The sequence below is a fragment of the Miscanthus floridulus genome, chromosome 10 (assembly GCF_019320115.1).
Source record: "Miscanthus floridulus cultivar M001 chromosome 10, ASM1932011v1, whole genome shotgun sequence".
Lineage (NCBI taxonomy): Eukaryota > Viridiplantae > Streptophyta > Magnoliopsida > Poales > Poaceae > Miscanthus > Miscanthus floridulus.
In genome coordinates, this window is record NC_089589.1 from 74090231 (window position 1) to 74162167 (window position 71937).

The window sequence follows — 71937 nt, forward strand, 5'->3', positions numbered from 1 at the left end:
TATTTTGTAGATTGCAGAATGAACTCAATGTGCTTGATTTTAGTAACTTCACTAAAATTTGAGCTTGTGTTGTCCCTTGCATTGCATTGTAATATACAACATGTTTAATGCTTTATAATGCATATAGGGCTTGTCTAACATGGTTAAGATAACCGCCGAAAAGCGTGTGAAGAAGCTTAACATTGGATCAAACTTGACAAGCAACTAGATTTACTTTCAAGTATTGCATTGCATATGCATGATTGTTGTTTGTCGTTTGTCTTTAAATTGCCCTCTTATTGCCTAATTTCTTAAAAAGAATTATAGCCTAAGGTAAAATATTTTGAAAAACTTGAGGGTTTGAGAGAGGTCACTCACATCAGTTCCAATTGGTGTTTATTTGGATCTTATTCATGTTGGGACTTGATTGGGAATAGGCAGCACGAAGGACTTTGAAGATTTGCTGAAGGAGTGACCGGACGCTGCACCAGACTCTGATGTCCAGCGTCCGGTCAGTTCATAGGAGGTGAACAGCTATCGAGCAGGAGTGACCGGACGTTGAAACAATGTTTTCCCAGCGTTCGGTCAGAAGGAGCTTCAGCGTTCGGTCGATCATGAAGACGTCAAGGCTAGGTGACCAGACTCTGGCTGTGTCCGGTCGGTGTCCACTGGACGCGTCCGGTCATGATTATAGAAGAATTGGACCTCTCTGGAATCGATCAGACGCTGGGTGGCAGCGTCCGGTCGCTGCCACCGGAGCGTCCGGTCAGTAGATTTCATGCGATTTCAAGACTCTTTTCTCCTTTCCTTTTTCATCCCATGGGGACCCCTTATAACGCGAGCCATCGTTCCTCTCTTCCTGTATCCACGCCGCAGCAAGCCCTAAGTTGCCGCCTTCTCCGCCGCCATCTGCCCTAGCCGCCAAGCTCACACCGCCGCACCACGCGCCGCCGCCACTCCTGCCCGCGCTCGCCTCAGCGCACGCCGCCTTGCTGCCCAGCTTCGTTCCCGTGCGCCACCTGTAGTTGCTCCCTGCATCGCCACAGCAGCACCACGCGCTGTCGCCGCCCGCAGCTTCTAGCGCCGTCGTCTGTAGCTATCCCCCACGCCGAGCCAGAGCTGCTGTGTGCCTCGCCACCGCCTGCAGCGCCTCCCCGCACCTCTCTGCTCGCCACTGCCGTGCAAACCCTAATGCTGCCGCCGAGCCCCTGTTCTAGTGCCCTAGCTACTACTACTCTCGGCCATCGATTCATCGCATTGCCAATCCTCGCCGACCAGCAACCGTAGCCGATTCGGTGTCCCCCGATCCGTTCCTCCTCTCACCGTTTTACTGTTTCGACAGGTACCAAGCCAGTCGGTTCAATTTTCGTATCTAAATTGCTTGCTTCCTAGGGTTTCGCATCTTTAGATATATTGTATTTATTTGTATATCCTTTCTATTCCATCATGCAGCGAGTCGGTTCTGTTGAGGTGTCAGTGGCAGTTGTCTGTTAACTCGGGGCCAAGCTCGCGAGTACGGAACGAGGCCAAGCCTCAAAAGTGTCAGCGATAGTTGATCTTTGTTAGAGGCAGTTGTTTCTTTGTCAGGGGCAATTGATTCATCTCAGATCCTTCAGATGGCTTGGACAAAGAATGTTAGAGGTGGTCTCGGTGACGAGGATCCGAGGCCCCCCGCCTCACTAGCCTACAGAACCTAAAGGCAAGGCGACCAAGAAACTAGCAGTTAGGAACACAAGTATCTAGATGCAGACACAGCAAGAGCTACCGCAGTTGCAGAGGCCGTAGAGCATGCCGAGAGAGGAGGCGCTCGTAGTGGAGTTTAGATTGCTGATCCACTTTCACAAGAGGCGATGGCTACACTTCAGTGTGTTGAGCATCTTCATGGTGGTCCAGCTGGGACCCTCATGATTGGAGGATGGCATGTTGCCATTGACGAGGTTTAGCCTCAGGGGAAGCCACAGCAACAGCCTCAGCCCGCATAGCAGACTCAGGAGCCTTAGCTAGCTTAGCAGACTCAGGAGCCATAGCCAGCACAGCAGTCTCAAAAGGGTGAGTAGGTCCAGCAGGCCGAGGAGACAGAGCCGGCACCATAGCCACAGTTACGCCACTCTGGTCATACTCATGTCCCAGTTTCACCGAGGCCAGTCACTTAGAGGAGGGGTTCTCGTCCACCGCCTTGACCATAGGGTCCACCTCCAGTGACCCATCTTGACCTGAGGGCCGCCACGGCTAAGCAGGTGCAGCAGCTGAGGTTTGTTGACTTTGAGGTGTGGTTTCCACCTAGGAGGGATGAGAGAGCATCAGAGGAATTCTATACACCCCTACAGGAGGACTTCTACAATGCTTATCTAAACAGTGGAGCAGTCTTCAGACCCCAGAGAGTGTGCAACATAGAGTCTATTGTTGCAGTAGCTGGAGAGCACATTCGCCCCTACCTTGCATATCTACCGAGGCTGACAGATTTGATTGGACGGACCGGATTATATGTTCCATCTTGGGTTCGTCAGTTCTATGCATCTCTCTAGATTGACCCCCACCATAGGTTTATTCACTTTGCATTCGGTGGCAGAGACTATCGGTTGACGAGCACCAGGGTCAGGGAGATTCTCAGGCTTTAGGAGCAGCCAGTCAGGCTCCATGAGGTGTGCTATGGACAAACTGCACCCCCCAGACGCCCTCATGGTGGCATGGTACCCCCTACAGACTTGGTACATCACTGCTTCATAGAGCCTTTTGGTGAGGGTTCGAGGAGGAACCCCAGTGATCTCACGCCCACTGCTCATGTGCTTGAGGCTGTTATGAGGAGGACTTTACTTCCGAGGATGGGATACAGAGAGGGATTGACTTGGATTCAGCTATGGCTTCTCAACTCTCTGATGCAGCAGACAGTCTTTGACATCTAGGATCTCCTTCTGTTAGAGATGGAGGAAACTATAGCTGAGGGCTTCAAAGGTCACAGGTAGCTACCCTATGCTCACTGGGTCGCATTTCTTATCCATAGAGCTATTTCTGTTAAGTCGCCTAAGATGATTGCTGAGTACAGTGGTGCCACGATAGAGTTCCCTGCTTATAACCTATCTCAGATGATCTGCCATAGTACACCATAGGCACCGAGTCAGTTGTGTCGTCGTCTAGAGGTGCCAAAGACTGCAGCCTAGTAGGATGATATTATCAGGGGTATTGCAGCTACAGAGGAGGAGGAGCTTGCTCAGTAGGAGGGGTTGGTCACTAGCGAGCCTAGTGATAGTTCTAATGATGACTACCAGCCCATTCCATAGATGCCTCCACGCCGACATGATGTTGAGGCCGGTAGCTCTAGTTTAGCACCACCTACCCCGCATACTGACCCCGCTCTTCTGGCTATACTTGAGCGAATGAGGCAGGACTAGGCCAGACAGGCTTAGGAGACAGCTGCTACACTTGCACAGTTCTAGACTCGGCAGGATGAGTTCCAACGCCAGCAGCTTGTTATTCAGCAGCAGACACAGGCACTATAGCAGCAGCAGGCTATGCATTAGCAGCAGATACTCATGCAGCAGCAACTTCTCGGGTTCATGCACCATGTAGTGCAGGCGATTGGGGCCCCACCGCCATAGGCTTCGCCCTAGCTTGGTCAGCCTACTACCACTTTGATGACTCTAGTGTTACAGCCTAGTGGGCTTCAGAGTCAGAGACAGCCACCATCACAATATGCTTCTCCTATAGAGCAGGTGTCCCAGTGGTTCGCTTCGCTAGTGGTAGCCCCGCAGTTCACACCACTCTAGACGGGCTTCACACTAGCACAGACGTCATCGCTTCTTGAGCCAGACACTTCAGTCTCCAGAAGTCTTGGAGCCTCCTTTAGTGAGTTGATAGGGCAGCCCACTCCTCCATACCTAGATGCTCTAGGTCCTTCTATGGCTACACCTATTATAGCGACAACAGAGATGCTCCCCTCCTCAGTGGCATCACTAGAGCCAGCTGCTTCAGTTATACCAGCTTAGCCTACAGCAGCACCAGTTCCTGATCCGACCCAGACTACTTCAGCATCACTACCAGCTACAGAGGGTTAGACAGCTCAGAGCTCAGGATCAGACAGTGATGGCACCTAGTTCCACCTTGCTCCTCGTACCTCAGCGCTCGGCTCGTCCATTGTAGCCCCACCGACTGACCCATAGGTTTTGGTGTTTGACACCAAAGGGGGAGAGGGTTCGAGTATGTTAGGCTTAGGAGGAGCTACTTATCTAGGGGGAGCTTAGTTATTATATTAGCTTATCTATTTACATTTGGAGTTTTTATGTGTGCGATACATTATGCATTCATGTTTACTATATTTATGTGACAGTGATATCTACGTGATCGTGATATATGACATGCGTGCTCTCTACTTTGAATTCTTTATATGTCATACACTTGTGTTTTGCTCATTTGCCTTTGCTTCCGTGTTTTACTCCGATGCAAATGAGCTTTATTACTAGTACTCATGCTTATTTCATATCTTTTGAGTACATCATGATGGCTTGAGTCATAAAGCTTGCCTAACACTTTTGTTCTTATTGTCAAAAGCTTATATGATCCAAGCATATTAAAAACCTCATCTCTTTCACATACTCAAGGTAGTATTGTCATCAATCACCAAAAAGGGGGAGATTGAAAGCATCTAGGCTCCTAGTTGGGTTTCGGTGATTAATGACAATACGTGATTACTGTGACTAACGTGTGTTTTGTAGAAACAATTGAGTTAGGTCATGGTAATGGAGATCGATTGGGCAATCAAGGTTGTCATGCCCCTACGACGGAAATCGTTTCGGTTTTCAAAGGATGGACAACAAGGTTAAGGATGGACTAGTTCTAAGTGTCGATTGGAGTTGGAGAGACACTTAGAGTAGTTTAGGACTTTGTTTTTCCTTTGGCCGTACTATTAAGGGGTGTATAAACGGGTAGCTTGACCTAGGTGAGACTAGTGAGTTAGGTGTGGTCCACACTAGTTAAAACTAGCACTAGGTAGCTCCAAAACAGCCCTATGATCCAATGGAGCAAACTTCATTCACATATGTTCAAGAGTTGGAAGTGAATGGAGGGTCAAATACTGACTGGACGCTGGCTCAGGGTCCGGTCAGTTCATTTGACCAAGGTGAAAGTGTCTGGAAGTGACCGGACGCTGCGAGATCATGGTACCAGACGCTAAGGGCCAGCGTCCGGTTGACTCCAGTAAGGTCCCAAAGAGGGAGAATCCTGATCGGATGCGTCCGGTCAATGCTGATCGGATGCTGATCAAGTTCCGGCTACTGACCGGACGCTGCTCAGCAAGTGACCAGACTCTGGGGGTCCAGCTTCCGGTCGACATCAGTAAGGTTCTAGTGAGGGGAAAATGTGACCGGACGCGTCCGGTCAGTGTTGATCGGACGCTGCCAGCGTCCGATCAACTCTTAACCACTAGAGCTTGGGGTATACTGACCGGTGCGTCCGGTCACCCCGTAGAGGCACATAACGGTTTGTTTTTCAGTCGGTGTTATAAATACAACCTCCGCTCGTGTGTGGGGGTACTTTTGCTCATTCCAACAGCTGAGAAACACCTTAGAGAGTTCCAAGAAGAGCAAGGTCCTAGTGAGGTGATTGAGATTTGAGAATCCCAAGGAGAGCCCTCCTTAGTGAAGATCAAGAGTAGCAAAGTGTGCATCCACCGTCTCATTAGTCTTGTCGTGGTCAAGTGAGAGTTCGTGCTGGTTACTCTTGGTGATCGCCATCTCCTAGATGGCTTGGTGGTGATTGGGAGCTTGGTGATCACCCGGCGGAGCTTGTGGGTGACCCAACTCAAGTTGTGAGCGGTTGTGGGTGATTCACCGTGACGGAGTGTCGAAGAATCAACCCATAGAGAGCACTTGATCCTTGCGCGGATCAAGGGGGAGCTACACCCTTGCGCGGGTGCTCCAACGAGGACTAGTGGGGAGTGGTGACTCTCCGATACCTCGGCAAAACATCGCCGCGTTCCTCCTTCTCTATTTACTTTGAGCATTTACTTTGAGCAATTCAATTCATGTCTTTACATTCTTAGAATTGCCATGCTAGAGTAGGATTGGAACTTAGGTTGCTAGTCTTTTGTGCGGTAGAACAATTAGATACACTTTTTAGGCACAAGGGGTTAATTGGGCTAACTATAGGACTTAATTATTGCAAAGAAATTTAGAATTAGCCCAATTCACCCCCCCCCCTCTTGGGCATCTTGATCCTTTCAAGCATCGCATCCCACGCCCTCCCGCATCGCTCGCTAGCATCTGAAACCACGCCCCTGCGCCCGCACGTGAACCACGGCGGCGCCTCGGCAGTAGCACCAGGCCAGACGTGCCCGCACGTGAACCACGTCGGCGCTCGGCAGCAGCACCAGGCGGCTGCGACAGGCCGCTGTCTGCTAGCCACCAGTGCGCATTTACAACATGTGCAACACTTGATCTACTTTTGAAACATAAAGATGAAACATTTGCAACAAACAACTGAAAACAGATGAAACATTTGAAATGTGCTCTTGAAACATGCGTGTATAGCCATAGCAACATATACAACATCCAGATCCTCTTTTGCAACATAAGTCTCTAAAACACATGAAAACAAACACTTGAAACATGCGCATGCAGCCATAGCAAACATATGCAACATCTAGACGAAAACATTTAAAACATTTGTCTCAAACAACTGAAACACTTTGAACATAGCCTTGAAACATGAATATATTGTCATTACAACATATGAAACATCATAGATCTACTTTGCAACATCCAGATGAAACACTTGAAACATAAGTCTGAAACGCCTTAAACACTTGAAACACGGCGTCGCCAGCAAGCTTGGGTTAGGCGGACATCGAGAGCAACGGTCTAGCGTACACCCTAGGCTGTAGGCCTCCCCTTACTACCGACGGCCACCTGGATGGGGGTGCAGGCGTAGGCCTCTCCTACCTCTCCTTCTTCACGGGCAAGGTGGATGGGGCATGGCGTGGGGCGCAGAGCAGCGCGGGATGTGGCCTATGTGTGGCGGTGATGAGGAAGGCAGGCAGGAGACATGGCAGAGCGCGGTCGCGGAACACAGTCATGGACTCGTGGCACTGTGATGATATTTTTTTAAGAAATTGCAGTGCCTGAAGGGAGTGGATATAGGAGCAGATAAGAAAGCCTCGTGAGCATTACGGCCCACCAACGGGGCAGGCCGGCCGGCCGGACGTCACATGGCAATATATTTATATCTCTACTATAATGGACCAATCAAAATTATACTAGGTCCCCCGGAAAACGTCTTCCGCTGAGAGCTTCCAACCATTATGCACCCAGGAAAATGCACACAGGAATTCATCTCCATTAAAATCAAGGGCTAATAAAACAACTAAATCAAATCCGATAGCCACGATTCGATGTGGGATGCCAGGCTTCTCACGCATCCACCCCCCGCACGCCGACGCCGCGCCCTTGCTCCTCCCCGCATCCCGCACGTCCGAGTTCGATTCCTACTTCCGCCCATGCATTTTCCCAGAAAAACAAAACCCGCCACAATTCATGGGCGGCGCGACGGTCGCGTACCTGATGGCGTGCCTAGGCACGGAGGCCGCCACGGCTACCGAGGAGGGGGCTGTCGTCCTCCCGACCCTGGTCCCCACGCTCCTGACCAAGGATGACGTGCGCTGCCGCCGTTGTGGTCGCCGTCTTGCCTCCGCTGCTATCGAAGCCGAGGAGGAGGCCAAGAAGGAGGAAGAGGAGGAGGAGGACGTCGGCCTCTTCAACCTCTTCAACTGATCGTACATCGGTACGTGGATCAATCGATGTTCATCCTCGCTTTTGCTTGTTGTCGTTAAATATCCTAATGTTTTTTTAAAAAAATCACCTCTCCCGGACGCTCTCTCCATGCTGTGTCGACGGAGTGGACGAGGCCGAAGACGCGGCGGCGGTGGACGTCGACCGTGCGGGAGTGCCATCAAGGGAGATGTGGCACCTGGTGATGTTGCCTCCCCTGCAGTTGTGTCTCCTCTTCTTCTGCCATTGGTGTGTGCCCCTTCTCTCTCTGATCTAATCCAACGCGTTGATGAGGGCGGCGGCGGGGGGGTTCGGGGAGCCGAGGGTGGCGGCGATCGTCCTGGCGGACGTGGCCAAGGAGGACTTCCCCGTCATCACGTCAACGCCGCCTTCGAGGCGTCCCCCCTCCCCTGGCGAGGCGGCGCATCGGCCCACAGGCCGGCGCCCACGGACACCACATGACCGAGGCGAACCTGCGCTCGACATGTTCCGTGAGGTCACCGTCGTCGACGAGGTCACCGTCATCAAGGACAGGACCACCAATGTCCCCCAAGGTGCGGATCTGCCTAGGCCCTGGATCTAGGCTCGCAACCCTCCCTCCCCTGTGACCACTCTCGCTCGATTCGCCACAATGCCTGCCACGCAGTTCCCTCGCTCGCGTCGTGAGCTCGACTTCTCGCTCCCGTGGACAGAGGCACATGCGCAGCAGTTGCGGCAATCTTGAGGCCGTTGAATGCAGAGGATGAGCAGGCGCAGCAAATGCAGCTACCTTGAGGCCGTTGAATGCAGAGGCGGAGGATGTCCATAGGAGCATATGTGGAGGACTCTGAGTTGAGTTAAGTGTCGACTGACCCAGGCGGCGGCGGCACGTAGAGACCATCACTAGAAGCTCCTGATTTTTAATTCATTTATTCTGTTTCAACTAATTGTCTTCCGTCCCAAATTGTACCATTGTTCTACTTGATTTTTGCATTGTTCTATAGGCTTTGTATTGCCCGTTCCACTATGGATATGAATTGTTCCCCTTTCTTGACTAAAATTGCCCCATCCAATCATGATGCTTCTCCAATTTGAAGTGTGGACAGGCTATGCCCTGCCTAGGAGGATACAACAGAGTGAGAACAAACACACACTTGATCCGTTCCGAGCGCCGGAGTACAAACTACACTGATGCTTATGTGTTCTATACATGGAGACATCCATGCTCCTAAGGTGTTTGATGGATTGCCGGCACCAGGAAGCCAGTAATGGAAGTATCACAACCACATAACTGTTGTTGTGAGTTGGAGAAGAGTGCTCTCATCACGATAGGCTAGCAGATATTCTCTGAACCTGGAACTCCTAATGCAGAATTGGAGTACTCTAGAGGTACCTTCAATTCCCAGTGCTATTTTTTTACTTATATATTATCCCTGTTAGTTAGGCCATGAAGTGAACTTGTGGGATATCACATCTTGTAGTAGGACATGGTCTGCTAAATCTGTAAACACCCATTGACTTATTTAATTTCTCTCGGATACTAATATAGAAGAAACTTTCATCATTTATTAAATGGTTTTCTTTCTTTGTTTCATCTGAAGCTCCGAGCAAATAGCCTGGTATATTCACTCGACCTTGGTTCACTGCTGGAACCTTCTTGTGCAAGGATGACCATCGTGAAATTGTGGGCTGCACAAATAATCTTCAGGTAACGTGAACTGATTCCTGTATCTCTTGCTATGGCAAGAAAAAACTCCCAACAGATTGAACATATTTTTTTATCAAAAAATAAATTATCATGTGCCTGAACTGCAAGGATGCTAATTTCTGCTTCTAAGATCATGTGTGTTGGTGAGAATGCACGGTATTTTTCAAATTGTGTATCTAATATGCCAGGCTATGAACTTGACCTTACTTGGTTACATTGCTGGTAGGTATGATAACATATCACATCAAATGGAGTATGATTGCATGAGCTGGCAATATTTGAAAATATCAAAGGATATGGAACTGTTAGAACGTGAGACAGATCTGTGCAGAGAATGTGGTCAAGGGGTAGATATCTTCCGTGCAAAGTCTATCCAAGGTCATTTCATCATCCAGGTAGTTTTGCAAGCCCTTGGGATTAATTACAAGCCTTGGAATGTTCGTTTTGCTTATTTGTTCGTGAAGTGGAATTTTGATTGTCACGTGCGGAGTAAAATCTAAAACACCGTCGAGGTTACCGGTCAGTCAGGCTACACATGTAAATTCTCGATGTTTGCCAAACTATTTTTGTTGTTTGTAAAAAAAAATGGAAGGTTGTGTATGGATCCACAATATTCTGATATCATTTTTGTCATGCAAGTAATCTTTATTTGGTATCAGGTTGTCATCGGAATCATGTTTTTTTTATTCTATCTAATATTATAATATGTGATCGATGATTTTTCAAAATCACCAAAGCATATACACCATTTTAGTTGTTTAATTGTGTTATCCTAAATATTACCATAACATTAGCATGGACAATATACTAGTCCTATAGAACACACAACACCTACGTTGGATATGCTCCCATGGCCGCAGGCCCATGAGCAGGCTAGTGGGCTGGAAGCGTGCTCTATCATTTGCCCGTCACAATTCACAAGGTAACAGATAAGATTGGTTTGTTATTTTATTTTCAGGAGGACAATAATGAGATGAATACGTTTTCTGCTGTTATTATTATAGCCACAAGGAGCAAGCAACAGCACTGTCTTCGCATTAGGTTGGGCTCACTTGGCAGACAGCACGTTGATCCAATCCAGCCCAAATACACGTGTGTTCTGCTTCCTGAACCTCTGCATCTTGGCTTGAATTGCTTCTTCATCATGTTCTGGCGCTACATCACCATCAGCTGGGCTAACAGAACTGGTGCCAAACACCGCCTGTCAGGTGTGGTGTTCAGTTAGGATAACTTCCCTCATCGGAGCGTAGGTGTTCCTTCCTAGGAATCCCAAATCTGAACCATGTTCATCCAGTGCTTTGTTCAGTTGCCATAGTGTCATGTGGGACCGACAGTACAGCCGCCGGCTTCGGACACGAGGTGCAGCCAGGGCAGCCCCCAAGGGTGCGCATGGCCTGGAAGAACCCAATGAGGCTTAGGCGGCTGGAGGGGCTGCAGTCTTTAAGGCAATTAAGTAGAAGTTGAGGAGATTAAGAAATTAATTAGCCAGCCAGCAGTTAATGGCTAGCGCAAGTAGCAGTGGAGCTGAGCTCCTATATGTACCCCCTATGCTCGTTGAATGAAGGAAAGAAAAGAAGTTATTCCCAAATCTCCCTCTCTCTCTGTTATTCTTAATCTCACCCCCTGCTGTGGTAGTCAGGCAAAAACCCTGGCACCTCCATTACCTGGTTCGAGTTATGAACTGAGAAGCCAAGGGCCTCCAATTCTAGGCGCCCAGGTCCTTGACAACTTGGTATCGGCTAGCCGGCGCTCCAGTGCACCACTATGCTGGAACAGGGGCTTATCCAGCGCAGCACATCGGCGTCCTCCTCCCCGGTCTTGCTGGTCAAGAAGGCCGATGGGACGTGGCGCTTCTACGTCGACTACCGGGCCCTCAACGCTATTACAGTCAAGGACGCCTACCCCATTCCGATGGTCGACGAGCTCTTGGATGAGCTATACGGCGCCCGGTTCTTCACCAAGTTAGACCTCCGCTCCGACTATCATCGGGTTCGCATGAACCCAGCCGACGTGAAGAAGACGGCGTTCAGAACCCACGATGGGCTCTATGAGTTCCTCGTCATGCCGTTCGGGCTATGCAACGCCCCAGCAACATTCCAATCACTGATGAATGACGTTCTCTGCCCCTTCCTGCGCCACTTCGTCCTCGTCTTCTTCGACGACATACTAATCTACAGAGCATCCTTGGCTGAACACCTTCGCCATGTGCGTGCTGTCCTCACCGTGCTGCATCAACACCGGCTGTTCGTCAAAAGGTCCAAGTGTGCCTTCGGTGTTGACTCCATCGCGTATCTAGGGCACATGATTTCAGCACAGGGGGTGGCCATGGACCCTGATAAAGTCCAGGCCGTCGCTGACTGGCCGTAGCCCCGCTCGGCGCGCGCGGTCCGAGGTTTCCTTGGGCTTGCGGGGTACTACCGCAAGTTCGTCAAGGATTTTGGCGCCACCGTAGCCCCCCTGACGGCCCTACTAAAGAAGGAGGGGTTCACCTAGAATGAGGCAGCGGGCGCAACCTTCGTCGCCCTCAAGACGGCCATCACCACGGCACCGGTACTGGCCCTGCCCGACTTCGTGTAGCCATTCATCGTTGAGTGCGACGCTTCGACGCATGGCTTTGGGGCCGTTCTCCTCCAAGACCAGCACCCCATCGCCTTCTTCAGACGCCCTACTGCCCCTCAACATCAATCCTTGGCGGCATATGAGCGGGAGCTGATTGGATTGGTGCTGGCCATCCGCCACTGGAGGCCGTATCTTTGGGGCCGCCGCTTTCTAGTACGTACTGACCATTTTAGCCTCAAGTTTCTTTTGGATCAGAGACTGGCCACCATTCCCCAGCACCATTGGGTGGGCAAGCTGCTGGGTTTCGACTTCTCCGTGGAATACAAGGCCGGCAGCACCAATACGGTAGCTGATGCCCTGTCCCGCCGTGACACGGAGGAGGCAGCTATCTTGGTGCTTTCGGGTAGGGATGAAAATGGTACGGATATTTTTCGACCGTATTCGAAACCGAATCCGTTTAGAGGGGTTGAGATCTGTCCGTATCCGAGTCTGGATATCCAACATCTGATACCGTATCCGTATCCGAATACTCAAATCGCATATTTATGATGTCGATATCCAATTGTATCATATCCGACATAGTTGACACTATCCGTATTCGAATCCTAATCCGGACAGAAATATGAAAACAAATGTAATATCGATGATATCCGTCCGTATCCGATCTGTTTTCATCCCTACTCTCGGGACAGCACTTTGACTTCATCGAGCGCCTGCGACAAGCTAATGTTCAGGACCCCGCGCTGGTCGCCATCAAGGAGGAGATCACTTCCTCCCGGCGTGCGGCTCCCTTGTCCCTCGTCGATGGGCTGGTCGCGTTCCAGGGGCGCCTCTACATCCCGCCTGGCGCCCCCCTCCTCCAGGAACTCCTCGCTGCCATTCACGATGACGGCCACGAAGGAGTCCAACGCACACTCCAGCGCCTCCGCTGTGACTTCCACTCGCCGAACATACGTGCCGTGGTCCAGGACTATGTGCACGCGTGCGCCACTTGTCAGCGCTACAAGTCCGAGCACCTACACCCAGCATGCCTTCTTCTTCCCCTGCCGGTGCCAACAGCAATATGGGCAGACACCGGGATGGATTTCATCGAAGCTTTGCCGCGTGTGGGAGGCAAATCCGTCATCCTCACCATTGTTGATCGGTTCAGCAAATACTGCCACTTCATTCCGCTGGCCCATCCTTACTCAGCGGAGTCCGTGGCGCAGGCTTTCTTCTCTGACATCGTGCGCCTGCACTGTATTCCGCAATCCATCGTCTCGGATAGGGACCCGGTGTTCACATCCATTTTCTGGAAAGAGCTGCTGCGCCTCGCCAGAGTCAAGCTCCACATGACGACGGCGTTCCACCCGTAGTCTGATGGCCAGACAGAGGCAGCCAACAAGGTGATCGTCATGTATTTGCGCTGCCTGACTGGCGATCGCCCCCATCAGTGGTTGCGATGGCTGCCATGGGCAGAATACATCTACAACACCGCCTTTCAGTCCGCGCTCAAGACCACGCCATTCCAGCTCGTCTACGGCCGTGAGCCACCCTCCATCCGCTCCTATGAGCCTGGCGAAACTAGGGTGGCTGCGGTGGCCAAGACCATGGCGGAACGCGATGAGATGCTGACTGATGCCCGGGCCCGGCTGGAGCAAGCTCAGGACGTCTACAAGCGGTTCTACAACAAGCATCACCGCGACGTTCATTACAGCGTGGGTGATTGGGTCTAGCTTCGTCTCCGCCATCGTGCCCCGGCCTCCCTCCACGGCATCACCAAAGGGAAGCTGCAGCCCCGGTACTATGGGCCGTACCGCATCTCTGCCATCATCAACGACGTCGCCTACCGCCTCGAGCTCCCTCCCCACGCCCGGCTGCACGATGTCTTACACATCAGGCTCCTGAAGAAGTTCGTGGGCACTCCCCCGGCCACCCCCCCCCCCCCCGGCTCTGCCTCCTATGCATCATGGCGCCACACAGCCGGTTCCAGAACGCGCCTCACGCACCAGGCTGGCCCGAGGCGTCCGCCAAGTCCTGATACATTGGCAAGGCGAGCCCTCAACCTCCGCTACCTGGGAGGACATTGACAGCTTCACCGAGCGTTACCCAAGCTTCCAGCTCGAGGACGAGCTGCTCGTCGAGGGGGGAGAGATGTCATGTGGGGCCGACAGTACAGCCGCCGGCCTCGGACACGAGGTGCAGCCAAGGCAGCCCCCAAGGGTGCGCATGGCCTGGAAGAACCCAAGGAGGCTTAGGCGGCTGGAGGGGCTACAGTCTTTAAGGCAATTAAGTAGAAGTTGAGGAGATTAAGGAATTAATTAGCCAGCTAGCAGTTAATGGCTGGCGCAAGTAGCAGTGGAGCTGAGCTCCTATATGTACCCCCTGTACTCGTTGAATGAAGGAAAGATAAGAAGTTATTCCCAAATCTCCCTCTCTCTCTCTCTGTGATTCTTAATCTCACCCCCTGCTGTGGTAGACAGGCAAAAACCCTGGCACCTCCATTACCTGGTTCGAGTTATGAACTGAGAAGCCAAGGGCCTCCAACTCTAGGCGCCCAGGTCCTTGACACATAGCATGTAATGCCTTCTGCTGATTTCCTAGAGCTCAACGGGTTACTGTCACTCTGTCTGGTGCTACTGCCTGTTGCTTCCGTCTGGTAATTCCAGCACTCCAGTGCATTGTTACGGTTTGCGATTTTTCTATTTTCCATCTGCACTGAGACCCCAAACTCACCCAATCTTTCAGGTGCTAAATTCAGCCATCCAATGAGTTCAGAAAATTTCTATTGTGTGTGCTTCTCTGTCTCATTCGTTGTACTTTGTTTCCACACTTCCCTTGAATTGTTCTTAGCATCGCATTCGCTCTGACTATGTGATCTTAGCGATAGCCAAAAGAGAAACTCGGCAAATACAGGATATAAAAGCCACATGGAAGTTGAAAAACCATAGTAATTTGTCAAGCATGGTCAATCAGACATGTTCATTAGAATGACTCCACATTGTTCATTTGATATGCTTTTATCTATGATCCTTGAATGGGTTCCACGATCAACAATTATGTTATCCATATATCCATACAAATGATACAAGATTATACATAATTCGGAGTAAAATCATAACACGAACAGTGAGCTCACAGGTATGTCACATTATAATGTCTTTTGTTCACATTTCACAGCTAAAGCGACACTTAAAACTGACTGGGGGGACTACTAATTGCTAACCAAAACAAATGCCATTACTCAAGCAACATATTGTTCATAATTACATAATTTAGTCATTGGTACAATTATTGTGCCCATGATTGCATCTAGAACGTATCATCAGGGTGAACTCACTCTGTGCCACAGTTTTACCTTGCATAGCATACACTAGTCCACCATTCAGTGAGCATGCTTTCCATCGAGCTTGTCAACAATTTCAACTATAGAAGGTCTCTTCTTCTGATCGATATCCACACATTTTAGCCCAGTTTCAATGCATGTTTTTACTTGCTGGAGGCTGTCTGCATCTAGTGATGAGTACTTGGATGCTATGTGCTCATCTGTCCATGTTTGACGAACCTGCAGGATTAAAATTATGAGCCTAAGTGATATTATACAAACAAAACTAAAATAAGCATCTAAAAATATATTTCGGTCTTCAAATGCACTAGTAATATATATGTGGCCCTTGCCTGATCTACAAAGTCCCTTCCAGACATGTCTTTGTCATGCGAAGAGTTCTTCTGTCCAGTTGTGATCTCCATGATTAGTACGCCTAAGCTGTATATGTCAGACCGGGTTGAGATTTCTCCTCTGTACAGATATTCTGGAGCCATATACCCTCTGGAAAGCATGAACATCAATGTTGTTACAAAGATCATGGGAGACACAAACGCAAAGCAATAAGGAAACAAAACAATGATCTGACAGAATTGTTACTGGACTGACTTTGCTCCCACAACATTTATTGTGTTTATTCGGGTTTGTTCTTCACCAAAGAGTCTTGACAGGCCGAAATCCGCAATTTTTGGCACCATGTTATCATCCAACAATATGTTGGCAGGCTGAAGGTCCAGATGAACAATAGGCCTATCCGTTCCCTTATGTAGAAAATATAAACCCTGGCAGATGCCCTTGATTATTTTGAAGCATGTGGCCCAAGGAGGCCTAGAAGACATATCTGAAGAATGAGAACATGGGTCAGGTAACATACAGAAGAGCGAATGTCTTTCCTATATTAATGACAAAACAGGTCTGTTGGATAGTGCATCCTCATACCAAAAATCAACTTGTCGAGGTTTCCATTGGGCGCGTATTCGTAGCAGAGCATGCTCTCAACCACATCCACAAGAATGTATCTTCCATTGTGCTCTATCACTTTCTTCTGCGCTTCATGGCAGTAGCCATACAACCTCACTATATTATCATGCTGGATGGCCATAAGGTTCCCAACCTCATTCTTGAACTGTTTTTCAGCTGCCACTGGGGAATTATCTGAGAGCTTCTTCACAGCAATGGCTTGCCCATCTTGCAGGAATCCCTGTCAGTTTGACCTCTCATACTCTAAAACGTTGTGCTTTTATTGAACTTTGTTTTTTTTTTTTAAAAAAAAGGAGAGCGTTTGAGCCTAGCCATACCTTGTAAACAGTTCCAAATGCACCTTGACCCAGTTTTCGGCCAGCAGAGAACCCATCCGTAATTTCTTTCAGAAAATCCGCTGGTAGTTGCTTCGGTAAAGTACTCAGAAGACTAGGCTTGCCATCTCCGCTGGCGCCAGTGGCCATTTCTGACGATTCAAGTAGCTGTACCTGTACAGGAGAGCTCTTCAGGAATTATTACCATGAGGAGATTGCTCAACAAATTATCACAATACAAGTCAGGTTTTGCGCGAACTTGAAAGTTCTGAAATCAATAGAAAATAAGCACCGACCTGGAGAACACTGGAGGGATCCAAGCTGGGGAGAGACTGAAGAAGTGAAGAACCACAGGGGCTGTCGAGCTGAGAATCTTGAGATTGCTGGTGCTGGCGGGACGCGGGATGAAGCTTGAGCTGCTGGGCTTTGAAGACTATATATAAACCAACCCGACGGGATCTGGATCGAGGCGAGGAAAGTGAGCTGACTTGACTCTAGACGAAGACGCGGAAAAGAAAGATGGGTGCTTTTTCACCTCAGGTGAGCACGGTGTTGCTGCGAAGCTCCAAGCAGGGGATTCAGATCAGAAATTTTCAGGAGATGTCCGAACCGAACACAGGAGATGCGAGCAAAGTCAGTCAACGGGCGCGTTGTGTTGTGCAAGGGTCACTGTCAGCCTGTCTACGCCGTGTTCAGAAGAAAGGAGATGGCTTTGGGCCTGTCTAGGTACCAACCAAAATGCCAAATTTTTCAAGATTCTCTATCACATCAAATTTTTGGACGCATGCATGAAATATTAAATATAAATAAAAAATAAAACTAATTACACAGTTTAGACGAAATCCATGAGACGAATCTTTTAAGCCTAATTAGACTATGATTGGACACTAATTATCAAATAACAACGAAAACGCTACGGTGCTCATTTTGCTAAATATTTCGGATCTAAACTGGGCCTTTGCTTATTTCTCATGAATATTGTACAGCATTTTTTTTCGTTAACTACAATCTACAGTATAGGGTAATTTGCGCCTTGTCATAGCATCCTCAGCAGTCTCCCTTTCCTAACCCCAATAAAAAAATTGTTATTTTCGAGATCATGTAACTCCAGTAGTTCCCCAAACCCAACCCTAATGGGAATAATTTTCTCAGTCCCTTGAATCATAGCCTCCCACCCCTCAAATAAAGGGGAGACCTCTCCTCCTCTAATCCACTATTTTTCTCATTGGGGATTGAATTTTCTTGTTCTGTTGGAGAGAAGACCTTCAAAACCTCAAAACACGTTTTGTATCTCCCCCAATAACTAGTTTTTAGGGTCGGAGTTTTCTCCTACTCCTGAAGATGCTCTCATACAGGTCCGCGTACTTTTTTCCGCAAATCATGGCCTTTTTATTTTTCGAATTGTTGTGGACATGCTACATAAGAAATGGCTTACAATAAATCGATCATTGTTTGGGGACTAAATGGAGAGGGTAAGCACCTTGCCCAAGAGGGATCTATCCAAATTAGTCCTATGTACCATATATGATCATTGTATTCCTCCTACATTGTATCATGAGTTCAACGAGTTTAAGTTTTGATCTAGGGCACAAGATATCGCTTTTGCACTGAGTGCTCCTAGGGAGATCGATCTTTGCCGAAGACGGCGTCCTTGTTTAGGTGGTAGATCCTATTGATTTGCTTCCCTTCTCGACATTCTAGCATGGGTCGTGGTAGCAGATCGCCTACTTCCTCGTGTCGCTGACCTCCTCCGTCCAGATCTACGTTGTCGGGTTGCACATCGTCCTTGTGTCGCCGTGGTGGCAAGCATGCCTCGCCACGAACTATCCCATGCGCTTTCGTGGTGGTGTTGGGCCACGTTGCATCCGGACCATGTGCACCGATGCCCTCCTCAACCACCATCAACCCACACCGACCTTCATCGTGTCTGCTAGGATAGGCGTCCTACGGCGGATGGATCTAGTCTTGACCCACCTATGCTCTGTGCTAGGAGCTCCTTGCATACCCGTGCCTTCTCCGCCATTTGAGATGAGTAGGGAGCCCAACGCTGGGCTTCGCTTTCATCATTGTAGGACATCTGGCCGGGGCGCCCTCTACCGCCACCGATTTTGATTATTGCTGCTTATATCTTTTGGTTTGTCCAATCACTGATTGGGGTTGAACACCTACCGTCTATCGACCTCATGCGCGCTACTCCAACATCTACATTGACTACACCAACCTCTACTTTGACGGTACGGTTAGGTCAGTCACACTTGCTAAGGGGACTCCACGTGTCGTTTCCTAGTTGCCTATTCGCGTGTCTTCATCGCTGGGTCATCATCACTAGTATAGATAGGGACACCTCCGCTGGCTTCTTCTATCGTTGTCCCACCTCACGTGTACTTGGTTTGATCAGCTGATTGTGCATTAGCTTGTCGGCTTATTTTTCCAGTTTCACCGTCTGTGGCGCTCCCATTGTGACTATAAGGGGATGTTAGACTAAGTAGGAATAATTTCACATTGCCTACCAATGCGGGGTTTTCTACTCCTATGTATCCTATATAATAAGCCTATTGATTTTATTCCTCCTACAGTCAGGGCTGGTTCAATTGGTTGTTTTAGAGTCGGCATGACCACATAGAACCTTTGGAACCCGTAGATAGGAAGACATAATAAAAATTATTGTGGGGAAAGAGCCACCTTTGGTCCCCGCAAATACAAAGAGAGAATGGAAATTAGGGTCCACGTATCTAGAAAATACGTACGGTTGGGAAAGAGCTGCCTTTGGTTCCCGTAGATACATAGAGAGAATGGAAATTACAGTAGGAAAAGAGCTACCTTTGGTCGTTGTAGATACCAAGAGTGAAGGACCGAGAAAGATGACCAGAGGGGATGAATGGGAGCCAATCAAATTTTCTTCTGAAATGGCTGTTGTCCTAAACAACCCTCTAAAACACACAAGAGTGGTGCCCTCGAGCCAACTGGCGGCTGGATGTTCTTTGTGATATGACCGAAGAACACAGTGGTACATTCACCACAGCAGAAAACCAAGCACAACACCGAAACACTCCAAACCCCAAAAACAGAGCTCTCAACTTCAATCACAATGAAGCAAGAGTCTAACTCAATCCTTTAAGCCAACTGGTGACTTAAGGATAGAGAAAAGTTCCTGTCGACACAGAATTTCGTCCCGTACCGAGGACACACGCAACAAGCCAGAAGGGTCCGCTCGATGGAGCAGATCCGCCTAGCTTCAACGCAGGGGTGGTCGATCCTGCGTAATCCTCCCGAGGCGTGCCAGTCAATTTGACCCTGCAATTGACAAGGAGAGAAAGTTCATTAGTAATTAAGGGTGGAACTTGCCGATGTTGCCAGACAGTCCCGAATGTACGGCTGTGAGAGCCGATATGAAAGGAAATCGGCTAAATAGCCGATTCTAGTATATTCATGAGAATAAGTCAGTTAGAGCTCATGGGGTCGTGTGATTAGAATCGGTTATCATTCAGGATAAACATCATTTAAACGAATATTAATCAATGGCAATAAGATATCAATGATGATCGGTCCATACCGATCCAATGATTACGAGTAACCGAACTCCTTTTTATATAAAGAAACAATTCAACATCACTTAATCATTTAATAAAGATAAATCTAATGAACATGTTAGATCTCATCTATCACCATGACCAGTGGGGCATGAGGCAGAATCATGCAGGTCGTAGAAACAACAATAGACTCGACGACCCTAACTCATTATTAATATCAGTGGGGCATGAGGCAGAATCATGCATGCCGTAATACAATAACAAGATCATGGGGCCAATACATCTTTCAACTTATCTCTACTTCAACGATCTCGTGATGTGAACTGTTCGTGAAAGCATTCGATATCGGCTAAATAGCCGATTCAGGCATAGCGCACAGTTAAGGTCATGTCTTATCAGGAACGGGTCTATCAACCAACGATCCCCACTCCACGGTGCCAACAGTGGGGTGAGAGGCAGAATCCCACAGGCCATGATGATGGGCCATGAAACGGTTCTCGCTAACCGATAGATCTACTCAAGATCGAACATGCCTTAACCGCACGCTATGCACGATTAAGATTAACGCAAAACAGCCGATAAAAACATAACTCATTGCTTAAGATGTAGATTAGATCAGTTTTAGATTAGCAAACGATGAGTTAAACAAGATATAAGGCCGATCCAGATCAATCTCAATCGGGTAGAGTGATATTGTTGTAATTAGATAAGCAATGAAAGCAATAAGCAATATCGGTAACTTAATGAATCTACCAAAGACTGCCACTCTAAGATAGAGCCGATAACTTGACCTTGATCCAATTCAAGCAGTGGGGTGTGAGGCAGAATCACACATGCCATACTTGAATTAGGCAAGAGTCGATAACTTGCTTATACAAGAGCCGCAGTGGGGGTCGACCGGATCGATGCAGCCATATGAACAGAGGTATAAACCATGACGGTACTTACAACAAGCAGTGGAGGTCGACCAGATCGATGCAGCCGTACTTGCCGAAGAACTCGCCGAGATCTACTCTACTCCTACTCCTAAGGGGGTGGCCGGAGCTGAAAAAAGTAATTGACTTGTATTTGATTGATTGATTGATTCGTTACAATAGCCGAGGGTTTATATTTATATCCTGGGCTAATAAGAGTCCTAAACGAACACGACTAGATAACAAAAACAAATATAGATACATGGACTCTAATTTTCCTTATGTGGAGTCCTTGCTAATGAAGCTTCCTTGTTTGATACGTGTCCTTGTTTCGTCATGTCTCTATCAAATTTATTAAATAATATTTCTTGGCCAGCTCATAAATATCTCTTAATTATGAAACTTTCTTGCTCTTGACATCATCGGCCGATCTCTTCCTTTCCAGGATAAGCTTACCAAATTTTGGTGTAAACAGTTCCTAGGCCTATCCCCTTTGCGACCCCATCGGCCACCTCATTGCCATCTCAGGCGTGCCCCCTCCGCAAGCCCCTGCCGAGCCTCCTCCGCATGTCCCTGTCGCGCCCCTCCGTAGGCCCTCACCACGCTGTGTAGCACCGCGCCCCATTCCCCACCACGCTGCCTTCTTCGCGTCCCTAGACGGCTGCTCCTCTGTCGAGGTCCACACCAAGTCCCATCGTGCCCTCATCCACCAGCCACTGGTGCCATTGTAACATGTGCAACATCCAGATGAAACACTTGCAACATACGTCCGAAATAGCTGAAATATTTGTAACATACACTTGCAACATACGTCTCAAACACCTGAAACACTTGAAACATATACTTGAAACATGCGTGTATAGCCATAGCAACATATTATAACATCCAGATAAAACACTTACAACATACGTCTCAAACACATGAAATACTCGAAACATACTCTTGCAACATGCGTATATAGCCATTTCAACATCTGCAACATTCAGATCTACTTTTGCAACATCCAGATGAAATACTTGAAACATATGCATGAAACATCTGAAACACTTAAAACATATGCTTGCAACATGCGCTTTCAGTGCAACATGTACTTGTTGCTTGGACGAATGGAGGCTTGTCGGCATGCAGAGCTCGACGCCAGCGCGGAGCTTGATGCCGCGGAGTGGCGCGGAGGTCGCCGGTGCAGAGCTCATCATTGGCACGGAGGTGCGAAGCTTGTCGGCAACACGGAAGCAGCTGGGCAGGCACGACGGAGAACGGAAGCTGCGCGACAGTCGGTGAGCACGGTGGAGAGGGACGAAGGCGAACAGCGGCACTCGGGTGCAGTGGAGGATGGTGGCCGGAGGGTGGCCGAGGACGGTGGACACCCTGGCGGCGCGGTCACGGTGGAGCACGCGCGGCGGTGCGGAGACCCTGGCGACTGGAGAGTTGGTTCTGTTTGTAAACAACGGCGGAAGGATTTCTCAGTAAGAAAGGCTAGCATAGTGGAGCACACCTGTTGGGCCGTTTGGATCGGCGTCGTGGCCCACCAACAGAAGCGTCTGAACGATCGGACGCTCGCATCTAAGCATTAGCGTTATCTTATCCATATATGGTCCTACAAAATGATGCAACATAATTCATAATTTAGAGTAAAATCATAGCACATACATTGATCACCACAGGTAAGTCGCATTATAATGGATTTATCGGGTTTTTTTTCGAGAACGTGTTTCATTAAGAGATGGATTTATCGTTCATAGCTAAAGCGACACATAAAACTGACTGGAGGGAGTACCAGTTGCCAACCAAAACAAAAAATAACATTACTCAAGCAACAAATTCTTCGTAAGTACATATAAATGAAAGTGATACAGTGGTTGTGTCCACGATTGCATCTAGAGCATATCACCATGGGTGAACTAGCTCTGGACACCACAGTTTTCCCTTGCACACCATGCATTAGTTTACCATTCAGTGAGCATGCCATCTACTGAGCTTGTCAACAATTTTGACTATAGTTGGTCTCTTCTTCTGATCGATATCCACACATTTTAGCCCAGTTTCAATGCATGTTTTTACTTGCTGGAGGCTATCTGCATCTAGTGATGAGTAATTGGATGCTATGTGCTCATCTGTCCATGCTTGGCGAACCTACAGGATTAAAATTGTGAGGATGAGCGATAGTACACAAACTAAATTAGAATAAGCATAAAGATATATATTTAAGTCTTCAAATGCACTTGTAATATATGTAGCCTTGCCTGATCTATAAAGCTCCTTGCAGACATGTCTTTGTTATCCGAAGAGTTCTTCTGTCCAGTTGTGATCTCAATAATTAGTACGCCTAAGCTGTATATGTCAGATTGGGTTGAGATTTCTCCTCTGTAAAGATATTCTAGAGCCATATACCCTCTGGACAACATGAACATCAATGTTGTTACAAAGATCATGGGAGACACAAACGCAATTTAATTTGCAACAAGGAAATGACACAATGGTATGCCGGAATTGTTACTGGACTTACTTTGTTCCCACAACATTTATTGTGTTTATTCGAGTTTGCTCTTCATCAATGATTCTTGAGAGGCCAAAATCCGCAATTTTTGGCACCATGTTATCATCCAATAATATGTTGGCAGGCTGAAGGTTCAGATGAACAATAGGCATGTCCCTTCCATTATGTAGGTATAGTAAACCCTGGCAGATGCCCTTAATTATTTTGAAGCATGTTGCCCAATTAGGCCTAGAAGATTCATCTGAAGCATGAAAGCATGGGTCATGTAATATCCAAAAGAATGCATTTCTTCATAACTGATGACAGAACAATTGTGTTCAATACTTCATTCTCATACCAAAAATGCACTTGTCAAGGTTTCCGTTCGCAGCATATTCGTGTTGGGCTGTGTATGAGTTGCGAGTTATTGGATTAGGCCCAAGAGGCCCATATGTGTATGTGTATATGTACTCAGACTCAGGATACGGAGTGTGACTCCAGAAAATTCCACAAACATCTTCATGGAGCCGACTGTGGCGATGGCGGTGGCGACCTCTGGCGGTTGCCGGTGGTGAGGCCGTGAGAGCTGCGTGGAGGAGGAGCGGTTCGCTTTCTGGAGGCCATCTCGAGAGCTGCAAGAGGAGAGGTTCGCTTGCTGGAGGCATCTAGCTGCAGCGGAAAGGACGACGGAGGCACCCAGTTCGTCGGAGAAGATTTGTGGCTGGGTGTGCAGAGGAAGCAACTTAGGAGCCTGTGGTGGCGTGTCTAGAGGGGAGAATAGAGCTCCTGAAGCTGCATCAGAGGAGCCTGTGGTGGCAGGTAGAAGCAGGTCGGCATCGTGTGGTTGCTGACCTGCAGCGCAGTGGCGGCACAGAGGCTGGCAGGACCTCTGACTGGAACTGCAGACGGCAAGGAAAAAGTGAGGGAGCTACAGGGGTGCTGGTTATTTGGGTTGTTTGGACTACTAGTTGGTACACAGCAATATTTGTGGAAGTATCTACGGCAGGCTGTAGATTTCTGCACAAATGGGAGATAATCAGGGGATTGAGCGGATATTGGGCAAGCTAGTCGATTTGCTTACTGAGAAGAAGAATGAGGCTCCATCTTCGAGCAAAGTGAGTGTGCCATTATATACAGATGCAGTTCAGAAATTGGAACTCACGCCGAATGATATCAAACTGGAAGGCGTAAGGAATTATTTAGCTTGGTCCAGGAGGGCATTATTGTTGTTAAAGGCAAAGAAACTTGAGAGTTTCGTCAATGGAAAGGCAACTGAACCCAAGGATAAATCAAGTGATGAATGGAAAGCCTGGGATGCTACTAACTCTTTGATAGTTGCCTGGTTGTTGAGCTCGATGGTGCCATCTATTGCTGGATCAGTAGATACAATTACTACTGCATATGGTATTTGGGAATCACTATCGAAGACATTCTGGTGCAGGGAATGTGATGTTGTTTGTTGATACAGATGATCTATCATCTGAAATAGGGGGAGCTATCTCTGATGGAGTATGTTGCAGAGCTAAAGCGGTTATGGGCTCATTTGGACCACTATGATCCAATTGAGTTGCCACACCCTGATTGTGTGGCGTGGGTGAAGAAATGGGTCGAGAAAAAACGAGTTCTCCAATTCTTGAGAGGCCTCAATTCAGAATTTGAGGGAAGGCGTGCCTCTCTGTTTCATCAATCTAGCCTTCCTAGTCTAGAAGAAGCTATTGCTGCTATGGCACAAGAGGAAACTAGGCTAAAGGTAATGAAAGGAAATGTTCCAGCCCCATCCCGTCCAGCATATGTTGTAACAAGATCTCAAGAGACTAGAATATGCTATAATTGTGGTGATAAGGGTCATCTGAGTCAGGACTGCAGTCAACCACAAAAGACTTATCGTGGAAGAGGAAGAGGCAATGATAGGGGTGCACCTAGGGGAGGTGGAGGTTGTGGTGGAAGAAGAAGCCTTAGAGCCAATTTTGCTATGTCTGAGGAAGGTGCTTCAGACTTAGTCACAATTTCAGCTACAGAGTTAGAAGAGTTGAGAAAGCTGAAGGAAAATAAGAACAACTCAAAATCAGATGATCAGGGGATAGTGTCAACTTCAACAGATAATGTTGCCAATTTTATCCATTCTGATGCAGGTATGAAAAAACAAGCTTTATTGTCCATAAAAAATCTAATTCAAGTTGGATATTAGATTCCGGTGCATCCAGACATGTCATAGGCATGTCAAGTGAATTTACATCATATACGCCATATTCATACTCTCATAAAGACACAATCCAGACTGCTGATGGAACATCTCGACCAATTAGAGGTGTTGGTACAGTGCAATGCACTCCATCTATAACATTGTCATCAGTATTATATGTTCCATCATTTCCAGTTAATTTGATTTCAATAAGCTCGTTGGTTGATCAGATGGATTGTCTTCCTTGATCGTGAAAATTGTTTAATTCAGGAAAGGAAGACTGGAAAGCGTCTTGGGATTGGAGTTCGTCATAATGGGCTATGGTATCTTGACAGAAGGAAGATGGATAAAGCGATATGTCATGCTTTATCAGCCATTGCAAATGAAGATGAGGCTAAGGTAATGCTTTTGCATTATCGACTGGGACATATATCTTTTGATATTATGAGTAGGATATTTCCTGAACAAATGTGTAAGGTAGACAAACATAAATTACTATGTGATGCATGTGAGTTTGGGAAACACACAAGAACTTCATATGTGAGTAGGGGATTGCGAAGTGTGTCATCCTTTATATTAATTCACTCCGATGTGTGGACATCTCCGGTTGTTTCTCTGAGTGGAATGAAATATTTTGTGACCTTCATTGATTGTTACTCTCGTATGACATGGTTATATCTCATGAAACATAAAAGTGAGGTGCTTAACTGCTTTAAGGACTTCTGTGCATGCATAAGAAACCAATTCAATGCTCATGTTCATATTATTAGAACTGATAATGGGTCGGAGTATGTGAACAATGAATTTAGAAGTTATCTATCTACTGAGGGAATATTACATCAAACCTCTTGTCCCGATACACCCACACAAAATGGAGTGGCAGAAAGGAAGAATAGACATCTCTTGGAGGTGTCTCGTTCACTCATGTATACTATGAACGTGCCTAAGTTCTTTTGGAGTGAGGCAGTTATGACTGCTACTTATCTTATTAATCGCATGCCATCGAGAGTGCCTGGTATGAAAACTCCATGTGAAATGATTTTAGGAAAAAATGAGTTTATTGTTCCACCGAAGGTGTTTGGATGCACATGCTTTGTTAGGGATCATAGACCGTCTGTTGGGAAATTAGATCCTCAAGCTATTAAGTGCATTTTTATTGGCTATTCATCTGGGCAAAAGGGATACAAATGCTGGAGCCCATCAGAACGTCATACATTTGTGAGTATGGATGTCACTTTTAGGGAATCTATTCCTTTCTATGGGGAGAAAACAGATTTGAGTGGTCTTTTTCTTGATCTTGATTCTTCTGATACATGTGAGGTTGGTGATGAGGAGAATGGACCATTAGTGACTGTGGATGCTGAGGAATCGAGGAGGAATAAAGTGATTACTGGTCTAATCCCATATCCAGTGGTTGTAAGTGAACCAACAAATGTGGAGAGGGAGAGAACATCACACACTGAAAGAAATCTGCAGGTGTACATGAGGAGGAGGAGAAATCTTTCTGTACAACCTTCACCCATTAGTGATGAAGATGGTACCCAGGTGGAGCAACCACAATTGGTGCAGCAAGAACAACTTCCAATTGATGATAATGAGGTTGATAATCCATCAGCACCTTCGGGTGAAGATATCAGCTCTTCTATTGATCTCCCTATTGCTACAAGAAAAGGAATGAGAAGTACAACAGGAAAACCTCCAGAGAGATATGGCTTTGAAGATGGCATTGAGGACAAGAATGATATAGCTAATTATGCCTCATATAAATCTCTGTCTTCTACCTACAAAGCTTTTGTAGCATCATTGCAATCAGTGGCAATTCCAAGAGACTGGAAAGAGGCAAAGCGAGATCCGAAGTGGAAGGAGGCCATGCTAGAGGAGCTAGCAGCACTTGAGAAGAACAATACTTGGGATCTTGTACCTTTTCCGGTGGGCAAGAAGGTGGTTAGTTGCGAATGGGTATATACAGTAAAGCAAAATCCTAATGGTAAGATAGAGAGATACAAAGCAAGATTGGTAGCAAAAGGGTATAGTCAAACATATGGCATTGATTATGATGAGACATTTACCCCCGTTGCAAAGATGAGCACTGTTAGAACATTGATCTCCTGTGCTGCTAACTTTGAATGGCCATTATATCAGTTGGATGTTAAGAATGCATTCTTGCATGGAGATCTTCAGGAAGAAGTTTATATGGAAATTCCACCTGGGTTTGATACCGCTCAAACTAAGGGAAATGCATTGAGACTAAAGAAATCTTTGTATGGTCTAAAGCAGTCGCCAAGGGCATGGTTTGATCGCTTTAGGCGGGTGATGTGTAATATGGGATACAGGCAATGCAATGGGGATCACACTATATTTTATCATCACTCTAATAATTGGGTAACTATTCTTGCGGTGTATGTGGATGATATAATTATTACTGGAGATGACACTTTAGAAATAGCTCGGCTGAAAAAGAATCTAAGCAAAGAGTTTGAAGTCAAGGATCTTGGACAACTTCGATATTTTTTGGGAATCGAAATAGCAAGATCCCCTAGAGGGATTGTTCTTTCACAACGAAAGTATGTACTGGATTTGCTAAATGAGACAGGTATGCTTGGATGTCGCACAGCTTCTACACCCATCGAGCAGAACCACAAATTATGTGCTCAGTCTGGAGATCCGGTGGATAAAGAGAAATATCAAAGACTTGTAGGACGTTTGATTTATTTGTCATACAAGGCCTCATATAACATATGCCGTAAGTGTGGTGAGTCGATACATGCATGATCCTAGGAGTGGGCATATGGATGCAGTGTAAAGAATCTTGCGATATTTGAAGAGTAATTCTGGAAAAGGACTATGGCTCAAGAGAAATGATCACCTAAATATTGAAGGCTACTGTGATGCGGATTGGGCAAGCTGTCTAGATGATAGAAGGTCGACATCTGGCTATTGCGCGCTTGTTGGAGGAAATTTAGTATCATGGAGGAGCAAAAAACAACCAGTAGTGTCTTGGTCAACTGCGGAGGCAGAATATAGAGCCATGTCCGTGTGTTTAAGTAAGATGTTATGGTTAAAGAATTTATTATCTGATTTAAAACTAGGGAAAGTTTATCTGAAGCTCTGGTGTGATAACAAGACAGCGATCAACATTGCTAACAACCTAGTTCAGCATGATAGAACTAAGCATGTGGAGATTGATCGCTTCTTCATCAAGGAGTGGCTAGATGATGGAACACTTAAACTGAGTCATGTAGCTTCAAGTGAGCAAGTAGCTGATTGTTTAACGAAAGGTTTAGGAGTTAATGAATGTATGTTAGCATGTAACAAGATGGGGATGATTGATATCTATCACCTATCTTGAGGGGCAGTGTTGGGCTGTGTATGAGTTGTAAGTTATTGGATTAGGCCCAAGAGGCCCATATGTGTATGTGTATATGTACTCAGACTCAGGATATAGAGTGTGACTCCATAAAATTTCCCAAACATCTTCAATTCGTAGCAGAGGAAGCGCTCAGACACCTCCACACGAATGTGTGTTCCATTGTGCTCGATCACTTTCCTCTGCACTTCATAGCAGTAGCCATATAACCTCACTATATTCTCATGCTGGATGGCCCTAAGATTCCCAACCTCATTCCGAAACTGTTTGTCAGGTGTCACTGGGGAATTATCTGAGAGCTTCTTCACAGCAATGGCTTGCCCATCTTGCAGAAACCCCTGTCAATTTGACTTCTCAGATACTGTAATCGGCATGCTTTTATTGAACATTATCTTAAAAAACGTGGGGAGCGTTTGAGCCCTAACCATACCTTGTAAACAGTTCCAAATGCGCCTTCCCCCAGCTTTCGCTCAGCGGAGAATCCATCTGTAATTTCTTTCAGAAACTCCGCTGTTAGATCCGGTAAAATACTCAGAAGACTGGGCTTACCACCTCCGCTGGTGTCAGTGGCCATTTCTGACAATTCAAGTAGGTGTAGCTGTACCTATACTATACATGAGAGCTCTTCAGGAATTATTACAACTTCTACAAAATGAGGAAGTTGTTCAACAAATAATTGCAATGCAACGATGCAAGACAGAATTTGCACGAACTTGAAAGTTCTGAAATCAGGTGGTGTTTAAATCCAGGGGCTAAAGTTTAGGGGTGTCACATTGAATGTCACGTGAGGGTTTCAAATGGGAGTGTTCGGATAGTAATAATAAACAAATTACAGACGTCCTCAGGAATCCGCGAGATGAATTTATTAAGCCTAATTAATCCGTTATTAGCATATATTTACTGTAGCACCACGTTGTCGAATCGAGAACTAATTAGGACTTAAAAAATTCGTCTCGCAAAGTAGTCGCAATCTGTGCAATTAGTTAATTTTTGAGTCTATATTTAATACTCCATGCATGAGTCTAAACAACCGTTGTGATAGGACTTTAGGGAACTAAACCAGGCCTGATCGCACAAAGCAGCTTGTTAGAAGCACATGAGGGATCCAAGCAGGAGAGAGACTGAGGAAACGAAGAACCACAGGAGCTGAGAATATGAGACTGCTGGCGGGACGCGGGATGAAGCTTGAGCTGCTGGGCTTTGAAGATTATATATATATATATATATATATATATATATATATATATATATATATATATATATATACTCAACCGGATGGGATCTGGATCGACAACGACACGAGGAAAATGAGTTGATTTGACTCTAGATGAAGACTCGGAATAGAAAGCTGGGTGCTTTTTCTTTGCAGGTGAGCACGGTGTTGCTACGAAGTTGTCACTGTAGGAATTTTCAGGACGACCAAAGTCAGTCAACGCTCGTGTTGTGTTATGCAAGGGCCACACCAAACATCTCCATGCTCTAGCTCTAGCTGTCACTGTCACCGTGTCTGCGCCGAGTTCAGAAAGGGAGATTGCTTTGGTTATTTCACTTGAATATTGTATCATCCTTTTCGGTAACTACAGTCCAGGGGAATTTGCGCCTTTTTCATTTTCTGAACTAAGGTGGACTCATTACCTATTGTTTCGGTAAACAGTTATGTACATTGGCATGTCGCATTTCTTCTCATTTCTCAACCTTCCGATCCAAATTTGCCTCCGATCAATTGCTGGTACATCACAAATGCAATACTAGAGAATTTATACACAACCATAACTAGCTAGTACTGGTAATACCACAGAGCAGAAATAATGTTTGCAGGCTGTCCCGCTAAAATCTATTTGGCCTAGCCTCTGCCAGAGATGCTATCACTATAACATCTCCATGGCTCAGATATCTCCAAAGAGGTGAATCAGCATGAAGTTTGGACCATGTTGATTGAATTCACCTGGTCATCCTATTATATTTCCTTTTGAGCATGCTTCAATTTGATTTCAAGTGCATTCCATGGGTTAACATCAAAATCATTTCTACAGTTGTATGCTACTCCCTCCATTCGAAATTGTAATTCGTTCCGTCTTTTCTGGATACATAGCTTTTACTTATGCATCTAGACATAATATATATCTACGTGCATAGGAAAAAGCTAGATACCTAGAAAAGCACTTACAATTTGGAATGAACTACTATAGTACCATGTGTAATAGAATTCCTGCCATCAATCAGCGGCCCATCAAAAAACTGTAGGAACCCAGATCAATATGAAGGAAAGCAGTAATACAACTACTAATAGGATGGTATATATCATACCGAAAACCAGTCAAAACAAATGTACACACAAACAAGAGAACATGGATGCCATAGCAAGAAACACCACGAAATTACAATACAGAAGAGCTATAGAAAAGTACAACAGCAATTCACTGGTCCAACCTTCTCTCTATACATATACACACATTTGCACACCATCAGTAACTTTTAGAAGAAATACGAACTGGGACTAAGTATTAGGAATAAATAAACCACATGTACAAGAAAAATAGACTGATCATTATGCGGCCAAGAAGGAAGCTTTCAGGTTTCATAGTTTATTATTGGCACGATGCATGGTTGCATAATCAATCTTTCTAATCAGTCAGACTGGATAGAGCAGCAGTGAAGAAATAAGAGGAAGCCAATAGCACCAGTCCAATGTTATCAGGACGTCCGATTAATCGCGATTAGTCACGACTAATCGTCCTGGACGGTCTTAGCTACTCGACCAGGGCCTCCGACTCGGCCAGACCGTCCAAAAACCTGGTTGTCCGTTTAGTCGTCGTCCAGTCGCGATTAATCGTCCGTCCAGGCTGTGTGGTCGTCCAGCCAGAGAGTAGGCTGCATCTCAGAGTTGGGCCTAGCTAGCTGTCTTATGTTTTGGCCTAAGCCCATTAGGGTTTCTCTTTTTTCTTACCCCTCACACCCTCGGTAAAATATTCAGTGCAAACCACATCTTCGGTGGAATCGTGAAAACCCTTTGCAAAACCATACTTAGGAGTTTTCAAAAAAATTGAAACTATGCACACCAACAGTGCATCTGTAGATGAGCACTGTCACAAAATTTTAGATTCAAACTCGTTTTGCAAAAATTCATACGAAAATAACAAATTTCATTTGCATATCACATGAAAATTTTGTCCTCTAGTGCATTTGCAAATGAAATTTGTTATTTTCATATGATTTTTTGCAAAACGAGTTTGAATCTAAAATTTTGTGACAGTGCACATCTACAGATGTACTATTGGTGAGCATAATTTCAATTTTTTTGAAAACTCCTAAGTATGATTTTGCAAAGGGTTTTCACGATTGCACCGAAGATGTGGTTTGCACTGAATATTTTGCCCACTCCCTCAGCCTCTCACTCACTCAGAAGTCAGCAGAACACACGCACTCTTCTCACCTCTCCCGTCCAGCTGCAGCAGCTGCCTCCATTGCTGCAGCTCCCTCTCCTCCTCTTCTCCCTTCCGGTTCCCAGCTGCTCCACCCTCCCTTCCAGCTGCCCTCCCTCTCTTGTGGCTGCTGCTGCTGTAGGCGCACAGGTCTGCAGATCCAGCGGGTGCGCAGGTGGAAGTGTACATGCCTGAGGCCGATGTTCAAGGAGAAGTTGGTTCTGCTCCAGCCTCTAAAGTTGCATCAGGCTCAACGGCTGCTGGTTCAACATCCTCAGCTGCTCCAGATGTTTCATCTCTGGTTGAGAAGGCCCTAGCAAAACTATATAATATATATATGGTATAAATCAGTCCCCATATGTAGGGGACGATCGGGACGACCAGGGGGACTCGTCCAGGGTCAATTAATCGTCCTGGACGACGAGTAATCGTCCTGGATGTCCTGGACGGTCCCCAGGCGACCAGGCTCAACCAGCCGTCCTGATAACATTGCACCCATCACTAATTCTTGATAACATTATGACAGGAAACTGACATTCTAGAGCTCACAATCCCCAGTGGACGAAAGTACTTATTCCATCTTCAAAACAGGTTTCTTTTGATGCCTGGCAAGTTGTTCCTCCACATCTTTTTTGAGTTTGTCATCATGGGAACCCTTAATCTGGACTTCCTTGAGTTCATATTCAGACAGTTTTTCTAGCCCAGAGAACTTCATTACCGACCCTGAACCACTACAGCAGGAAACTTTCAACAGCTCAAGATTGTGCAGTGCTTGTGATCCAAAAGTCACATCTAAGCTGGAGCTGCAAGAAATCTCGAGTACCTTCACTGTTTCATAGCAGCGTAATTGCTGTCCATGCAACATGACACAAAAATTGAGCTTACCATCAGGAAGCTGCTTGGCAATGAGACGTAGAATAGATACTTTAAGATCCCTGAGTCCACTGATAGTATCTTCGGTTAATATAGTCATCTCCAAAACTAACTTCCTGAGATTGTCAAGCTGATTGATCCACTCTGGAAACTTGTCTGCAAGGCCATACAATTTAAAGCTCTGTAGGTTCTGGGGGGGAAGATAGCCATCTGGGGTGACATACAAGCAGTCCTGATTGTCCTTCTCGAGCCTAACTGATAAGGATTCTAAATGCGCATGACTTGAGATGGCCACACAGAAATCTTTGCTTTTGTTCTTACTGATTCCAGACACTCCAAGCTTGCGCAATTGGGTGAGCTTCCTGAACTCTTTCAAGATGGCCCTCCCCCAAGCAGAATCGACATTAGCAACACCAATGGTGAGCAATGCAGTCATTCTCTCTATCCCAGTAGGAACCTCAACACCCTCTAGTTGTCGACGTCTGCTGAACAAAGATGATGTCCATGATACAGAGGTATATACCCCGGGAACAGTAGGTTTGCCGTGTGCCACAGGCACTCGGCAAAGGCCACAAAACACTCGGCAAATGATTTGCCGAGTGTAACACTCGACAAAGAGCACATGGCATCTACAATACAGGCAAACAGTAGCTTTGCCGAGTGTTTTCCGTCGGGCACTCGGCAAAGACTTTGCCGAGAGCTGAAAACGGCACTCGGCGAAAAAAAGTACGTGACGGAGGGGAAACGGTCATGGCACGTTTGCCGAGTGTCAACTGGTGAGACACTCGGCAAAGATTTACTTTTTGCCGAGTGTCAACGGTGAGACACTCGGCAAAGATTTACTCGGCAAATGTTGTTTTTTACCAAGTGTAATATGTATGCCGAGTGTCTGACGTCATACACTCTGGTAAATTAGCTGTTTGCCGAGTGCCCGATTAATTGCACTCGGCAAATAGGTAAACACTCGGCATATTTACTGTTTCCGGTAGTGTATGTGGGGTTGGTTGTTTCTTTGTTGGTTTGGTTGTACCAGCAGCATCGGGTATTGGTTGTTCCTCAGTTGGTTTGGTGGTACTAGCACGAAGGTACTGCAGTTTCTTTAGCTTGGTGATGGTTGTTGGCATGGTTGCTATGGATGTATGTCTGACATCCAGAGTCTCAAGCTGCCTCAAACAACCCAATGAATTCGGCAGCCTACAGATCTCAGTGCATCTTCGTAGGGAAAGATACTTGAGGCGACAAAGCAGCTTCATCATTTGTCTGAGATCTTCATCTTTTAAACCGGATGCATCCTCAAGATCCAGAACCCGAAGTAACCTCATCCTATCAGAGATGAAGAATGACCTCCATTCTCCAAACACTGTCAAAGACCGTAGCCGTGAGAAGTCAATGCTCTCAAACACAATTATGTCTCTGTCCCAGCTTTCCAGTATGATGAGGTGACGCCCTGTGCGTTGAGAGGTTAGGGTGCAACTGCCTCCCAGTTCGAAGACAAGGTTCTCTTCCATTTGACGTGATATGATATACTCTCGGACAAAACTGTTGACTTGTCACAAGGTCATTCTTCTGTCGCTGAATGCGGTGGTGACTGAATGTGGTTTCTGCATTATTATGCTCAGATCGAGGAGCCCACAGAAGAACTGCTCCCCTCTCTCCTCCGCAAACCATTTTGTCAGTGTCCCTGGCATAGCCCTCTGCAATCCACCGTCTCACCAACGCCTTCTCGGTGCTGTGATCTCGAGGAAAAAATTGACAGATAGAAGATACATGGCTTGAGGAAATCCGGGCAGTTCGAAGTAGTAGGAGTGCAGCCAACCAAAGAGTGGCGCGCGGGCAAGCAAACGCTGGGCTGCTCTCCAGTTCTTGCATAAGATTGAGATTCATAGAACTCGCATCTATTCATCCATGTGACTGTTTTGGGGTGCCAAAAAAATGGCTAAGCAACTATCACACTTTGGGAAAGAACCACCGCACTTCAAAATAAGTTCTTGTAGCTCTTCCTCTTTGGAGTCCTTTATAGGAGAATATGGTTTTTGCTTACAACACAACAACAACAACAACAAAGAATTCTAAGTCCCAACAAGTTGGGGTAGGCTAGAGTTGAAACCCAACAGAAGGCAGCTCAAGGTTCAGGCACTTGATACTGGTACTTCCAAGCACTCCTCTCTAAGGCTAAGTCTTTGGATATTCCATCCATCCTTCAAGTAGCCTTTTTTGCCGTCTAACCCAATTCAACTTCGGTCTTCCATCTGTCTCTCTCACGGTCTATCTCTGACTTAGGATTCCACTACTCACCGGTGCAATGCAAATCTGGATGTCTCCGTGTGCACATTCCAAACAATCTCAACCGTGTGGACAAGCTTTTTCTTCAATTGGGTGCTACCCCTAATCTTCTTACTTATCCTCGTTCCGAACTCGATCAGCATGCTAAGCAAAATGCATTAGCTGTTTCATTCACAAAATGTATGCACATGGTGAACATACACTTCATACTGCAACTTGATATATGCATTAAGGGCCTGTTTGCTTAGCACCCTGAAAATCAGCCAGGCACACGATTTCGTCTGCCTGCAGTCTAGATTGCCTGGGTGCAAAGCTGCATGGGAGGCAGCATCCAAACAGGCCCTAAAATATAACAGAACAATGGAAATATACATAACTGAAATTGTTCATTAATTTTTTTTCTCGAACACGCAGGAGAGCTATGTATCTTTATAAATTAGAGAGAAAAAAAGGGAGAGACTCCCATACAAAGCAACCTCTCCACCACACTTAGGAGATACGAACAGGTTGCAAGATGAAACAAAAATGTTCATTCATAATTGTCTTAACTGCAAATGCAAAATGAAGTCGAAGGAAAGCACAAAGATATTATTACTTTACTATTAGCGCCTTGCTTTAACAAAAACTTTTTTTTTTGGTGTCTGGCAAAAATGTAATACAACGGTAGAATTTTCCATAAAAATATATCATTTGCTCCCTATTACCATAAAAATATATCATCTGCCCTTAAAATATTTTATGTTCCATGTAAATGTCATTTTAGATGAATTCCATGTATACATATTGATCCTGAATTGCTGATAAAAAGACATATTAGCCATATTTCTCTTATGGGAATAATGCCACCAACAAACATAGGAATACAATATCTAAAGCTAATATTAACATCTATAAATGTAATATTGGCCAAAATTTAACATTGACAGCTCTGACCATGCAGAGTCTGCCATGCAACTTTTTTATAAATTTGAGATTTTAGGGCAAATTGGAGAAATGGTGAGAGGCTGCTTCAATCACTAGGCAACAACCTATATATGGCCATCGGGCCGGCCCGGCACGCCCCGGCCCGGGCACGGGTCAGGCACGGCCCGCAACTTCTCGGGCCGGCACGGCACGTCGTGCCTGCGGGCCAGTGCCAGCACGGGCCTCGTGCCTGGCATTCGGCCCAAGCACGGGCCTGCGGGCTGATTTTCGGGCCGTGCCAGCCCGACCAGCCCGGCGAAAATATCGGGCCGTGCCTAGCCCACAGTCCCACAATTCTGTAAACACATCAGCAAATTCAGCTCTAACTTCAGTTTTCAAATTTGGAATCAAATTTCACAGAAAACATAAAGGATAAGAGATCACAGATTCACAATCACAAGTTCACAACTAGACCGGATTCAAAGATAACAATTAACAACTAGACCATTGACCAGTGACTAGTCAAAACTCACAAGTATGAAGTATCTTAACAAATTCACAACTCATAATCACAAAATAACAATGCACAAACAAGACTTAAAAAGATAATTGAGCTGTGTGCAATGCTGCCTCATTAAAAACCTTTCTAGGTAAAACTCACCCTTGTAAGAAACCCTAGAAAGGAAAAAAGAGTGCAGCACAGCTCTTATAATGATAAGTTCAAAGTTCAGATACAAATATCACTCTCAGTTTCATCTCAACTCTCATCTCTCCTCTCAATCTCAAGTTCTCAACTCACTCTCATCTCTCAACTCTCTCAGAACAGAGAACACTAAGTACCAGCAGAAGTAGATGCAGAAGCCACTGATGTACCAGCCGAAGGAGCCCCTAGATGCACTCTGAATTTCTTCATCAAGATATTGATGCTCGAAGTAGCTTGCCAACTCTTGGTTGTCTGTTGAATGCTGCAGTCTTCGTTCTCCCAACTCCCAATCCTTAATGGCAAGCAAGCATCTCCATATGTTCTGGCAACAAGCGTCGGCGCCGCTCTTCAAGTATCCTTCATGTCAAGCTGAAGCATGATTCTGAAGACACAGTAGACACTGAAACATACATTATATCTTTTGCTATTATAGATAAAACAGGAAATGTTAGTTTATGGTCACTGCCACCAGAGAAGCATTTCATATGCAGTGACATTGTCACTGTCCAGGTAAACTGTGAGCTCACAACCAACAGATGCAGCAGATGAAGTTGGGGTAGGAGATGGACCAATAACACCAGAGGCTCCAGGGCCTCCAAATATTCTTCCCCAGGCCTGTTTTCTCTTACTAGTTTGGCCTGCATGATGTGCATCCCTTCTATTCTTAGCTGCACCAAACTTGCTGTCATACTTGGCAAACAACTTATAAAGTTCAGTTTTAACAGAAGCATAATATGAACTGTAATCAACACCAAGGTTTTCTTTTAGAATTACCAGGACATTAATCATCTTAGCTCTTGGATCAAGAATGAAAGCAAATGAATACAACAGAGGTATATTTTCCCAGTATTTAAGAAATTTTAGTTTCATCGGATACACAACAGCTATCAGAGGGAAGATCAAGCCTAGCAATCAAGCGACACAGCTCCTGTCTAGCTACATTAGGTTTATAGTCCCTAGTTGCGCAAACCATCAGGATTAAGCGCAAGCCTAGACTGAACAGCAGCACGTCGATTAAGTTTTTTCCATACATGATTTCTGGTGCCTCTTCAAGTGCCCAGTTCCAGAAACAGATCTAGCAGACAAAGTAGCCTTACACATTTTACAAACAGCTTTAGTGCAAATTCTACTGCCGTTCACATCCTCATAGATCTCATCAAAGTCAGCCCAGACAGGAGATTTGCGCTTACCAACTCTAGTTGCATTACCAGAAACAGATGGAGCAGAGCTGTTGGTGTTGGAGCCAGTCCCAGCCGTCGTCGCCCCTTCACCACCGCCGTCGTCCAGATCGATTGGAGCCTGGCTAGGCTCCGAGATCGACACCGAACAAGGCAGCTGCGTCCTCTCGGAGGTCGTCGTCGTCCTCGCCCTCGAGGGCCATGCCCGGTAGGACGGCATCGTCATCCGCCATGGCAGTGACCAGCTCCGGCCCTGTTCCTCGACGGTGTGGGTGGCCGCTGAGCTCGCTCTACGCTGTAGATAGAAGAGGAAGCATCGGCTACCGACCTGCAGATCAAGAAACACATCAGATGACAGAATTAGATCAAGAAAGAAGATGCTAGGGTTAGGGTTAGGGTTTACCTGCGCAACCGGAGCCCGGTGCCGGAGAAGACGACGACCCCCGTAGAGAAGACGACAGACCGTTAGCAAGGACGACGAGCGGCGGAGGAGGGATGACACTGACAGGAACATGAACTCACATATCACCAAGAGGGGAAGGGAGAGGGGGAGAGGAAGGAGATCAAGGAGGAGAAGGGAAAGGCTGGCCGACGACGGAAGGCAGATCAAGGTCACCGGAGTCGATGAGGTCGGATGCCGAGGAGACGGCGGCGCGGCGAAGACGAGAGCGGTGTGGGCGCTGCGCGGCGGGTGGAGTCGAATAGATTAGCCGATTATGGTTAGGTGAGGAGAGGGGGCGGCCGACGGCCGCGGCGTGTCCCTTATATATGAAGGGAGGGGTCGAGTGTGGGCTAATGATGGGCCAAAATGGCCGTTGGGCTGGCGGTGGCAGGTAGCCGTTGGGGGGGGGGGCTGGCTGCCTCGGGCCGCTGTCGAGCCTCCCTCCATTTCTCGTGCCGGGCCGTGCTGGCCCACGGGCTTGGGGGTCAGCCCAAGCACGGCCTGAGCAGCGGGCCGGGCCAGCCCGGGCCCGAGTTTCATCGGTCCGTGCCGGGTTCGTGTCGGGCTTTTTTTCGTGCTTCGTGTCATGCCGTCGTGCCTCGTGCTGCATGGCCAAGTATAGCAACAGGCCCCTTCACTTTTTCTGAATAAGCATACCTGCTTTCCTGCTTTTTGAAGAGCTCGAGGGCTGCTTTGTCTTCTAGACCTTTGACATTAAATATGACCCCTTCATTATCTGCACAATGTGCGGCGATGCTTGCTTCAGTTGTAATGACAATGATAATACGACTAGAAGGTCTAGACACCAAGGCAGCCTGTAGTAAGTCCCATTCTTCCATGGACTCCAGATCATCAATAATAACAAGACACCGGTTATCTTTTAGAATCTTATGACACTCTTGAGTAGGGTCTTTAATTCCCATGGCTTGAACAGGCTGTGAATGAAAATCCAAAAGCAAACTCCGGGAGAAGTCCCTTAAATTGAATGGGTGGGTTACATCGACCCAACCATACCTGTCAAATAATGAGTCATTTCGATGAATTCTGTCATAGTACATGTTCCTAACCAGGGCTGATTTCCCAACACCAGCTATCCCCCACACAGACAGCACTTGCAAACCATTGAGACGTGCCTTAGCAATATAGTTACCAAGTTGGTTCATTTCTGACTTGCGTTCAACAAGGTGAAAATTCTCCACCCAATCACAGGCAGCCTTCCATTTAGATGTTGGAATTCTGTAGTAGGGCAGAAAGCCAGTACCATGGGTTGCTTCATCCTCCATTGATATTTCATTGCTGTTGTCTACCACTCTATCAGATTCCATGCTTTTATCACCATCACCTTGCAAACTCTGAAACAAAAAATAGGTACAGAACTATATAATAGAGTTAAAAACCAAGAGAAGGGGATTTGCAGAGAGATGCAACAGGAAAAGAGCAGCAACGATGTTTCTGTGCTGAAGTCCTACATATTAATGGGATACTTTAGGAGGGGAAATCTAAGGTTGAAAGCATATGTGCAAGTTCTAAAGTTTTTCTTTTTCCCAAAAGATTACAATATGTAGTTAAGATGAGATGCTTCTACCATACTATTTCGCTTGCAAGATATGGAACCGATGAGCAGCAAATGAATACTCCGTCCTCAAAAGAGTGCTTTTCGAGTTGTTATACAATCAGTTTGACCAAATCTATATACAAGAAACTAAGATTTATGATACCAAATAAGTATCATTAGATTAATCATGTAATATATTTTCATAGTAAACCCATCTGGAGACAAAAATGTTGATACTATTTTATATAAACTTAGTGAAACTCTTAATTCAAATCTAGATTTGCACTCTTTTTGGGATGGAGGAAGTCGTGATAAAAACAGATAAGCAATATTAATGATAAACTTCATCCCTTCCAACTGAAATAGTTTAACCTTAAACACTAACATTCTTGCAGTTAACTGATGATGTTAAAGGTTTACCTCCTTCAAAAAGACACATATAGAGTGCTGTGCAGAGTACTGCTTCAGCTCCGATACTTGGTATGAACGCCCAATGCACAAGCTTGCAATTTCACACTGCTGTGTGGATACAATGACCCAACTGCCATTCATCCTGTCTGGCAGGTACGTCCTGATGGTGTCCCAATCTCCAATTGTGGACACATTTTCCAGGACAACTAGGTATCTGTTCTCATTTACTTTGTCCATAAATGGCTCAATGAGTCCACCTTCCATTGTCGCCATTACCTCAATCCTCTTCAGTTCATTCACATTTATAACGATTCCTTTTTGCAGGCAACTGTTTGTGTAGAACTGAGTCACCATACTACGGAGGAACTCGTGGGGATTGAAAGGATGTGTAAGCTTCACCCAGCCGCGGCATTCAAATTTTCGACAGAGTTCTGGATCCTGGTAGGCCTTTCTGATGATTGATGTTGTACCAAGTTCACTACCTGTTCCCCAAACTGAGATTACCCCAAGGTCAGCTTGTTCCTTTGTGAGTAGCTGGGTGAGGTCCCCTAAGCCTTGCTGTTTTTTTGCGGTGTCCCTCGCCTCAACCAGCATGTCAAGTGCCATTGGGCCAAAAGCTGCGTTGGGTGCCGTCTGTTGCTGCATGATGGGCTTGGATCCAGAGTCGCTGATGAGGCTATAGTGTGAGTTCCTTCGACTCACATCCTCAACCCTAACCTTGAGCCGCTCTATCTCAGTTACCGCCTCATCTAAGGGCAATGCTGATGCTGCCAGGCAAAGTGGAAGCATGCGGCGCCACCACCTTGGCTTGTTGTCCAGGTGGATGACAAACTCTATGTAGTCCTCCACATCATATGCCAGATCGCGAACCTGCCTCGCCCAGGTCCTCACAACGTTGTTCTTGACACGCTCCTCATTGGCAACGTTGAGGAAGGAGTGCATCATCTCAAACTCACCAGCAATGAATACAAGGTTGTGCTGCACACTTTGCTGCAATTTTGCCTCCTCCTCAATCGCTGACTGAGCCTTGGTCAGGGCCCCCTCCACCACTGTCTTGGCCAAGCCAACCACAAGGTCTGCCATTGCTCTTACAGTCTCTGATTCACTCCTTAGTGATAATAGCTAGCTAGGAATTGTCTGAGCACCTACGGATGGAGCTGTTAGTCAGCTATAAAAAAGCTAAAATGGACTTCGTTTAACAAGACTCCGCAAGAGTCCGATTCGAAAAAAAAAAGAGTTTACCTGTACCTCGTGTAAAGGATGTCCCTCGCAGATAAACAGATCTGCACTGATGCTAATAACGTTATCATCTACATCTGCTTCAAAAAGCAAATTTTACATTAATAGAATAGAAACAGATTGATTGGCATATTTTGTAATGTGGGGGCAAAATGATCGCTTAAGTGCAAGACAACAGGTATGCATGAGGAAGAAAGATCAAAACAAACTTTTTAGAAGGGCAACTTGGTGGTAGATAAGCACATACTCACCACTTAAACAAAGTGAAAACGTGTTACTGATTAAGATCTACTTGTGAATTAGTTTGCTGTGAACCGAACACTTGGGTTGGGCCCTTCAAATGAGTTGGATCTGGTTGAAAAAAACTGAGCCTGATCGACCTTGGGCAGCCTTCCCCATACAGGTTGATTCTTCAGTTAGGGCTTTCTTCTCATTGGCCATCATCTCAGAAGTTGGGAATGGAAAGAACACCCTTTTTGGACTAATAATTGGCCGCATGGTCAGTGTGTATCTCCCTGACTTGTTTGGACTGTTTTCTTAAAGGTAAACAAAGCAAAGAACAGTTTGAGATGCTTTGGCTGAAATGAGTTGGATTCCAAGGTGCAGTCACTGTTATGATCATTGCTAAATTTCTTGATTTATGGGACCTCTTAGAGGTGGAGCTGCAGCCCGAGGTCGAAGACTCCCCACTTATTTGGAAAAGTTGGGCTTCTGGCAAATGCAAATTCTTCATGTGGTTGGTCACCGATTATAGGTGGTGGACTGCAGATCATCTTGCTACAAGGGGGTTACCTCATGAACGTTGCCAGTTATGTGATCAGGAGGAAGAAACAATTGACCACTTGCTTGTTTCATGTGTTTTCACTCGGCAAGCACCTTTCTGTCCTCTTTAGGACTCCAAGGCTGTAGACTGTAGACTGTAGTCCTTTCCTGCTGTTTTCACACTTGCTTGACTCCCTCCTGCTGTTCTCTTCTTTCCCTCTCTTTCTGTACAGTTGTACAGCCTGTAGACTGTAGTCCTTTCCCTTTGCTATCTCCCTTTCTCTCTGTACAGTTTATTTTATTTGAATTTATATACCAACAGTGGGGGCTTCCCCTGCTGTATTTATGGATCAAAAAGTGTGGTCTCCTGAAGCAAGTGAGTTTGCAAGCCTTAACCTCCCAGCCCAATGAGATTTCCTTTGATAATTGATGCGCAACAACAAATGATAGATTGAGTGGTCTAGTTTGAAAAGGGCCAAATTCCATCATCATCTTAGGAGCATGGGCAATCTGGGATCACCGCAATGGCTGTGTTTTTTTGGGATTTTGCCAAGCTTCAATGAGGTCTTGTGTTCTTTATGGATGAGTTACACCTTTGGTGTTTGGCTGGCTCGAGGGGTCTCTATCTCCTTGTGACCTTGCCCTTGAGCCAAAAGACAATTGATGGATGGTTGAGCTCACCTATAGTGTTTTGTGTTAGTGGCGAGCATGTAAAAGTTTTTGGGGTGTGTGTCTGGCTGTTTGGTGTACAGGGTTAAAAACCCTTTTCATCTTCTTAATATAATGATACACAGCTCTCCTATGTGTTCGAGAAAAAAAAAGTGAACCACACAGTCACTGAGATGGCGAAGGCCCAACAGAGTCCAGTTCATGGGCGGACCTACAGTTGTACCCGGGTATTCCCGGGCATACCCAACATTTTTAAGAAAAAATTTAGTAGTTCTTGGAGGTATATACATGTACAATATAGTTAAGGTCTCAAAATTACGATTCTTCACTATTTTCTCGCTGTAATTCGCATCTAACTGAAAGCAGCCCACAGGCCACACCTAGCCGGACGGCCCAATGGCCCATCTGGCCTTCCCACTCCCAAATCCCCAATTCCCCACTCCCCAAACCCATCAGGCTGCCGTAGGGGTAGGGCAGCCAGCAGCTTGGACCGTTCGACGGACGCGGAATCGCGCCGCGGCGCCGGCGCCCCCCTCCCCCCCGGTAGCTGCAGAGCTCTAGAGCTGCTCGCTCGGCGCAACCCGAGCCGCAGGAGCCGGCGAGCCCGACTGCTCCAGTTCTCTGCTCCGAAGTGCGACTGTCCGACCTCGATTTGATTTCTTCGTCCAGAGGTAATCAAAATTCAAATCTCTTTTGCCTTTGCTATGTTCTGTCAAATCCAGAGGTGAACTTTTTATGTCGTTCATCCAAATATTTTCTTGCCATGGACATACCCTACTCTAAAATCCTAGGTCCGCCACTGGTCCAGTTGATTACCTGCCCATCAAAAACTACAGTGGGCAGTGCTGGATTTTGGTTGGGTATGATTTGTAATTTCAGAGGAAACAACAAATCCAAACTCAGGGGCGCAGACAGAGCCTGTTCGGCTGGGGTGAAACGATCGTAAACGATCATAAATTTCCAGCCGGAACAGTATTTTTCTCTCACACAAACCAGCCAGCAGTACTTCTTCACGAACCAGCAACGAACCAGCCCAGCCAAACGAACAGGCTGAGAGTGCAGTGAAGGAGCAGCAACCCTGCAGTAGCAGGGTTTAGTGATGCTAGCGAGGTGCAAATGCTGCAGTTGTGCTGGGGCACCAGAGACAGGGACTGCACGTGCAAAGCAAGCGGGCGCGAAATCAACCAAACAGAGCACACAGTCTTCCACTAGGTAATTCTGTCGAGCACACAAAGTGCATCTACTACTGGCTGCGGCCCACAGAACAGTACGGAGAAGAGGGCCTGCTAGGGTCCTCCAGGAGCCGTTGTGCCGAGCTTGAGATCGGCCTATGGATGCCGGATGGCGACGTGCGCGGTGGCCGCCAATTTGCAAGCACAGCAATGGTTTGTGGCCGAGTTCAGGGGTGATTTGACTAGCTGGTCCCGTATTGACTAATCTGTCCTCCACAGACTGATAGGAGGGAGAAGAGAACAAGGATTCTTTGTTCAGCACGAGAGGAGACATGTATAATCCAGATCCGTCCGTGAGCATCTAATCCAAAACTATACGACCAAAAAAAAAAATTTGGATGCAAGCAGCAGCGATGTACCTTGAGATCGGACATGGCATGGGAGACGACGTTGACTGCGTCGGCCACACGGACTGGGAACGCGTGGGGGCCGCGCCGGGAATGCGAACGCGGTGGACGCCGATACGCCGTGATTGGGAGGTGATTTGCGCCAGGAACGATGCCGCAGCAGGGGAGAACAGGGGGAGGGGGACGACTTGACTCACCCGTCAACGGCATGAACAGTGAACTACGCATCGACTGACTCCACATCATCTCTCGCTCTCTAAAAATCCTCAGAGTCATTTCAATAAAAAATCTTTTTCTAAATATTCTGCGCACTCTGGAAATATGTTTGGTAGATATTCAGCGCGTGTTTAGTTTCAGGAAGTTGGAATTTGGGGCTACGGTAGCACTTTCGTTTTTATTTGGCAATTAGTGTTCAATCATGGACTAATTAGACTCAAAACGTTCGTCTCGCAATTTCCCACCAAACTGTGCAATTAGTTTTTTTTTCGTCCACATTTAATGCTCCATGCATGAGCCGCAAACATTCGATGTGATAGGTACTGTAGCACTTTTTGAGAATTTGGGGTGGAACTAAACAAGGTCTCAGATTCTTACACAAACATTTTGGATCTAGATTCTGATTTACGAAATATAGTTGCTTAATAATTAATTAATTAGCTTTAGTATAAGCTTCACCTTATGTTTGCAACATGTTTTCGATGTTGTTTGTGCCATATGTGAACTAAGTGAAGTGTTACTCATCTCTATTTTGTAGTGGTTATATGCTTAACATGTTGCTTTGCCCTGCACTTGTATGTTAAAATGTGAATATGGCTAGTTTGATAATTTGTGTTATGATTGTTATTAACTACCAACACTTATGCCACACTTTAACTTGTTGTGAAGTCTCGATGAGAGAGTATGAGAGTGGACGTAAGAATGATTAGTTACCCTAGTTCACCCGATGATGTGTTGCTTTGTCTTTTCGCGTTTTGTAAACATCTTTGTTGTGATTGTTTCACTTAAGTATGCATTGCATTCATGCATATCATTAGGTACAATGGTGGTTGATGGGCCACTTGATGGACTACGAGGTCAATCCACAAGACGGTGTAATAGTGTTCAAGTCCAAAAGATGGAGATGGTTGGATAATGTCCCGAAGATTGAAGAATACCGACATTAACATAAGCATAAGGATGAGTTACCTAGGCAAGCCCTAGTGCATAACTCCTATTTTTCAAGCACATATTAGTTAATGATGTGCATTAAGTTGCAGGAGTTGATTGGAAACCACATGCATAAATATCCTATCCTATGAATCTAGCTAGTATGACATGATCGTGTAGTATGTCATGCCATAGGACTTACAGTAGGCTTGGCGGTGTGTTTTTTAACCGATTGTTGTATCTGATTAACAGTTTAACACAGAGCCTTGAAACAGAGCAGATGGGGGGTGTCCGCCTCTAAAATACTATTTGACCGGCACATACTTTTCTCCATGCATTATATAGATTAAACTCCTTTGAACATTAATTTACCTAATTATGCATAAAATACATTATCCATCATATGTATGCATATATTTAGGGGGAGCTTAGTCTATGTAATGTGAGAGTCAAATTTTGTGACCTATTCCACTCCACATACAAAGGATCACAAAGTTTAACCCTCCCTTATGCTACTAATGTCTTCCTTTTCGGTGTTTCGATTCCAAAGGGGGAGAATTTGTTGGACCAAAAGCAAGCTCGATCATAATAGTAGTAACGGTTCGAGAAAGAAAGGATAATGGATTATGGAGTTAGGGGGAGGCTTAAATCTATAATGCCACATGGTGACATTTGTAAGGGCAAGATAAGTTTCCAAAAATAGTTTGCATGTGGTATCTTTTAGCATCATATAACCTTGCCTCTTTGCATTGCATCCTAGCAAGTAAATAGTTTTTAAATTCCAAAATTTTTATTATTTGCTTGCTTTGGTCGTGTTGTCATCAATCATCAAAAATAGGGGAGATTGTAAGGAAAATGGACCCTAAACCCATTTACTTTGGATTTTGGTGTTTGGTGACCAACACAATCAAATCGAACTAATGAATTTGCAAGTAATTGTTTTGTACTTCAATAGGGTGCAAGACGTGACTTGGACGAAGGCGACATGATGATCCCTATGATCAACACCATAAGCAAGACCCAAGAAGCACAAGAGAAGACCTAAGATATCAAGCAAAGTCCAAGCACGAAGATGGGAACCAAGCCGGACGTAAGATCGCGAAGAAACGAGCTCGGCAGAGGTGACCGGACGCGGCCCTAGGAGGACCGGACGTGTTCGATCAGTTGCTCGGCAACAACAGGCGTCAGTAGCTATGACCGAACACTGAGAGAAGCAGTGATCGGACGCATGGACTTCACTGTTCATCGTCGCGGCAGCAACTCAGTGAGGACCGGACACAACGGCACTGGATGACCGGACACACAAAGTGTAGTGTCCGATTGAGTCTAGAGAGGTCCCAGAGCGGCACAAATGCGACCGGACGTGTTCGGTCGATGATGACCAGACTCGGCAGTGCGTCCGATCTCTACGCGCATGCACAACGGTCGGGACGACTGTATGTGTCTGGTCAGGACAACAGTAGCGTCCGGTCAGTAGCAAAAAGCTAGGTTTCGCCCCCAACGACTACTTTCTCTATGGAGCTTATAAATAGACCCCCGAACCAGCCATTTGAGATGAGAGTCGAGGAAACATATCAAGGATGTTGATACACCATTTTACTGATCTCCACTTGCATAGTACTTAGTGATTCATTAGGTGATTAGCGTAGGTGCTTTGCGAAGTGCTTAGGTTGATTAGACCACCGCTTATGCGCTTACTCTAGGTTTAGGCCTAGTGTTTAGTGAGGATTTACACACCTCTTACCACTCGGTGCTTGCGTGCACCATTGTTGTACATCGGAGGGGCCTTGTAGTCTTACGAGATCACACCAACCGTGTTTGTGGTGTGGCTACCACCGTGTACCGAAGGGAACAAGGCCTGCGGCGGTTCGACCGGAAGCTTGATAGTGAAGATGGCTGGGGAGCGGTCCAGGGAGAGGCTTGCCGGAAGGCACACCGGAGACCCACTTGCACGTGGGGAAGGCCCAGGGGCTATCCACAGAGTTACCCGACTAGGGAGCTTGGCCCTTGCGAGGGATTCCTTGCGATAGGCTCCAACGAGGATTAGGAGGAAGCTTGCGTGCTTCTCGACACCTCGGTAAAAATACCGGAGTCATCGATGAGAGTTTGCATATCTCTACCTTACTCTTTAGCTTCCGCATTTATATTGCAATCTTGGTTTGTGCTTTACTTTCCTAGCTTAGTGATAGGCTAGTTGATAGGATTGGAACCTAGGTTGCATCACTCTTTTGCGGTAGAGACTAGCAACACACCTAGAAAAATCATAGTTGCACATTTATATAGTTTATCTTTTGCATAGGTTTTGACTAGGTGAAATTAGAGGCCATAGCTTAGAGTTAGACATTTAAGTTGCCTAATTCACCCCCTCTTAGGCATCATGGTCCCTTAGAGTGCTCTCAAAGGCTAACTAAAGAGCCACACTAACCAAACTAACAAGCTCTCATGACTAGCTACACTAAAGAGCTTGACAACTAGTTTGCGGTAATGTAAAGGGAGAGAGCAAGATGGTTATACCGTCGAGTCGAGAAATGAACCAATCAATCACAAGAATGAATACCAATGAAGGTCAATCACCTCAGAATCAAATGATGACACAATGATTTTTTACCGAGGTTTACTTGCTTGCCGGCAAGCTAGTCCTCGTTGTGACGATTCACTCACTTGGAGGTTCACGTGCTAATTGGCATCACATGCCAAACCCTCAATAGGGTGCCGCACAACCAACATAAGATGAGGATCACACAAGCCACAAGCAATTTACTAGTGTACCTTTTGGCTCTCCAGTCGGAGAAAGGTCAAGAATCCCTCACAATCACCACAATCAGAGCCGGAGACAATCACCAACCTCCGCTCGACAATCCTCGCTGCTCCAAGCCGTCTAGGTGGCGGCAACCACCAAGAGTAACAAGTAAATCCCACAGTGAAACACGAACACCAAGTGCCTCTAGATGTAAACACTCAAACAATGCACTCGGATTCTCTCCCAATCTCACAAAGATGATAAATCAATGATGGAATGAGTGGGAGGGCTTTGGCTAAGCTCACAAGGTTGCTATTTCAATGCAAATGGCCAAGAGAGTGAGCTAGAGCTGGCCACACGCCTTTAAATAGAACCCCCAATAAAATAGAGCTATTGGCTCCTTAGTCCTATGAAATTCAGGCTGACCAAACACGCCGGTCAAGTTGATCTTCCAAGTCCAAGCATTTGATCATTACCATGGCATCACCATCATCATGTCATGATCTTCATTTGCTTCACCACTTGGAATGTGCCACCTATCTCATAATCACTTTGATAAACTAGGTTAGCACTTAGGGTTTCATCAATTCACCAAAACCAAACTAGAGCTTTCAATCTCCCCCTTTTTGGTAATTGATGACAATCCTTTCACAAAGATATAAACTGAAATTCATTTGAATCCATATTGCTTGCCCAAGCATATTTACCATGTGTAAAAGAATATGGACAAGTTTAATGAATCCCATATGGTAGCAATTGCTCCCCCTACATATGTGCTAAGAGTTTGGATTGTAGCTTACACATATATTTAGATAGGAAATGTAGGAGTCAATGTCTACCAAATGATACTAAGGTATAAGAGATGGACCTTTGAAGCAGTGATACCAATCAGAGTGCACCAATATACCATCCTTAGCACCATTAGTAACTAGACATACACAAAAACTAGAATACCCCATGAGATCAACTTTAGAAGCAGGGTCTAGTTTCCATAAAATGAACATAAGTCTAGTTTCTTAACCTATGCATGCTAGTTTTTCATTTCATCATTCAATCCTACAACTAGCATATACCACACAAGCATGGATATTGAAAATTAAAAACTTGTGCCATGCAAGCAAATATATGAAATGCACATTCAAATGCACCATACAAGTTCATTAGCTTGCTCCCCCTACTTGTGTGCTTAAAATTTTAATTGATCCCCTTCCTTTGTCATATCTCTCCCACTATGTCAAATCCCCCCCTATCACTTATATCTTTGTTTCTCTCCCCCTTTGTCATTAATTACCACAAAGGTTTAATTTTAAATAGGTTGAGATTATCAATGTCAATCAATGGGGTGAGGATCATTTTTCCCAAATTTGGTCCAATCTAGATCACTTGCCAAAGATATTTAACTCGGTTTGATCCAAGGACAAGCTTCTTCACACCTTCAAATAAGGGTTATCTTGTACCATGTTGAGTTAAACACTTATAGCTCATTTTCTAGATCAAACACTAGGTTTACAAGCCCACAAACATGTCATATGCTACCACTAGACCAAATTAAGCATAGAGGCAATAGTGGCACCATACAAACATCAAAATCATTTGATTTTCATGAATGATCCTATTAAATGTGAAAGATGACTAGATGCATTAAACATGTCCTTAGCAAGAATGTATGCCATGCCAATTAACTTTACCTTAGATTGCTCAAAGGAGAGACATGTCATATAAGTGAGGGGGGGGGGGGTGGATCAACACATATTTGAGAAATCCAATATGTTCAATTCATTCCTAAGCTTGCAAAACCTTTTCTATTTAATAGCTTGGTGAATATATCGGCAAGTTGATCTTCGGTGCCCACACTCTCAATGCAAATGTCCCTTTTTTGTTGGTGATCTCTTATGAAATGATGACGGACATCAATGTGCTTTGTTCTTGCATGTTGAACCGGGTTGTTGGTTAACTTGATTGCACTCTCATTGTCACATAGCAATGACACTTTCTTGAACTTGATTCCAAAGTCATTCAAGGTGGCCTTCATCTAAAGTATTTATACACAACAACTACCGGCGGATATGTATTTGGCTTCGGCGGTTGATAATGCAACACTATTTTGCTTCTTTGATGACCATGAAACAAGTGATCTTTCCAACAATTGACATGTGCCTGAGGTGCTCTTCATTTCAACCTTGCATCCCGCATAACCTGGGTCGGGGTAACCAACTAGCTCAAACTTTCCTCCTTTGGGATACCACAAACCAACATTTTGTGTATGCTTCAAGGTACCCCAATATTCTCTTTGTAACCTTCAAATGACTTTCTCTTAGTGAGGCTTGAAATCTTGCACATATGCATACACTAAACATGACATCTGGCCTTGATGCAGTCACATAGAGTAGGCTTCCAATCATAGACCGATACAATTTTTGATCCACCATATTGCCACTTGCATCACTATCCAAATTGCCATTTGTTCCCATTGGTGTACTAATGGCTTTGCTATCACTCATGCCAAACTTCTTGAGCATGTCTGTACTTGTCTTGACTCACGAATATACCATTCTTTAATTGCTTGAATTGAAGACCAAGGAAGTAACTTAACTCTCCAATCATGGACATTTAAAACTCATTAGCCATCATCTTTCCAAATTCTTCACAAAAGTCTTGATTGGTTGATCCAAATATGATGTCATCAACATAGATTTGCAACACAAATAACTCTTTGCCAATCTTCTTAGGGAAAAGAGTGGTGTCAACCTTGCCCATCATAATCCCTTTAGAGAGTAGGAAGTCCCTCAATCTCTCATACCATGCTCTAGGTGCTTGCTTCAAGCCATACAATGCCTTCTTCAACTTGTACACATGGATAGGCTTCTTGTCATCTTTAAAACCGGTAGGTTGCTCAACATATACTTCTTCATTGATGTAACCATTGAGAAATGCACTCTTGACATCCATTTAATAGAGCTTGATGTTGTGGGCACAAGCATAGGCTAATAAGATTCTAATTGCTTCCAATCTAGCAACCGGCGCATATGTTTTTCTAAAGTCAAGACCTTCACTTGTATATATCCTTATGCTACTAATCTTGCTTTGTTCCTTACTACTATCCCATCTTGATCTTGCTTGTTTCTAAAAACCCATTTGGTTCTAATCACATTGTGTCCCTTTGGTCTCTCTACCAATTCCCATACTTGATTTCTTGTGAAGTTATTCAATTCTTCATGCATAGTGAAAGCTCTAGTTTGGTTTTGATTAATTGATGAAACCCTAAGTGCTAACCTAGTTTATCAAAGTGGTCATGAGATAGGTAGCACTATTCCAAGTGTCAAAACAGTGACGAAGATCATGACAATGGTGATGGCATGGTTATGATCAAAGGCTTGAACTTGGAAAAAAGAAAGAGAAAAACAAAAGGCTCAAGGCAAAGGTATAAAATGTAGGAGCCATTTTGTTTTAGTGATCAAGACACTTAGTGAGTGTGATCACATTTAGGATAGATAGCCATACTATTAAGAGGAGTGAAACTCGTATCAAAATGCGGTTATCAAAGTGCCACTAGATGCTCTAATTCATTGCATATGCATTTAGGATCTAGTGGAGTACTAACACCCTTGAAAATGTTTGTGAAAATATGCTAACACATGTGCATAAGGTGATACACTTGGTGGTTGGCACATTTGAGCAAGGGTAAAGAGGTTAGAGGTGAAATGGAGTTGGTCGCAAAGATGCTGGCGTCGATCAACTGACCAGATGCTGGATCGCTAAGCGACCGGACGCTGAAGGGTTGCGTCCGATCGTGTTGTCGGTCAGCACAGTAAGAAGTCACAAGTGTGACCAGACGCTGGCAGGATCCGATCGAGCATGACCGGACGCGTCCGGTCGGCAAAAGTTGGTTTTGAAACCTTACTGTAAACAACCGAACGCTGGTGTTCAGCGTCCGGTCAACTCAAGCGCAGTGTCCGATCAAGACTGATGACCATTGAAGTCAGGACATGTGGTTGACTGTGAGCGACCGGACGCTAGGGGATCAGTGTTCGGTCAACTAACCAAAGCGTTTGGTCAGCCCGCGTTATGCCCAGTGAAGGGGTATAACAGCTCTATTTCGTGGGGACGTCTATTTAAGCCCCATGGCCGGTTGAAGCTCACACTCTTGCACATTTTCATTGACATAACAATCTTGTGAGCTTAGCCAAAGTACTCCCACTCATATCCATCATTGATCCATCATCTTTGTGAGATTGGGAGAGAATCCAAGTGCATTGCTTGAGTAATTGCATCTAGAGGCACTTGGTATTCGTGTTGCGCTGTGGATTTCGCTTGTTACTCTTGGTGGTTGCCACCACCTAGACGGCTTGGTGCAGCGGTGGAGGATTGGCACGAGTTGGTGATTGTTTGTGGCCGCCTTCGGTGATTGTGAGGGGAGTTGTACCTTCCCCAGCGGAGTGCCAAAAGGTAACTCTAATAAATTGCTCATGTCATTGAGTTACCTCACTTGTGGGGAGGTTCTTGCAGTGTCCAATCATGTGGATGAGGTTTGTGAAACACCTCTTAGCCGCCGAACCACCAAGTGTTGGTTGACACAACGGGGACGTAGCGTGTTGGCAAGCACGTGAACCTCGAGAGAAAATCGATTGTCTCTTGTTATTTGCATTCTCCCGGTGATTGGCTTAATCTTCATCTTGTGATTGGTGCATTCCTCTACACGGCGGTATAATCATCCTACTCACTCATTTATATTTTTGCAAACTAGTTGTGACAAGCTCTTTAGTGTAATTAGAATTGAGAGCTTGCTTTGTTGTTTTAAGTTCATCTAGTGGAGCTCTTTAGAGTAGCAAGTTTGAGAGCTCTTAGTGAGTAGTAACATTGCAAGTTGTGCGCCTAGTAATCATTGCAACTAGAATTGTTGGATAGGTGGCTTGCAACCCTTGTAGAGCTAGAGCAAGTTTGCATTTCGCCTCTTGTTATACTAATCAAATTGCTCTAGTTGATTTGTAGATTTTTAATTAGGCTATTCACCCCCCCTCTAGCCATACTAGGACCTTTCACATAGCATTCACCCAATCAACATCCTTCAATGCTTCATCTATCTTCTTTGGTTCAATGGATGACACAAATGAGAAATGCTCATAAAATGAAGTCAATCTTGATCTAGTTTGCACACATCTTGAAATATCACCAATGATAGTGTCCAATGGATGATCCCTTGCAATATTGGTTGGTTGGGGCTTTGGAACTTGATTGCTTGCACTTGCTTGATCATTGGGTTGAGATGATGTACTAGCCACTTGATTTTATTCATTGTCATCAGAGCCATTTGTACTAGCTTGATTTGTATCATCTTGCACATTTGAGTTAGAGAGCACTTGCACTTGATCATCTTCATCATCATTCACTTTCCTAGGCCTCAATTCACCAACATCCATATTCTTCATGGCATTTGAAAGTTGAATGCCTCTAACATCTTCCAAGTTCTCATTCTCATCTTGGGAACCTTTGGTTTCATCAAATTCAACATCATGAACTTCCTCAAGAGTACCACTATCCAAATTCTAAACTCTATATGCTTTGCTTGTAGTGGAATAACCAAGTAGAAATCCTTCATCACACTTCTTGTCAAACTTGCCCAATCTAGTGCCTTTCTTTAAGATATAGCATTTGCAACCAAAGACACAAAAATATGCAATGTTGGACTTTCTACCCTTCAGGAGCTCATATGGTGTCTTCTCTTTTAATGGGTGATAATAGAGGTGGTTGCTACAATATCAAGCCGTATTAATAGCTTTGGCCCAAAAAGATTGACTCACATTGTACTCACTAAGCATAGATATTGCCATATCAATGAGTGTTCTATTCTTCCTCTCAACAAGGCCATTTGATTGAGGAGTGTACTTGGATGAGAATTGATGTCTAATTCCAAATTCATCACACAACTCATCAATTCTAGTGTTCTTGAACTCACTACCATTGTCACTTCTAACTCTCTTGATGGTTGTTTCAAACTCATTGTGAATGCCCTTGACAAATGATTTGAATATTGTAAACACATCACTTTTGTCCACTAGAAAGAATAACCAAGTGTATCTAGTATAATCATTCACTATCACAAAGCCATATTTGTTACCACCAATGCTAGTGTATTGTGTTGGTCTAAACAAGTCCATGTGCAATAACTCAAATGTTTTACTAGTGCTTATCATATTTTTCTTAGGATGGGTGTTTCCAACTTATTTTCCGGCTTGACAAGAGCTACAAAGCTTATCTTTCTCAAACACTACATCTTTCAAGCCTTTAACCAAATCATGCTTGATCAATCTATTCAATTGTTTCATTCCAACATGACCAAGCCTTCTATGCCATAACCAACCCATGCTAGACTTAGTGAACAAACATGTAGATAATTGAGCTTCACTAGCATTGAAATCAACTAAGTATAGATTCTTATATCTAAAGCCTTTGAAGATCAAGTTAGAGCCATCTACACTTATGATCTCTACATCATCTACCCCAAAGATGCATTTAAATCCAAGATCACATAATTGAGCCACGGATAGCAAATTGAAATTCAAGCTCTCTACTAGCAACACATTGGATATGCTCATGTCATTGGATATTGCAATCTTACCAAGCCCTTTGACCTTGCCTTTGCCATTGTCACCAAATGTGATACTATCATAACAATCATTGCCATTGGTATTGATTGAGTTGAACATTCTTGCATCACTAGTCATGTGTTGAGTACACCCACTATCAAGAACCTAATGCCTTCCTCTGGCTTTGTAATTGACCTACAAAAGAAGATTAATTCTTTTTAGGTACCCAAACTAGCTTGGGTCCTTGAAGGTTAGTGACCAAGCTCTTTGGCACCCAAATGTCTTTCTTCTTTGAGCCCATCCAAGTTATACCAATAAACTTAGCTTTTACACCATTTGTACCCTTAGTAAGCACATAGAAAGAATTAATCTTAATTGAGGATACATTAGCATTCTTGATCTTGTTCTCACACTCATGCTCTTTATGACCAACTTGCTTGCAACTAGTACAAAACTATCCATTGTTTTTTTACAAAACTAGTCTTGTGAGGAGCAAAGGCCGCCTTACCTTTCTTGGGGGTATAGCCCAATCCCTCTTTGTAGAGAGAAGCTCTTTGGCTACCCAAGCACATAAGCAAGTGGTCCTCACCACCATAGGCCTTAGTCAAGGTGTGTGTGAGCTCATTAACCTCCTTCTTGAGAGTCTCATTCTCAACCATTAGTGAGGCATCACAAGTGAAACCATCACTACTAGATGAGGTGGAAGTAGAAGTGCTACAAGAAGGGTTAGTGGGAGCAACAATGATAGGCTTATGGAATGATTCATCAATTATATCACAAGTTAAGCCTACATCACATGTCTCAACATGCTTCTTCTCATTTTGCTCATTAAGCAAAGAGGAATGTGCTTTTTCAAGCTTCTTATGAGCCTTGCCAAGCTTCTCATGGGCTTCCTCTAGCCTCTCATGAGATGCATTGAGCTCATCAAAGGCTTGCTTAAGGGCTTTTAGTTCCTTACGCAAGCTTTTGCATTTCCTTCTCTTAATGTCAAAGTGTTTTTAGCATCATCTAGCATGTCAAGTAATTCATCCTTAGTTGGTTCATCATCATGACTATCACTTTCATTTTCATTGTCATGTTCCTCATCACTTCCATCATCATAAGTTTGTACCTTAGTGGCCTTATCCACGAAGCATGATGGAGTGTCGAAGAGAGAAGGCTTCTTATTGATAGTAATGCTTGCAAGTGCCTTCTTCTTGGTGGTCTTGTCATCATCACTATCATCGTCATCACTTGAGGAAGCATCACTATCCCAAGTGACTACATATGAACCACCCTTCTTCTTCTTCTTGAAGGTCATCTTGTCCTTCTTTTCTTTCTTTTCCTTCTTGTCCTTCTTCTTGTTCTTCTTGTTGTCATCACTATTGTCGCTATTGTATGGGCATTGGGCAATAATATGATCTTTGTTTCCACAACTGAAGCACCTTCTTGACTCTTCCTTGTTCTTGGATGAAGACTTTTTTCTTCTAGCATGGTAGCCCTTCTTTATCATGAACTTGCCAAATCTCTTGACAAAGAGAGCCATCTTCTCATCATCCACCTCATAAAAGCTCAAGTCTTCATCTTCACTTGATGATTCTTGCTTTGCCTTGCCCTTGGATGATGTGGCCTTGAATGCCACACTCTTGTTCTCCTCATCCTTCTTCTCATCTTCTTCTCCTTCTTTTCTTCCTTCTCATCATCATCTCAATATGTATCATCGGTCATTATATCTCCCAACACTTGGTTTGGTGTCATGGTGTCCAAACCATTCCTCACTAGAATAGTGATCAATGTGCCAAATCTTGAGGGTAAGCATCTCAAGAACTTATGGGAGAAGTCCTTGTCCTCCACCTTCTCACCAAGTGCTTTGAGATCATTGACAAGCACTTGTAACCTATGGAACATCTCTGGCACACTCTCATTCTCCTTCATCTTGAAACTAGCAAACTTCTCCTTGAGGATATATGCCTTGGCATGCTTCACGGCTTGAGTGCTCTCAAATGATTCCTCCAACTTCTTCCATGCTTCATGAGCCATCTTAATGTTCTTGATTTGCTCAAATGTTCTCTCATCAATAGCATCATGAATGGCACTAAGAGCAATGTCATTGTTTTGGAGAAGCACTTCTTTGGCGGCAGTGGGGTTCTCTGGATCTTCTATCTCAATCTTGGTCTCCACCACTTTCCAAACCTTCCTATTGATTGACTTGATATGTGTGGTCATCTTTGACTTCTAATATGGATAATTTGTGCCATCAAATTGGGGTGGCTTCTTAGTGTTGTTGATTTGAGCCATTTTGACACTGAAGGTTGTTAAGCCTCAAATCACGGTGACCACAGATTCGATACTACTTGAAAGGTCCTAATGGCTAGAGGGGGGGGGGGGGTAAATAGCCTATTAAAAATTTCTACAACAACACTTAGCAAACCGGTTAGACAAATATGAGGCGAAGCGAGTGTTGCGCTAGCCTACTAAAAATGCAAACCACCTACCATAATTCTAGTTTTTATAGTCTTTATCCACACAATGGCTATGTCACTACACTAAGTTAGTGTGCTCTCAAAGGCTAACTAAAGAGACACACTAACCAAACTAACAAGCTCTTACAACTAGCTACACTAAAGAGCTTGACAACTAGTTTGTGGTAATGTAAAGAGAGAGAGAGCAAGATGGTTATACCACCGAGTCGAGGAATGAACCAATCAATCACAAGAATGAATACCAATGAAGGCCAATCACCTCAGAATCAAATGATGACACAATGATTTTTTACCGAGGTTCACTTGCTTGCCGGCAAGCTAGTCCTCGTTGTGGCTGATTCACTCACTTGGAGGTTCACGCGCTAATTGGCATCACACGCCAAACCCTCAATAGGGTGCCACACAACCAACTACAAGATGAGGATCACACAAGCCACGGAGCAATTTACTAGAGTACCTTTTGGCTCTCCGCCGGAGAAAGGTCAGAGAATCCCTCACAATCACCACAATCGGAGTCGGAGACAATCACCAACCTCCTGCTCGACAATCCTCGCTGCTCCAAGCCATCTAGGTGGCAGGCAACCACCAAGAGTAATAAGCAAATCCCACAGCGAAAACACGAACACCAAGTGCCTCTAGATGCAAACACTCAAACAATGCACTTGGATTCTCTCCCAATCTCACAAAGATGATAAATCAATGATGGAATGAGTGGGAGGGCTTTGGCTCAGTTAGTCCTCTAAAATTCGGGCTGACCGAATGTGCCGGTCAGGTTGACCGGATGCAGGACCCCAACGTCTTGTCGCCCGATGCTTGCACCACATGTCATCTGCTTCAAATGCTTTGCGCCCTGATCTCAACGGTCATCAGTGCAATTAAGTTGTGACCGGGCGTACTGCTCAAAGTGACCGGACGCTCCATCACTAGAGTCCAGTCGTTTCCAGTAAGATTCCAGAGGCAGGACATTCATGACCGGACGTGTTCAGTGGCTCATGACCGGACCTAGGCCTACGTCAGGTCAACTCAGTCTCTCTCTGTTGCTTGCATTCAGTGTACGTCACTAGGTGACCGGATGCACCCCTTGCGCAGTCCAGTCCCTCTTACTCTTCAACGTCTGTTCAAGGGACCAAGGGCGGCCTTCACTGCACGCCACTGACCTGACGCTGGGTCAGAGTCTGGTCACTGCCCAAGGCAGGGTCCGATCAATACGAAACTTCTCCTTTTGACCCCGAACTTCACCACCCTTGATCAAATGTGCCAACCACCAAGTGTATCACCTTGTGCACATGTGTTAGCATATTTTCACAAGCATTTTTAAGGATGTTAGCACTCCACTAGATCCAAATGCATATGCAATGAGTTAGAGCATCTAGTGACACTTTGATAACCGCATTTCAATATGAGTTTCACCCCTCTTAATTGTATGGCTATCGATCCTAAATGTGATCACACTCACTAAGTGTCTCGATCACCAAAACGAAAAAGCTCCTATCAAGTTTCACCTTTTCCTTGAGCTTTTTGTTTTTCTCTTTCTTCTTTTCAAGTCCAAGCACTTGATCATTACCATGGCATCATCATGTCATGATCTTCATTTGCTTCACCACTTGGAATGTGCCACCTATCTCATAATCACTTTGATAAACTAGGTTAGCACTTAGGGTTTCATCAATTCACCAAAACCAAACTAGAGCTTTCACCGCCCCTAGGGGTTAGCCACCCCTTGACCATGGCCACTTGCCACCGCATTCGTGTGGCAGGCCGTGGGCTAGACCAGGATGGCTTCCCCATGGTGCTTTTCCCCATTTGCATTGATTTGATAGGCGTCTCCCTTGTTCCTTTGCGCAAATCAGCGTCGGAAAGCGCCTTTCAATGAATTATTCCATGTATTTGTGTTTGTGACCTGCAAAATAATGTTCTCCAAATACATGTGGAACTTAGTTAATAGTAAATGCATATGTGTTTAAGATTGCTTATTTCTCCTTTTTTTGTGTCTTAATTGGCGGTCGGATTTGATCGGTAAAGACCACCAACAAGCTCCCCCAGGCTTAACCTTTTCTAGTCCCGAGCAAATAGCTAAGTTATTGGTTGTTGATCAGTAGTTGCTACAATAACGAATATAATTCACAAGTGCCATGCCTATAACAAAGTATTCCTCCTCAATTTAAATAAGTTGGCATTCTATCCACCCTTTTAACTTAATTCCTGTGGGGCTTATTGCTTTTCTAAGTCTTAGACGGTTGCAAGATAGAACGGATTTAACAGAATTACCAATCATTCATTCTTTGATCAACCTTCTATCTGAAGGTTTTATGAGTTTTGCAAAATAAGTGTAAGTTCCTCAAATGATTCACTCGATCGCTCAATGTGTATGATCCTCACCAAGGCATTGTTTTGCCTTCTTTTCATCCTATCTCTAAAAGGCTTTGAGTGGAGTTTTAGGTAGGTATGAATGAGAGGCATACTTACATCACATATATTGCTAAGTCAAAAACTAGATCCAAGGAGATGCAAGTCATACACTTTGATCAAGATGTGCAAGTGTGTGGAATATATATATTTTTCTAATCCTAATATTTTTAGGTACTCCTTTGATCATGACTTTCTCTCTTTTTGATAATTGCCTTAGAAGTATGGGCTATCTCTCTTTTCCAATACTTTGGAACCTTCATGTGTTCCATTCTTTTTCTTCTTCTTTTTTTGCTATTTTGAGAGCTTCATATGTCTCTCTCTTTTTTTTAAGTATAGCCCCATGCTCTTTTTGGCATATGCAAACTTTGGAGAGAAAGACTCATGACAAATGAATAGAGTTTTTATTTTAGGTGGACAGAAAACATGTTTTTGTGTAACTCTCAGTGTAAAGTCACATTTTATTTGTGGGTGTACATGAATCTTAATCATGGGTGCATGACTAGAATCTCTACAAGGGTTACAACAATTTGACAAAACTTATTGTGAATATAAGTAGCATATGACTAAGGTTTGCATTTGAATCATGTCATTTGGCTGTGGTAGGAATTAATAACCATTGAAGAACTTTTTGATTTTAGCATTTTTAAAATGAAAACTCCGGATGTCAAGTTTGTCTTAGAATAAAATCATAGCATATTCTATTTACCATATCATAACTTGCAACAACTTAGAAAAGGACCATGCTTTTGCAACCACAAGTTTCAAGTTTTAGGATGAGACATTTTAGCCAACAAACTTAAATCTTGGGGAATACTAAGTTATAGCCTAGGCACAGACGAATTATAGACAGAGCAACTATTTATCATTTCAACAAAGGAGAAACTAAACATTCTTAAATCACATATAAGAGTGGAATAAATATTTTTGTTGTTTTTGCCATATTTCATTTTTATATGCTAATAGTTAAATAAATAAATAATGCAGGAAAGATAGAACTTACCTCTACGGGGTCCTCCCCCAAGCTAGATTGATGCCAGGTGATGATTCCGAGATAAGTTATTTGTTTAGTATATCAACTAATGTTTACACTTAGTAATTTTGGTACAATGATCAAACTAGGACACTATGTTCCGTTTGATCAAGGTAGACTGATTAACCTAAGCCCCATGCATAATTTAAGAGTCTATGAAAATATGATTGCGCGAAAAATCATACCCCAAACCAAAACATACTTTGTGTAAACATGGTAAGATAATTATGCTTCAACAATAGAAGTAATTCAAAGGAAAATCTTTATATATAAGTTTTATTTTATTTTTCTGAAAGTTTTATTTTGACGCAAAAATTCAAATTTTAATATAGACATATTTATTTTGAATATATTTTTTTAAAGATAACTACCGATTTACCTTCAGGCAAGGGCTCGAGTTTTTAGTCCGTCGGGCAAGACCTTTCCTCCTTCACTGATCTATAGCTGCATGAACATTTTCGAGGGAATCCTCGGGTTGCCCTGGGGTTTTCCCTGAATGATCGACAGGAATAGCGGCAACTATTTGTGAAATTTGAGTCTCTATCATTTTGTTAAAGCTTAATTGATTTTTCACGGAGGAAGATAAACTTTGTATTTTAGAATTGATGTTCTCTAGCATTTTATCATTGTACATCAACTTTTTAGTAATGTTTTCAGTTAATTTTAACTTGGCGTAAAACCAAGTCTTTGAAGGAAGGTTGATTCGAATTGTAATTAGAATTGAAGTTTGAAGTACCTTGCGGGCAGGGATTGGTTATTCCACCCGTTATTACTTTGTGGTTGGCGAAACCAGTTGTTGATGAAGGCAGCTTCTTCATGGGTTTTCGGGGCAGTCATTCCCTGAATGGCCAGCGTTACCACAGACCTCACACGTCATGTGCGAGTCTAAGTCCTGGACGGTGCCCATCTTTGCTTCTTTGTCTTGGGCCTGTTTCTCTAGTCTTTTCATGAGAAGATCTATTTTTGCAGCAAGCATATCCACCTCCTTCAGAGTATGCATGCCTTTTTATGATTTTCTTTCTTCCCCCTAGCTTTGATTCGACATCATTTTATTGATTAGAGCTGTGGCTCCATCAATAGTGAGGAAAAAGAAAGCGCCTCCAACAGCAGCGTCGAGGTGGCCCCTAGACATGATTGTTAATCCATCATAAAAATATTAAAGCACTAGCCAATTTTCAATCCCGTGGTGCGGGCATGCTTGGATGTAGTCCTGCAGCCTTTCCCATGCCTCGAGAATGGATTCCATGGCGTTCTGTTGGAAGTTAGAGATTCATCCCTAGTCGGTGCGGGACCCACGGGATACCCCGCAAGGAAGGGAAAAGATCTAGTCTAACTAGGATTTTTCCCCTGTAATCTTAGTAGAAGTATTATTCTGTAATCCTACTAGGAACTCTCATTGTAAACTGACTAGGACTCTGACCTCCTGACTATATAAAGGAGGGCGGAGTTCCTGGACAGAGATAACGCAACACAATACTTTACAATCAATCCAACACAAAGGTTAACGCCGACTGGACGTAGGGCTATTACTCAATCAAAGATCGAGGGTCCGAACCAGGATAAATCGACTCTCTCTTGCGTTAACCATCGAGTTCTGCATACGCTGAAGCCCGAACAGACTGCCCCAGGTACCCCCATGGTAGGCTATCGGTGGTGAAACATCGACAGCTGGCGCGCCAGGTAGGGGCTTTCGGTGAATTTGCATCCGAGAGCTCGACGGACCTCATCAACATGATCTTCTCGACTGGGATCAACCTTCATCTTCGGTTCATGGATCTGCGAGGCAGGCGACGATGGCAAGCTCCAAGGCTATCTCCTCGAAGATTCAGGCCATCATCAAGACCTTTCCATTTCAGCGACAACGACAGATCAACTTGCTAGAAGATTCACACAGCTTGCGATGTCTGATCCAACTCAGATTTTGCGGCTTCATGCATCCGATTCAAACTCAGGCTCCGCTTCTGAGACAGAGTCTTATCTGAGTTCTTTCGGAAAACCAAGTTCTTTTCCAATAAGGCTCCAGAACATGACATCAACCTATCAAGAATACAACTCGGAGTACACTCAGAGTACTCTAAAGAAGACGGGTCCTTTTCCATCTGGTCTCGACAACATGGCAACATCTTATCGGGCATAGCTCGAAAGATCTCTTAATCCAGTGCTTGGAATACCACTAACAGGAGCTCAGAAAGGTCTCGTACTAACCGTAACATCTCAAGACTACATCATCCACTGGCTAGGTTCTATTCCTGAGGATAGCAGTACCTGGCTAGTTGACCCAACAACGACAACAACTCTACCCTACTAAGAAGGAGACTCGATCTGTGACCCTGAAGCCACTACTGAAGTTATCAACAACTCTGATAGTATGGAAACCAATGCTGATGACAGAACAACTCATGCTTGAGAAGTATTCATGATTCGCCATCCTCGATCACCATTGGTCCCCCTTGAAGCGCCCGATGTCAAGTCTTCAGATAAATCCGAATCCAACATATCACCATTTACCCAGGGGCACAATGGTGAGACTGAGAGTCAGAGGCAAGCCAGAGAGAGAAAGAACAAATTAAAACAAGGACGTCAACGCCGCGCTAAGCAGCGCAAGGAAGCTTGGATCAAATATGAGTCAAACCTAGCCGAGTACAATAGAAGAAAATTAGAGTGAGAGGTCGAAGAAGGATGAACAGCGAATACACCCTATGATAAGATCCGAGAAGCACTAGAAGAACTCAGGGCAACTTCACATCCCAATGAAAAACAAGAACAGCTCCGGGACTTCCTCCGATCAACAGTCCTAAGGACGCACGACTGGAAGGGCCCACTCAAGACTACCTGACTAGGTCAACATCTCATGAGCAGGAAGATCAAAATCAAAGGAAGTCCGCTTTCGAGAGACTTGGACCAAGTGGAAGTCACAACAGAGAAAGTAGAAGAAATCATAGTCAAAACGACCGAGTCGAACAACCAAGAAAGGCCAGAAGCAAAGCACCTACTCGGACAGCCACACAAAACTACTCTCACCAAAACAACAGTTGGCAAGAAGGGGAGCGTTGAATCAAAATACACAGAAGCCACAACGCACGGTAGATTCCTCTATTTTGCAAACAGACTTACTTCAATACGACTGCCTCATAAGTTCAAGCCGTTCAACCACTCCAAGTATGATGGCAAGACCGAACCAAGGCAGTGGCTCAGGATTTACTCACAATCGATTGAATTGGCCGGAGGAGACGATGACATCAAGACCTTGTTCTTTCCCATGGCCCTAGAAACCATGCCCCTTCAGTGGTTTGACAAATTGAATCTAGGATCAATCAGAAATAGGGAGGACTTGCAAAGAGCTTTCTATGAAAATTTCACGGGTATCATTACACACCCAATCACTCACGCAGAGTTAAAAGGACTCAAGTAGAAAGGAGGTGAAAGTCTCAGAAATTACTATCGACGATTTGGCGAACTACGAGCTCAAGTATATGACATCACCCAACAAGAAGTAATCGAAGCTTTCTCTCACGGAATCATGGCTAGGTGGCAATTTCAAGACTTCTACAAAGAAAACCCAAGAAACAATAAAGAATTTAGACAAACAGTGGAAAAGATGATTACTGCAGAAGAAAAGACACGAGAAAGATTCCCGGATAAAAAACAACCGAGACAACCCGGACAGGCAAAATCTTCGAAACAACAGACATCAGGAAAGAAAACGTGGACCAGACAACACCGTAGCAGTGACTGACAAATCAAGGAAGTTTTCCAAGCCCAAAAGGTATGACGACATTGAAAACATGCGTTGCATCTTGCACCCCAAAGGAAATCACACCATTGGAGATTGCTACACCTTCAAAGATTGATACACAAGGAAAGATAGTAAGGAGAATACCAAAGAAGGCAATCAGAAAAAAGAAGAAGACAACCACAAAGACAAAGGATTCCAAAAATCTAGGGAGACAGTAGCAGTAATCTTTGCCGGGGTTTCAGACTCCTAGAAGCAAACATCAAGAAAAGCTAGCGTTACGAACCATCATGACAGCAGAACCGGCTACACCAAGATATCTCAATTGGTCATAGTATCCAATCCAATTTTCAAGAGAAGACCAATGGACTAGCGTAGGAAACACAGGCCATTACCCACTGGTTCTAGATCCAACTATTGCCGGTATGACTGTCATGAAAGTACTAATCGACGGGGGAGCCAGACTCAACATCATTTTTTCAGAAACTCTAAGGAAGATGGGATTACAACTCACCGGATGATTACACCAACAAGCACACCTTTTTATGGCATAGTACCCGGCAAGGCAGCAATGCCACTTGGACAAATCACTCTACTGGTTACTTTTGGGACTCCCTCGAACTACCGTACAGAATTCATCAAGTTTGAAGTTACGGACTTCGATTCATCATATCTCGCAATTCTCGGGCGCCCAACACTAGCAAAATTCATAGCGATACCGCATTATCTGTACCTGTTGCTTAAGATGCCTGGGCCTAACAGTGTCCTTTCTCTTCAGAGTGATTTGAAGTGCGCTTTTGACTGCGATATTCAGGCAATCCAAATTGCAGCAAAAGCACTAGGCCAGCCGATGGAAGAAAAGAAATAGCCACTGTTGCAGTAGAAATGAGCCTAGAAGAGCTAGAGATACCGGCTAAAAAACCTAGCATCCTAGCACCACCAAAAGAAGCCAATGTCAAGCAAATCGACCTGGGCACCTGGTGATCCCTCCAAAACAGCAACCATCAGCGCCCACCTCTCGGCAAAATAGGAACTCGCGCTCACCAACTTTCTTCGGGACAACAAAGATATCTTCGCTTAGGAAGCCGGCCGACATGCCAGGGGTCCCAAGAGAGTTGGCTGAGCACATAATTGATATCAATGAAGGCTCCAAGCCTATGAAGCAACGACTACAATGATTCTCACCCGACAAGAAGACAGCAATTAAAAAAGAAATCATAAAACTAATGGCAGCCGGATTCATCAGAGAAATCCTCCATCCAGATTGGCTAGCAAACCCAATTCTGGTATAGAAAAAGAATACGGACGAGTGGCGCATGTGTGTCGACTACACAGATCTCAACAAACACTGCCCTGAAAGATCTGTTCGGGCTACCACGCATTGATCAGATAGTTGATTCAACAGCAGGATCTACCCTATTATCCTTCCTTGATTGCTATTCAGGATATCACCAGATTGCATTAAAGGAACAAGACTAGAGCAAGACATCTTTCATCACTCCATTCGGTGCCTACTGCTACAAAACCATGTCATTTGGACTCAAGAATGCTGGTGCCACTTACCAAAGAGCTATCCAGACATGCCTCGGTGATCAGATCAGCGAAAATGTAGAAGCATACATGGTTGACATAGTAGTAAAGACAAAGAACCCGGACACACTAATTGAAGACTTAAAGCAAACCTTCGAAAACTTGAAAAGATGGAGGTGGAAATTGAACCCAAACAAGTGTGTATTCGGAGTTCCTTCAGGATAACTACTCGGATTCTTGGTCAGTCATCACGGAATCGAAGCAAGTGCCAAGCAAATTCGAGCCATAACAGAGATGGGCCCTCCTCGAAGTGTCAAAGATGTGCAGAAGCTAACAGGCTGCATGGTGGGCCTAAATCAGTTTCATATCAAGACTCGACGAAAAAGGGTTACCCTTCTTTAAACTGCTAAAGAAGACAGACAAATTTGAGTGGACAGAAGAAGCCAACGAACCTTTCAAGAAGCTCAAGGCATACCTCACCTCCTCACCCGTTCTCACACCTCTGAAGAAATATGAAGACATGGTGATGTACATTGTGGCAACTTCTACTGTGATCAGCACAACGATTGTCGTAGAAAGAGACAAAGAAGGGCGTGTATATAAAGTACAATGCCCCGTATACTACATCAGCAAAGTACTGTCAGAATCAAAAATCTGGTACCCGCATGTGCAAAAACTACTCTACACCCTCCTAATCACTTCACACAAGCTTCGTCACTATTTTGAAAGCCACAAGATTACTGTGGTGATAGATTTCCCACTCGGAGACATCCTACACAACAGAGACGCAACAGGGCGCATATCTAAGTGGGCAGTTGAACTTGGTGCTCTCAATATCGATTTCACCCCACAGAAGGCAATTAAATCTCAAGCCCTGGCCAATTTTGTTGCCGAGTGGACAGAAATTCAACAACCTATGTCAAATACCATCCTTGATCATTGGAAGATGTACTTTGATGGATCACTCAAGCTAGGCGGAGCCGGTGCAGGCGTTCTCCTCATTTCATCAGATGGAAAACAACTCAAGTATGTCCTTCAGATACTATGGCAAGCTACAAACAATGAAGCAGAATACGAAGCCCTCATCCACGGGCTACGAGTGGCAATTACCCTCGAAATTAAGCGTTTACTCGTATACGGCAATTCAGCAGTAGTCATCAATCAAGTCAACAAAGACTGGGATTGCACCAAAGAAAACATGGGCACCTACTGTGCTGAAATACGAAAGCTCAAAAAACATTTTCAAGGATTAGAAATTCTACATGTCCTGCGTGATTCTAATATTGCGGCAGATGTCCTCGCCAAACTTGGATTAGACAGGGCGAAGGTCCCACCTGGTGTATTCATAGAGGAGTTATCAGCTCCCTCTATCAAACAACTCGGTGAGATAACCCCTAAAATCTCAGCTAAAGGCACCCAGATTTTGGTAATCACCACTTCATGGACCCAGGCTTTTATTGATTATATCAAAGAGAATAAGTTGCCAGCAGAAAAAGAGGAAGCTATTTGAGTTGTTCGTAGAAGCAAGAACTACGTCCTAGTGGGAAACAAACTCTATAGAAGAGTTGCATCATCAGGAGTACTCCTAAAATGCGTCTCATTTGAAGAGGGCAAAGAGATCCTAGACGAAATACACTCAGGTTGCTGTGGAAATCACGCCGCTTCAAGAATAATAGTTGGCAAAGCATTCCGCATCGGTTTCTACTGGCCAACTGCTTTGAAAGACGTAGAAGAACTCGTTAGAAGATGCAAAGGTTGTCAAATATTCGCAAGATAAGCTCATGTGCCAGCTCACAATCTCATCTGCATCCCACCCGCTTGGCCTTTCTCCTGCTGGGGGCTGGATCAAGTAGGACCTCTGAAGAAAGCAAAAGGTGGTTTCGAGTATATCTTCGTAGCAATTGACAAGTTCACCAAGTGGATTGAATACAAACCACTCACAAAATACAGCACAGCCAAAGCAGTCGAGTTCATCCAAGACATTATGCACCGCTTTGGCATGCTCAATCGAATCATCACAGATTTGGGTTCTCCCTTCACAGCCGTAGAATTCCAAAGTTGGGCATAGGACTGCGGCTTTAGAATAGATTACGCATCAGTCGCACATCCAAAAGCCAATGGACAGGTAGAAAGGGCTAATGGACTCACACTAGCCGAATTAAAACCAAGATTGTATGAAGAACTAGTGGACTATGGATCAAAATGGATTGAAGAATTACCCAAGGTCGTATGGGGGCTACGGACTCAAATAAGCAGAGCCACCGGATACTCACCTTTCTTCCTGGTTTACGGATCAGAAGCCATACTACCTGCCGACTTGATCTGGATGTCGCTAAGGATAGAACAATATGACGAAGGAGAAGCAGAACACACCCGAAGATTAGAGCTCGACTATATAGAAGAAGTCAGAGTAAACGCTACCCTTCAATCAGCAAGATACCTCCAAGGATTAAGGCGCTACTACAACAAGAATACCCAGTCTCGATCATTACAAGTCAGAGACCTAGTACTAAGAAGAATACAAAAAACTGACGGACGCCATAAACTACTCAGTCCATGGGAAGGTCCTTTTATCGTCAAAAAGTCACCGGACCAAGCACATACAAGTTGGTAACTGAAGACGGAAAAGAAGTCAACAATACATGGCACATCAGCTAGCTAAGAAGATTCTACGCATGAAAACAACTCAATGGAAAATATATACACAAGCCACAAGAGATCAATGTTCATAATCAATAAAGATGGTACTCATCAACAACATATGTACTATTATGACTTATCAATGTTCATGATCAATAAAGATGGTTCTTTCTCGACAACATATGTCTTATTATGGCTTTCCCCGAGTTGTTTCCAATGAGCATACCGGCCGAGAGCAAAAGAGCTGAAAACATGCTTGAGCCCGTCGATGAGGGTAGCTAATAAGCTAACACCCGAACAAAAAAGCAAAATGGCTGAAAAGACACCTGAGCATACCGGCTGAGAGCAAAAGAGCTAAAAACATGCTTGTGCTTGCCGATGAGGGTAGCTAATAAGCTAACACCCAAACCAAAAAGCAAAATGACTGAAAAGACGCCTGAGCATACCGGCCGAGAGCAAAAGAGTTGAAAACATGCTTGAGCCCGCCGATGAGGGTAGCTAATAAGCTAACACCCGAACAAAAAAGCAAAATGGCTGAAAAGACGCCTGAGCATACCGGCCAAGAGCAAAAGAGCTGAAAAGATGCTTGAGCCCGCCGATGAGGGTAGCTAATAAGCTAACACCCGAACAAAAAAGCAAAATGGCTGAAAAGACGCCTAAGCATACCGGCCGAGAGCAAAAGAGCTGAAAAGATGCTTGAGCCCGCCGATGAGGGTAGCTAATAAGCTAACACCCGAACAAAAAAGCAAAATGGCTGAAAAGACGCCTGAGCATACCGGCTTAGAGCAAAAGAGCTGAAAACATGCTTGAGCCCGCCGATGAGGGTAGCTAATAAGTTAACACCTGAACAAAAAAGCAAAATGGATAAAAAAGACGCCTGAGCATACCGGCCGAGAGCAAACGAGCTGAAAAGATGCTTGAGCCTGCCGATGAGGGTAGCTAATAAGCTAACACCCTGAATCAAAAAGCAAAATGACTGAAACTAAGCCTGAGCATAAATCAGAGCAATTTCAAGACAAGACCCTCCAGCTCCTTGTTCCAAATAGCAAGAGGCTCGAGGGCTACACTCAGAAGATCCTAAGAAGCGCTACACAATTTCACTCAAGAAAGCACTCGGACGACGCTTGTCCCTTCTCAACAAGACTTGAAGGAACAAGACGAGGCTTCCAGAACTCAACCATGAAGTGCTCGGGGGCTTGTCGATCATAGGATGTTTTTGCATCCAGAGATAGGACCAGATGCTGACCACACTCTGAGTTAAGCCGAAAAGAAGAAGCTAGAGATGTCCTAAGTCTTTTCAGTACTAACAAGAACACAAAGTTTGTCGAGACAAAGTCACATACGAAAGCCAGACAAGCACTCGACAAATCAAGGAAGTCTATCAAAACGTCAATCTACATATACTAAGTTGTTTACAAGGCACAAACTAAAGCTAGAAAAGCACTCGACAGATCAAGAAAGTTTGTCAAGACAATGATTTACCTAAGCGGGGTTGTTTACGAGACAAAGAAATACAGACAAAGAAGACATCAACAAAAAATAAAGAATCTCCATTCAGTCTACAAGTATAGTGTTTTATTACAGAAGCTGGAATACAAAGGTCGATTACATCAAGCATTGTCATCAGGAGAAGAAACATCAATGTTAAAATTATCTACAATCTTCCTGGCTAAATCGTCGACCTCAGGCTCCAACTTCTTAACAGCATCTAGATACTCTTGACTCTCGGCTTCATCAGCAACCTTGGACAAAGGAAACTCTGGAGAAAGAACCCGGACCTGGGCAAGAACATTCCTGGTACATAGATGGGCACACCTCTTCATGAACTCCTAGAAACGGGTCGGCACTTGGGGAATGAACTGAGCCCAAGAATGACCATCATCTGCTGGAGTCTAGAGAAGGTCGGCTACTGACCGAAAAGACTTCCACAAAGCTTTACAGTTCTCAGTAGCCATTGCCAACTTGCCAGTCAAGTCCTCAACGGTTTTTTGGGCCTGCACAAGATCCCTGTCAGCTCCATGCCTAATCAACTTAGCAAGCGTGAGTTCTTCTTTAGCTTGAGAAATTACCTCCTCAGCCTTATTGTGGCTAGTACGAACGAGTGTCTTCATCTCCTCGATACCATCCAAGAGCTTCTGCTTTTCAACTCGGAGAGCTAGACCAAGCAACAAAAGACAAGTCAGCAGAAAGACAGGTTTGAATACAAAGAGAAACGAAAAAGAACTCACGATACCATGGCACTCCTTCTTCATGGCCTCCACATTTTTCAAGGCCTCCTGGGCAGCTGCATCCCTCTGCTTTTCTACCTCAGCCACCCAAGCATGGAGAGCCTTCTCCTCCTTCTGATGCATCTGACGCTTGGTCCCCAACTCGGCCCGATAGAGGTCAAGCTCTGCCTTTAGGGTGCTCACCTCAGAAGACAACTTTTTCTCGGTTTTAGATGAGAAAAAGAAGCTGGTATGATCATGAGAAAAAGACTGAGCAAAAAGAAAGAGAGAAAAACAAGACATAAGGACAGGAGGAAAACGAACATCCAAAGAAAGAAGTTTAGAAAAACTTACCTAGAGCTTTTCCCAGAAAGAAGTCGTGAAGGT

At 44.9% G+C, this 71937-nt stretch overlaps 3 protein-coding genes, 1 non-coding gene and 2 pseudogenes across 5 annotated transcripts; 3 read left to right on the forward strand and 3 right to left on the reverse strand.

Annotated features, from left to right (window-relative positions):
* Positions 1-13376: 13376 nt before the first annotated feature.
* LOC136488859 (uncharacterized) lies at positions 13377-13697 on the forward strand. The gene has a single exon (XM_066485655.1). It carries the CDS (start codon positions 13377-13379, stop codon positions 13695-13697), a length of 321 nt encoding a protein of 106 aa, XP_066341752.1.
* Positions 13698-15013: 1316 nt separating this feature from the next.
* LOC136486754 (cysteine-rich receptor-like protein kinase 25) lies at positions 15014-17257 on the reverse strand. 2 transcript variants are annotated; one of them, XM_066483737.1, is made up of 7 exons: positions 17117-17257; positions 16878-17040; positions 16585-16755; positions 16226-16487; positions 15896-16127; positions 15640-15790; positions 15014-15526 (listed from the first exon to the last, which is right to left on the reverse strand). In XM_066483737.1, the coding sequence occupies exons 3-7, from the start codon at positions 16729-16731 to the stop codon at positions 15347-15349; spliced, it is 972 nt and encodes a 323-aa protein (XP_066339834.1). In that variant the 5' UTR covers positions 16732-16755; positions 16878-17040; positions 17117-17257; the 3' UTR covers positions 15014-15346. The 2 variants fall into 2 exon arrangements, with proteins under 2 accessions (XP_066339834.1, XP_066339833.1); XM_066483736.1 differs by having other exon boundaries at positions 16878-17183.
* Positions 17258-22978: 5721 nt separating this feature from the next.
* On the reverse strand, positions 22979-29650 carry LOC136486756 (cysteine-rich receptor-like protein kinase 29). Its single transcript, XM_066483738.1, has 6 exons — positions 29481-29650; positions 29169-29388; positions 23860-23901; positions 23532-23763; positions 23269-23419; positions 22979-23158 (listed from the first exon to the last, which is right to left on the reverse strand). Exons 1-6 carry the CDS (start codon positions 29622-29624, stop codon positions 22979-22981), a joined length of 969 nt encoding a protein of 322 aa, XP_066339835.1. The 5' UTR covers positions 29625-29650.
* LOC136486753 (uncharacterized) lies at positions 24015-26088 on the forward strand (annotated as a pseudogene).
* A 3212-nt stretch (positions 29651-32862) lies between the features above and the next one.
* On the reverse strand, positions 32863-45297 carry LOC136486757 (disease resistance protein Pik-2-like; annotated as a pseudogene).
* A 17321-nt stretch (positions 45298-62618) lies between these two features.
* On the forward strand, positions 62619-62725 carry LOC136490354 (small nucleolar RNA R71). The gene has a single exon (XR_010767643.1). It is a non-coding gene; the product is annotated as a small nucleolar RNA R71 (small nucleolar RNA).
* Positions 62726-71937: the final 9212 nt, after the last annotated feature.

Bases quoted from the DNA above. Each gene is read 5' to 3' on its own strand.
- LOC136488859 (XM_066485655.1), top strand. From the start codon at position 13,377: ATGTATTTGCGCTGCCTGACTGGCGATCGCCCCCATCAGTGGTTGCGA.
- LOC136486754 (XM_066483737.1), bottom strand. From the start codon at position 16,731: ATGGCCACTGGCGCCAGCGGAGATGGCAAGCCTAGTCTTCTGAGTACT. The intron at 16,488-16,584 runs GTATGGCTAGGC...TCAAACTGACAG, and splicing joins CATTTGGAACTGTTTACAAG to GGATTCCTGCAAGATGGGCA. The intron at 15,527-15,639 runs GCAAGGGCCACA...TTAATCCTGCAG, and splicing joins GAAGGGACTTTGTAGATCAG to GTTCGTCAAACATGGACAGA.
- LOC136486756 (XM_066483738.1), bottom strand. From the start codon at position 29,624: ATGGCCACTGACACCAGCGGAGGTGGTAAGCCCAGTCTTCTGAGTATT. The intron at 23,420-23,531 runs GTAAGTCCAGTA...CATGTTGTCCAG, and splicing joins ATAAATGTTGTGGGAACAAA to AGGGTATATGGCTCTAGAAT. The intron at 23,159-23,268 runs GCAAGGCTACAT...TTAATCCTGTAG, and splicing joins CAAGGAGCTTTATAGATCAG to GTTCGCCAAGCATGGACAGA.